Source organism: Peromyscus leucopus, chromosome 1 (assembly GCF_004664715.2).
Source record: "Peromyscus leucopus breed LL Stock chromosome 1, UCI_PerLeu_2.1, whole genome shotgun sequence".
Classification (NCBI taxonomy): domain Eukaryota; kingdom Metazoa; phylum Chordata; class Mammalia; order Rodentia; family Cricetidae; genus Peromyscus; species Peromyscus leucopus.
Window position 1 is genome coordinate 119,096,344 of NC_051063.1, and position 67,328 is coordinate 119,163,671.

General features: G+C 37.4%; 2 protein-coding genes across 2 annotated transcripts in view; both read left to right on the plus strand.

Moving 5' to 3' along the window:
- LOC114686830 (vomeronasal type-2 receptor 116-like) overlaps positions 1-1,276 on the plus strand; it is a 13,023-nt gene extending 11,747 nt beyond the window's left edge. Inside the window, exon 6 of the mRNA XM_028861507.1 lies at positions 360-1,276. Coding sequence (XP_028717340.1) covers positions 360-1,276 — 917 coding nt within the window. The remainder of the gene's footprint in view (positions 1-359) is intronic.
- A 28,436-nt stretch (positions 1,277-29,712) lies between these two features.
- Positions 29,713-47,230, plus strand: LOC114686828 (vomeronasal type-2 receptor 116-like). Its single transcript, XM_028861506.1, has 6 exons — positions 29,713-29,912; positions 39,976-40,255; positions 40,637-41,446; positions 42,198-42,425; positions 43,421-43,544; positions 46,311-47,230. The coding sequence occupies exons 1-6, from the start codon at positions 29,716-29,718 to the stop codon at positions 47,228-47,230; spliced, it is 2,559 nt and encodes an 852-aa protein (XP_028717339.1). The 5' UTR covers positions 29,713-29,715.
- Positions 47,231-67,328: the final 20,098 nt, after the last annotated feature.

Here is a 67,328-nt window from a genome sequence, read left to right on the forward strand (position 1 = left end):
CTCAGTTATTGTTTGGCATAGTTCTCAAAACTGTGAGGAACTACTGTGTTTCCATGAATTACCCAATCTAAGGTAGGTTTCTGTGGCTACCTGAACATCATATAAAAGTATATCACTGTTTTTGAAAAATACTAACAAGGTTTGGAGTAAGTAACATAAATATAAATAAAACTTTTTCATTATGATGAAAGGCAAAGGAAGTAAGAATTAAATCCTGTTCATCAAACATATTTAATTTCCATATATCACAAGAGGCAAATAAAATTTAGCTATGACTTCCTAAAACATTACTATACCTATCACATTGCAAGAATACTATGGAAAATTTAAATCTGAAAATGCTGCCCTTCCTATACTAGACATGGATCATTGTGTGAAGTGTCCAGATGACCAGTATGCCAACACAAAACGAACTCACTGCCTCAAAAAGGTTGTCACATTTCTGGCTTTTGAGGATCCCTTGGGAATATCTCTGGCTGGCTTGGCTCTGTGTTTCTCTTCCCTTACAGCTGTTGTACTCGCTATCTTTTTGAAGCATCAAGACACTCCCATAGTCAAGGCCAATAACCAAGTTCTCAGCTATATACTACTCATTTCCCTCATATTTTGTTTTCTCTGTCCCTTGTTCTATATTGGCCATCCCCATATGGCCACCTGTATCTTGCAGCAGACAACATTTGCAATTTTCTTCACCATGGCAACATCTTCTGTCTTGGCTAAGACAATTACTGTGGTACTAGCATTCAAGATCACTGTTCCAGATAGAAGAAAGAGATGGCTGCTGGCATCAGGTGCACCTAACATTGTCATTCCCATCTGTACTATGATCCAACTGATTCTCTGTGGAATCTGGCTGGCAACTTCTCCATTTGTTGATGCTGACCTACACACTGAACATGGCCATATTTTGATTGTCTGCAACAAAGGTTCAGTTATTGCCTTCTACTGTGTCCTGGGATATTTGGGCTCCCTTTCCCTGGCAAGCTTCACTGTAGCTTTCCTGGCCAGAAATCTGCCTGACACATTCAATGAAGCCAAGTTCCTGACATTCAGCATGCTGGTGGTCTGCAGTGTCTGGATCACCTTCCTTCCTGTCTACCAAAGCACCAAGGGCAAAGGTACAGTAACTGTGGAGATTTTCTGTATTTTGGCCTCAAGTGCAGGGCTGCTCTTTTGCATCTTTGCCCCAAAGTGCTACATTATTTTGTTCAAACCACAGATAAATTCTTTTCATAAGATCAGGAAAAGACATTCTAAAATTGAAAATATCCATTAAATATTACAAATTTATTTCCTACACCAGGCATGTGTATAATATCACAAGCATCTCTTCTACTAACCAAATATTATGTCAAAGTAAGAAGTTTAATCTTATGAAAAATGTACAAAATCAACTGCATAATAAAGTTTGAATACAAATTCTGGATTTCAATTCTCTTGGATGTAACATTATAATAAGCCATTTTTATTTATGTAATTCTGCTTTTTGTCATTGTTTATTTTTGAATTGTGTGTTATCTGGGAATGGCATGGAAAATATTACATTATTTCATTTGACTTCAGTTTTCCACTACAAATTATGTGTTATTGTTAAATTCCAAAAATATTGACATGTAGAGTATTTATGCAAAAATGATTTAATTATGAAATCCTTCATATTGATCTAGGACTGTAAAGAAAACTACAAAATATAATTAAATTATGTTCTATATAAGGGTATAGACCAAAACACAGGATAATACAAATAATGATGCTAGGAGGTATATGATTCTAAATGCTTTCTGACTTCTTTTGAAGCTTGAACAATAGGAAGATATTTCATGTCTTAACTTGTAAGGCTGTTGAATATCTTATAGCTTGGGATGGAAAAGTGCCCATATTATAACACTGTATTTGTAGTTTGCTAAGTGGTAACAGTATCAAATACCTTTTTAAATATTTATGTTAATATCTAGAGATATAGACTGCTCTCCACCTTGGTCATCAAAGCTTATTCATGTAATAGAAAGAAGTCAAGTCAAGGGAGAATTGCATAATAGTTTGAAGTCCTGAGAAGAACAGACTAAGTGCTCTGACCTAAATAGGACATCTAACCAAATTCTCTCATCATCATGGCTTAGGAAACATCTTGGTATAGGTGGTAGATGGATTTAAGAGCCAACAGGTAAGGAGTTCTGGGAATGCCATCTTTATATCAAGATGTTTCTATTGTATTTCTGGTTACTTGAGAAAATCTCCACAAGATCAAACTAGCGAAAATACTGGCCAAGTCTCAGTAGTTCTTCTTTAGGAACCCACCCCAACACACTGGTGAGCTATAGGCAGTTGACAGTGCATATGGGAGGAAATGTTTTGTTACGATTTTAATAAATGGTGCTAAAGTCATGCACATGTTACCATCACTAATTGAGCTTACTGTGTTATGAAAATCTATAGCCAAACTTCTGGGAGAAGGGTCTCTTTCTATGAGTGGAATGTTGTATGGAGAAGCAAGGAGCAGATATGGTTCTGTTACATTGATTAAAGACATATTCAAAAAGAAAAAAATTTAAAAATGTTCTTTGAAACTCTTCATTGTACATCTATGAAATTAAGCTAACTGTTCCCAGTAATAAACTTAAGGCTCCATAGGACTGAAATTAACCTGTGCCTTAAAATGTTCTTGGGCTTTATAGGAATTCCTAAGATCAGATATCTTAGGGCCTAGATGATCTAGTAAGTGAACTAAATAGAGAGTTTCTACTACCTGAATGTTAACAGACCCTGGAAATGGACACAGAGAAGAGGCAAAGGAATGCTAATTACAACTTGAAAATTGGTGGGTTTTTTTTTTTTGTCATCATTAAAAACCTGGAATTCTTAGATCTACAGTATTGACTGGGACCACATATCCTTTATAATGCTATAGCTCTGGATTGTTCTGTAAGATTTTGTGACATTTTCATGGACAAGAAATGGCTTGGTCATAAAGTGGTCCATGTGCATAGTGGCTAATAGCCAATAATTTAGAAACAGGTTGCTAATCTTTCCTTAATTCAGCATTTTAAGGTTATTGTCACTTTCAAGAAAGGCATTAGTTTCTTTAAATGACATTGTGGCAGCAATATATCCTAGGCAAATTCCAGTTCAGTGACAACCCTTTGAATATAACATTTTGAGGTAACATGTTGGACAATGTATGTCTATATTAGAAGTTGTAAGAAATACTGCTGTGTCTCTTCTGGGATCTACCCAAGTAGAACGTATAATGATAAGAATTTGAATGGTAATTGAAGTCTCAAAAACTTTTACATGGCCTGAGTTTTGTTCTGTGACATGGATCTGGCCTGGTCTGCAGCTTTGATCCTCTGAGAGACTTTTTTACAGCTTGGCTCAATTTTATCTGAGAAAGACTCTCATCTTTCATTGCTTACAGTATCAGGGAGGGATCCAGTGAACCTTGTAAGTATCAAGGATTCCCTGAAGCCATTTTGAGTTGTTTATCTCCCTTCTTAGGAGCTCCGGAGTATGTTGGAAGTTTTAATTGCAGACGAACCTGTTACACAGCACTCCACTCCCTGCTATGTCTCTTTCACTCTTTCTGTACTCTCTTCTGCCGTGATCCATGAGCTTTAGCATCAGTGACTACAGATGTCCACAAATAATTCATAGTCTACCATGTCCCAATAACAGGTGATTGTTCTCAGGAGAGTCCCCCGTAGGTATGAGTTTGGGCTGCCAATAACAGTGATCTATGGGTAAAAGCACAACTTTTCAGAAGGTAATTTGACAGGCCTATAATGTCTATCAAATACCACTATAAAAATTGTTTCTTTAACCACAGATTTTTGCTCTGACTTACATTACCAGGCTTGACCTCCCTCTTGTTTAGTAGGCATTAAATCTAATTGGAAAACTGTTGTTCTTACCCCCTGATAACTCAGCACCTATGCAGAAGAAATCATATTTTTCCTGGAATGTTGCTTTTGTAGTTTGCAGGGACCATAGCCAAACAAGAATGTTGGTGACAGTTCTCCACTGGCAGCTTCACATTGCCCCACTGACATCCCATAAGGCAGCTAACATGGTGATAGTTTCCATTCTAGCCCCAGCTTAATTCCTCTGTGTACTACAGTCAAAGTATGTATATTCAGTGTCTTTAGCCATAGATAATACCATCCAGTCCTGCCATAAAATCAAGAGCATAAACAATGGCTTCTATAACTTGTTGGCCTTAGGGTCTTTCCTAGACTAAAACACATAGGGACACACCCACTAGTAGCATTAAGTTTTCATTTAATAACTTTATGGCCTTTTGTGGTGTCCTTTTACAACCATGTAACATTTTTGACTTTTGTTTTGTTTTGTTTTTATTACCCCAGCCCTAGTAGGGTTGCAAAATAGTTCAAAGTATCATTGTAACAGGATATCGCACCAATGACTTTCCATATCTACAAAGCATTTATTGCTTAGAATTGATCACCTACATAGTAAATCATTTTCCAGAGGACATATAGTACAGAGAAATACTCCAAAACACAGTGTGTTTATAAAGACAACCTTGGTCAGGCACTCTGAAAGCCTGTTTTCATCAATTTAAGTAAGTGTCCGGTGATTCCAGATGTTCACAATTAAGAAGATACTAACAGTGAATGTAAGTATGGTCTAATACAGCATGAAAAGGTTTCATCAGATTGTGTAAGTTACTTCCTCAAAGATCAAAGGTTGTTACAAAGAATGGGTAGGAACTGCTAACATGATTGATTCTCTGTAATCTTCAGTGTTTCTCTTCAAGCCATTTTATTTACATATCCAGGAGCTCTTCCATAATCCCCATATATTTCTCTAACCAGGATGAACTCTGTGAGCCTCACTTAAGAAAATCCAAAATAAAACATTAAACACAGAAAGAAAATGTGGGAAAACAGATTCAACATAAGTATTTCAGATATATGAATAGTGAGTATAGGAAGAAAGGAGAATTAGTTCAAAGGCATAGAGAATGTTTTCAACAAAGATGTAAAAGAAATATTTTCTAATTTGAATAAAAACAAATATTAGAGTCATGTAGAACACCAAATATATAGGTCTTAAAAATAAGCATCCCATGCCATATAGTAGTCAAAACACTAAATGTACACAGCAAATAAAGGATGCTGAAAATAGAAGAAAGATTGATTTATAAACAATATCAGATACATATCAAATATACAATATTATTCAATGGAGACCACAAAAAGCAAAAATCATTGGATTGATGCTGCAAAAATTATTGAAAGGCAGCAAATCACAGCCCTGTGTTCTGCACCAAACAAAACTATTATTCATAGTGGAAGAAAAATGGATAATTTTCCCAAAAAAAAGCAAATTTCAGGTTATATGACAACTTAAGAAGATCTACAGAAAATAATGAAATGCAAATGTATATATGAATTGAAAAGTAAATATGTCCAAGAAGACACAGGGAACAAATGATCAATTATAGAACATTAATCAATAGATGTCTAATAGATAAAAACAACAGCAACAAAATGATATGAATTAAAAATTTTCAATTAGCTAAGAAATTGCTCAACGTCCCTAATCATCAGGGAAATGCAAATCAAAAAGACTCTGAGATACAACCTATCAGAATGGCTAAAATAAAAAACACTGAAGACAGCTTATGCTGGAGAGGATGTAGAGTAAGGGAAACTCTCTTCCACGGCCGGTGGGAATGCAAGCTTGTACAACCACTTTGAAAATCAATATGGCAATCATTTAACAGCTAGTGACATGTGTCATAACAGAGTAAAAGGAGGAAAAATATGTATTTCAGGAAAATGAAACCAAAAAATGAATGTAATTCACTTCATTCCAAGGCTAACCAGACAAATAAGTAGAGACTCTTAATACATGTTTAGGAAAAGACTAACAACAGGATACAAGGACCAAGTATAAAAGCATTCAATTTTATAAAAGAAACACTACAGGACTAATAACAACAAATTGACATCAATACAATAATAGTGGGTGGTTTCAAAATCTCATTATGAACAACAGACAGGTTATCTGATGATTAAAAAGTTGCCCATCATTGTAATTATATAGATTCCATACAATAGTGATAATACCACCACTTTTTGAACTATCAATGGACCCAATTCCCTAGGTTACCGTTAAATAATAATGTTGCCAGAAAGAAAAAAAGCATTTGTCTCTACCCTATAAGCATATTATTTAGGTGTGTGTGTTTTAGAGTATCAACACCAGTGAAAAAATTTTAATCTTAAAGTGTAGTGAAACATTATGTCTGTATATAATTTATTTTATTTACTATTGAGTACTTCTAATAAAGTTACATTTTAGGCCAGGATAGTGAAAATTGTAAACATTACATACTTTATATTTTCTGTCCTATTGTGTAGGAATAGTCTAACTTAAAATGACAAATGTGTTTTAGATGTTCCCTTTTCTGAAGAACATACAATTTGCCAATCTCACTGAAAATGAACCAGAAGGCAAAACATAATACAGAGTATGACATTTCTTTTGTGTGTGTGTGTGTGTGTATGTTGATGCAAAAATCAATTTTATATATTAAACATAAATCTAACTTCCCATATTTATCTATTGATTTGAGAATAAACAGAAGATTACATTGCATATGTCTGAGCTGTCATGTTCTGAAAACATTAAATTTTGAATGACTGTACAAAAAAGTATGCAGAGTTAATATTAACAGAAATACTTGTCAAAGTGTCAAGTATAATGTTATATGCTTGAAATACTTGTATTTGCAAGGATGGCTTAGGATTGTTGTAAGCCTGAGCCCAACCTGATCTATACAATGAGACTGTTTCAAAAATTAAAACAAACAAAATTTTCAAATGAAGTTCACAAAGTCCAGCTTGTTTGACATCTCTGAGTCACTTAAATTTAAAGCTATAAAATCTAATAGAGTAAAATCTCTGCTGTGGGATGTCTTTCTCTAAGCTATGAATGTGTTTCATTACCACTGGTCAATAAAGAAGCTGTTTTGGCCTATATCAAGGCAGGATATAGCTAGGCAGGAAATCCAAGCAGAGATACAGGGAGAGAAGGGCAGAGTCGGGAAGATGCCAGCAAGCTACATAAGAAGCAAGATGTAAAAGCACTGGTAAGCCACCGACCACATGGCGATATACAGATTAATAGAAATGGGTTAATTTAAGATGTAAGAACTAGCTAATAATAAGCTTGAGCCATAGTCCAGTTCGCAATTAATATTAAGTGTCTGAGTGTTTATTTCATAAGCTGCTGTGGCTCCAAGTGGGACAGAGAAAAGGCTTTGGCTACAAATACCTTTCTGAATAATCTTAATTTAAACCTTATACAAAAGTTATTGATTATATAATATATAAAATATGGTATGTGCAATAACTTAGGTAAATAAATAGAAAAGAAACTAATAATGCCTCAAATGATGAAGGGATGATATAATAAACAACAAGAAAGAAAAAAATCCTTAGAGTTGTATTAAAGATCATGAACTTCTAAAATCAATCAAGAAAAGATGCACATGGTTCAAACAAAAATTCAAAGTTTTCAATTCTATGCCTGTTGGGTAAACAAAGTTAAATCACAGTCTCTTTAAATTCCTTAGTAATGGCCAAGGGAGATGATGCACCATGTTCTACCATTCTCTGACTTTTTCTTTTTTTTTCCTTTTTTCTTTATTAAGTAATTTTCTACTCACTCTACATAACACCCACAGATCCTACCTACTCCCTCCTCCCATCTCCCAGCCCTCCCTCCCAAGCCACCCCACATGCCCCAAATCAAGGTCTCCCATGGGGAGTCAGCAGAGCCGGGCAGACTGAGCCTAGGCAGGTCTAAGCTGCTTCACACTGTACAAAGGCTGTGCAGGGTGCCACAGCACAGGCTCCGGGTTCCCAAAAGCCTGACCATGCACCAGTGATGGATCTCGATCCCCCTGCTTGGATGTTCCCCAAATAGTTCGAGCCAAACAACCGTCTTCCATATCCAGAGGGCCTAGTCCAGTCTCGTGGGGGCTTGACAGCCACTAGTCTACAGTTCATGGGTCTCCAATAGTGTGGCCAGTCATCTCTGCACTTTTTCCCATCATGGTTTTGATGTTCCCCGCCAGCAGATTCCCTCCTCTCTCTCATCAATTGGATGCCTGCAACTCAGCCTGGCACCTCCCTTGGATCTCTGCATCAGCCTCTATCAGTCACTGGACAAAGGATCTATGATGACAGTTAGGGTATTTGCTAGAGTAGACCAGTCCAGGAACCCTCTGGACCACTGCCAGCAGACCAAGGTGTGGTCATCCTTGTGGGTTCCTGAAAGCCTCCCCAACACCCTGCCTCTTTCTTTTCCCATGATGTCCTCATCTATCATGCTATCTCCCTCACTGCCCTCCCACTCTGTCCCTTTCCAGCTTGACCCAATTCCCTATGTTCTCATTTCCCACTCCTCGCCCTCTGATACCCCCCCCCCACACACACACACACATAGTCCAGTCATGTAGAGTTCATCTCCTTCTCCTTTGCTGGGTCATCCATGTGTCTCTCCTAGGATCTTTCCCTGTTAGCTAGCATTTCTGGAGCTGTGGGTTATAGTCTGGCCATCCCTTCTCTCACATCTGGTATCCACTTATGAATGAGTACATACTCTGATTGTCCTTCTGAGTCTGGGTTACCTCACTCGGGATATTTTCTAGTACCATTCATTTGACTGCAAAATTCTTGATATCATTGTTTTTTTACTGCTGAGTAGTAATTCATTGTGTATATGTGCCACATTTCCTTTATCCACTATTCAGTTGAGGGGTATCTAGGTTGTTTCCAAGTTCTTGATATTACAAATAGTGCTGACATGAATATAATTGAGCATGTGTCCTTTTTGTAAGTTTGAGCATTCCTTGGGTATATATCCAAGAGTGGTATAGCTGGGTCTTGAGGAAGATTGATTCCCAATTTTCTGAGAAACTGCCAAACTGATTTCCAGAGTTGCTGTACAAGTTTGCATTCCCACCAACAGTGGAGGAGTGTTTCCCTTGCTCCACATCCTCTCCAACGTAAGCTATCTTCAGTGTTTTTGATTTTAGTCATTCTGACAGGTGTAAGATGGTATCTCAGAATAGTTTTGATTTGCATTTACCTGATGGCTAAGGATGTTGAGAAATTCTTTAAATGTCTTTCAGCCATTTGATATTCTTCTGTTGAGAATTCTCTGTTTAGCTCTGTAGCCCATTTTTTAATTGGGTTGTTTGGTATTTTCATGTATAGTTTTTTTTTTAATATTTATATAATCTGGAGATCAGCCCTCTGTCAGATATCGGGTTGGTGAAGATCTTTTACCATTCTGTAGACTGCTGTTTGTCTTATTGACTGTCATTTGCTCTACAAAAGCTTCTCAGTTTCAGGAGATTTCATTTATTAATTGTTGCTATCAGTGTCTGTGGTACTGGTGTTATATTTAGGAAGTGGTCTCCTGTGCCGTTGTATTCAAGTCTACTTCCTACTTTCTCTTCTATCAAGTTCAGTGTAACTGGATTTATGTTGAGGTCTTTGATCCACTTGAACTTGAGCTTTGTGCATGGCAACAAATGCTCTACATGTTGACATCCATTTATGTCAGCACCATTTGTTGAAGATGCTTTCTTTTTTCTATTGTATAGTTTTGGCTTCTTTGTCAAAAATGAGGTGTTCATACGTGTGTGGATTAATGTCAAGATCTACAATTTGATTCCATTGGTCCATATGTGGCTTTTTAATGTGAGTACCAAGCTGTTTTTATTACTATATCTCTATAGTACAGTCTGAGGTCAGGGTCATGATGCCTCCAGAGGTTGCTTTACTATACAGGATTCTTTTAGCTTTCTTATGTTTTGTTTTGTTTTGTTTTTCATGTAAAATTAAGTATTGTTCTTCCCAAGTCTGTGAAGAATTGTGCTGGGATTTTGATGGGGACTGCATTGAATCTGTAGATTTCTTTTGGTAAGATTGCCATTTTTACTATGTTAATTCTACCTATCCATGAGCATGGGAGATCTTTCCATTTTCTGATATCTTCTTCAATTTCATTCTTCAAAGACTTAAAGTTTTTAACACACAGGTCTTCCATTTGCTTAGTTAGAATTACCCTAAGGTGTTTTATTTTATTTGTGATTGTTGTAAAGAGTGATGTTTCTCTGATTTCTTTCTCAGCCCAATTATCATTTGTATATAGGAGGGCTACTGATTTTTTTCTTTTTTGAGTTAATCTTGTATCCTGCCACCTTACTGAAGGAGTTTATCAGCTGTAGGAGTTCCCTGGTAGTTTTTGAGATCACTGCATCATCAGCAAATAGTGAAACTTTGACTTCTCACTTTCCAATTTGTATCCACTTGATCTCCTTTTGTAGTCATATTGCTCTAGCTAGAACTTCAAGTACTATGTTAAATAAGTATGGGGAGAGTGGACATCCTTATCTTGTTCCTGAGTTTCGTGGATTCACTTTGAGTTTCTCTCCATTTAACTTGATGTTGATTGTTGCCTTGCTGTAAATTTCCTTTATTATGTTTAGGAATGGTCCTTGTATTCCTGACCTTTCTAGAACCTTTATCATGAAGGGGTGTTGGATTTTGTCAAAGGCTTTTTCAGCATCCAATGAGATGATCATATGATTTTTTTCTTTCAATTTGTTTATATGGTGTATTACATTTACTGATATTTTTATATTGAACCATCCTTGCATCGCTGGGATGAAACCTACTCGGTCTTTTGGATAATTTTTTTTGATATGTTCCTGGATTCGGTTAGCCAGTATTTTACTGAGTATTTCTGCATCAATGTTCATGAGGGAGACTGGTCTATAATTCCCTTTCTTTGTTGCATCTTTGTGTGGTTAGGGCATCAGGGCGACTGTAGCCTCATAAAAAGAATTTGGTTAGGTTTCTTCTGTTTCTATTGTGTGGAACAATTTGAAGAGTATTGGTATTAGCTTTTCTTCAACAATCTGGGAGGATTCTGTGCTGAAACCACCTGGTCCTGGGCTTTTTTTGGTTGGGAGACTTTTAATGACCGTTTCTATTTCCTTAGGGGTTATTAGTCTAAATAAATTGTTTATCTGGTCTTGATTTAACTTTGGTGTGTGGTGCCTATCCAGAAAATCATCCATTTCTTTCAAATTTTCCAATTTTGTGGAGTACAGTTTCCTGAAGTATGATCTGATCATTCTCTGGATTTCTGTTGTTGTCTGTTGTTATATCTCCACCGTTAATTTCCGATTTTGTTAATTTGGATGCTCTCTCTCTCTGCCTTTTGGTTAGTTTGGATAAGTGCTTGACTATCTTGTTGATTTTCTCAAAGAACCAACTCTTTGTTTCATTGATTATTTGTATTGTTCTCTTTGTTTCTATTTTGTTGATTTCAGCCCTCGATTTGATTATTTTATGGCATCTATTTCTCCTGGGTTTGTTTCTTCTTGTTCTAGAACTTTCAGTTGTGCTGTTAAGTCACCAGTGTGAGATTTCTCCAACTTTTTTATGTGTGCATTTAGAGCTATCAGTTTTCCTCTTAACACTGCTTTCATAGTGTCCCATAAGTTTGGGTGTGTTGTAAATTCATTTTCATTGAATCCTAGGAAATCTTTAATTTCTTTCTTTATTTTTTCCTTGAACCTTTGGTGATTCAATTGGGCATTATTCAATTTCCATGAGACTGTAGGCTTAATGTAATTTTTGTTGTTGTTGAAATCTAATTTTAAGCCATGGTGGTCCACTAAGATACAGGAAGTAATTTCAACTTTTTTTGTATCTGTTGAGATTTTCTTTGTGAACAAGCATGTGTTTGATTTTGGAGAAGATTCTATGGGGTGCTGTAAAGAAGGTATATTCTTTTGTGTTATGGTGGAATATTCTGTAGATATCTATTAAGTCCATTTGAATCATAATGTCTGTTAGTTCCCTCATTTCTCTGTTAAGTTTCTATCTGGCAAACATGGCCATTGGTGAGAGTGGGGTGTTGAAGTATCCCACTACTCGTTTATAGGGATTGACGTGTGATTTAAGCTTGTACAGTAATGTTTCTTTTACAAATGTAGGTGCCCTTGTATTTGGGGCATAAATATTCAGAACTGACACTTCATCTTGTTGGATTTTTCCTGTGATAAATATTTGATGGCCTTCCCGATCTCTTTCAATTGATTTTAGTTTGAAGTCTATTTTATTAGATATTAGAATAGCTACATCAGCTTGCTTCTTAAACCCATTTGATTGGAAAGTCTTTTCCCAGCCTTTTATGCTGAAGCAGTGTCTGTCTCTGAAGTTGAGGTGTGTTTCTTGTATGCAACAGAAGGATGGATCTTGTTTTCATATCCATTCTGTTAGCCTGTGTCTTTTTATAAGTGAATTGAAACCATTGATATTAATGGATAAATGACCAGTTATTGTTAATACTTGTTAATTTTTGGTGGTAAGTTGTATGTTTCCCTTCTTTGGTATTTGTTGGTGTGGGACTATCTCTTGCCTGTGTTTTCATGGATGTATCTATCTTCCTTAGGTTGGATTTTTCCTCCAAGTGCTTTCAGTAGTGCTGGATTTGTGGAGAGATATTGTTTAAATCTGATATTATCATGGAATATTTTGTTTACTCCATCTATGTTGATTGAAAGTTTTGCTGGGTATATTATTCTGGGTTGGCATCCATTGTCTCTTATTGTCTGCATAACATCTGTCCAGGACTCTCTGGCTTTTAGAGTCTCCAAGTAGAAGTCAGGTGTTATTCTTATGGGTCTGCCTTTATATGTAACTTGGTCTTTTTCCTTTGTAGCTCTTAATATTTTTTCTTTATTCTGTATGTTTAGTGGTTTGATTATTACATGGAGAGAAGAGATTTTGTTTTGTTTTGTTTTGTTTTGTTTTGTTTTGTTTTGTATCCAGTTTATTTGGTGCTCTGTAACCTTCTTGTATCTTCATAGGCATTTCCTTCTTTAGGTTGGGAACGTTTTCTTCTATGATTTTGTTGAACATATTTTCTGTGCCTTTGAGTTGGTATTCTTCTATCCTTATTTTTCTTAGGTTTGGTCTTTTCATGGTGTCCCTGGACATCTTGGGCCATGACCTTGTTGGCTTTAGTGTTTACTTTGACCGATGAATCTATTTCCTCTACCATATCATCAACACCAGAGATCCACTCTTCCATCACTTGCATTGTGTTGGTTATGCTTGCATCTATGGTTCCTGTTCGTTTACTCAGATTTTTCACTTCCAGCATTACCTCAGTTTGTGTCTTCTTTATTGTTTCGATTTTGATTTAAGATTTCAAATATTGAGCTGTTTCCCTGCATTTGTTTAATTGCTTTTTATTGCTTTTCAAGTGTTTTATTAATTGCTTCCTAGTTTTTGTTTGACTTTTCCTTGAATTCTTTAAGGAATTTTTTTATTTCCTCTTTAAAGATCTCTATCATCTTCTTAAAGTCGTTTTTAAGGTTGATTTCTTCTGTTTCTTTTGTATTGGGATGTTCAGGTCTTGCTGATATAGGTTCTGATGATGGAGCCATGGTGGGTTCTTTTGTTGTTGACTGTATTTTTGCACTGACATCTACCCATCTCTTTCTCCACTTGGTGTAAGCAGGTGTCTGTGCCTGAGGGAGGACCTCTCAGTCTGATGGATACTCTTGGCCCAGTGGGAGCTCTTGATCTAGTTGGTGCTGATGGACTGTTTGTCTCAGGGAGAAGCTCTTAATCTAATTGGTCCTTGTGGGCTCTGTCTCAGGGAGTAGTTGTAATCTTGGCACATGGGTGGGTTGGGAGGGGTGGGGCTTGTGGGTTACAAGTTCTGGTGGGGGATGGTAGTAGTCTGACCTGTCTGCAGTAGGTCTGCCTGCCAACTGGCCTGAAACTGGGACTGCAATGGGTAGTGGCATAAGTGCAAAGGGTTGTGCCTCTGGGCCCAAAACCTAGGGGCTCGAGTGTTCAGGTTTGAGGATAAAGACTTACCTCTTAGTCCAATCAGCTGCTGGAAGTCTCTGTCTCAGGGAACAGTTGCATTCTCGGAGGGTGGGTAGGATTTGGGGAGGTGGGGCTTGGGTTACAGGGTCTGATGGGGGATGGTAGTAGTCTTTTCCAAATGATCAACAATTATACATGTCTGAAGAAATGTATAATTTCATTTTAGACAAGTAATTTGGTCTTAACTCAAATGATTTACATGTAGCACAAATACTTTAAAATAGCATGTATCATCATCAGGGTAAAACATTTTGACAATTACTCATTTATTGTCTTACTTCCACTCTTCTCTCTCTCTCCCTGCTTCTCTCTGTCCCTCACTCTCTCTTCCTTTTCCTCCCCTCTCTCTCTCTGCACTGTTGTATATGTTTCAATGTATATCACCATAAATTCATAATATTTATCTTAAAACCAATGAAATTTTTATTTATAGCATGCTACATGTGTTTAATGGGAGGATTTTCACTGGTCCTGTGTTATAAATCACTGCAGTTTTTGCAACTTGCATTAAACTCTTTGTGTCTAAAATGTATCTGAGTTTCCTCAGAGTCCATCCTCCATATGCAATAGACCATGCAAGCCTCAACACAGAAAATCCCCTCCAGAGGGAAAGACTGTCTGCTGTTTTGACTGTAATCTCTGTCCAGAAAATGAAATTTCCAACATGATGAGTAGGAATGTAATTCACAAAAATAATCAACAGATTGTTTATTTTCTCCCATATTTAAATAGTTCCCAATTAGTCCTTTGGGGAAATGAAAAGATGAATTTCATTATGAGTTTGAAACCATCAGTAACAGTAATATTTGAAATATGACATTCTCTGTCTTTTTAGTTATTTTTTATTAAGAAATTTTTTCATTCATTTTACACACCAAAGATCCCCTCTTCCCTCTTCCTGCCAACTCCCAGCCACTCCCTCCCAACCTCCACCCCACCCAACATAAAGACATACCTCCCATGGGGAGGCACATCCAGGTGTGGCAAGTCCAAGCCCTTCCCCCAGCCTCAAAGCTGCACGAACGTCCCATCTTAGGTAGTGTGCTCCAAACAGCCTGCTCATGAACCAAGGATGGATTCTGATTCTACTGCCAGGGGACCCAACAAGAATATCAAGCTTCACAGTTGTCTCAACATGGTTATGCAGGTTCAACAGCCATTGATCCAAATTTCATGAGTTCCCACTGGTTTGGTTTATTTGTCTTTGCAGGCTTCCCCATCATGATCCTGCTCATAGAATCTCTCTTCTCTCTCTTTGACTGGACTCCTGGATCTCAGCCTGGTGTTTGGCTGTGGATCTCTGCTTCTGCTTCCATGATTCACTGCAGAAAAGCTCTGTTATAATTATAGTTAGGATATTCGCCTGATGACTGGGGTAAGCCAGTTCAGTTCAGGCACTCTCTCCACTATTTCTAGTGGTCTAAGCTGGGGTCATCCTTGGGGATTCCTGGCAACTTCCATAGCACCAGGTTTCTCTCTATCCCCATGATATCTCCCTCTATCATTGTATCTCTTGCATTGCTTTGCTATGCCATTCCTGTCCCAGCTCGAACATCCCATTCCCTTATGTTTCATCCCCTATCACCTACCCTCCATTGCTCACCCCTCATCTTGTTTATTTATGGAGATCTCATCTATTTCCCCTTCCCAGGGCGATTCATGCATCCCTCTTTGGGTCTTCCTTCTAAGCTAGCTTATTTGGAGTTGTGGGTTGTTGTATGGTTATCCTTTGCTTTACATCTAGTATCCACTTATGAGTGGGTACATACCATATGTGTTCTTCTGAGTCTGGGTTACACACTCAGGATGATATTTTCTAGTTCCATCCATTTGCCTGCAAGTTTTATGATGTCTTTGTTTTTCTCTGCTGAGTAGTACTCCATTGTGTATATGTACCACAGCTACACCACTCTTGGGCTTATTCCCAAGAAATGCTCAATCATACCACAGGGACACATACTCAACTATGTTCATAGCAGTATTATTCATAACAGCCAGAATCTGGAAACAATCTAGATGCCCCTCAATGGAAGAATGGATTAAGAAAATGTGGTACACTCTCTGTCTTTTTAACTACATAATGTTGGAACAATCTAGACCCAAAAACATAACATTTTCTCCTGGATATTATAGGAGAGTACTAAACATTACTGCTGCAACTTATTTCATCATAACATTCAGCATTTTTCATAAGTTATATCTACTTTGCAGTTTACTTAAGGATTATATGCTATGAATCCTAATATTACGTGGACCACCCAATATCTCTAACAAAGGAAGAAATATTCAGTGATTTTCTACCATTTTTTAGAAATACTCATTTTTGTATTTTGTGCTATGTTAGATTAGTGCTGTCGTGGTAATTTATATTTCCAGTCATTACTCTATTTCATAGGTTAGTTTAGATGCCATCATATTGAACTCTGAATTAAAGATTTTTCTCATATTGATAAAAAGGAATTCACAGAGAGTTTTTTAATTAAGTAAGAGGTGGACTCAACATTGATATACAGAAACTTTGGAAACTATATTTTATATAATATATGGAGTCCTAGAGGATGGAATTAAATACTGTTGTAGTGAAGAGAAATAGCAAAATAATTAACTAGCAGTTTCATTTAGAAGCAGACCAGCATGTAAATATAATTCTATTTGATTTGTCCACTAGGAATGTGAAAAACTAGTACAGATATTTAAAAAGTTACACTAAAATTATAAACATATTTGGCTATAAAACCAGAAACTAATGAAAAAAATTACACACTTGAATAGACTAATGTATAAAAACTGTATTGATTCAATGATATAATCACATATATAACAAATCCAAAAGACAAATGTATTGGCTTTTGTGTTGGTTGAACACAAGGATACAACACTCAAGTTTACTTAATTCTCCTGTTCCTACTTAAAAAGCATGGGTGTAGCCCTGGAACTCCCATATGGACAAAAGGTGAGTGCCTGGGGTCATACTCAGAGAGCCCTGTGCCAAGGTCTCATCCCTGGGCACCAGCCATTCTGGGGAAGACCAACCCAACTTGGCCCCAGGTTCTGGCCATTAGGCCTGCCCTGCAAGAAGGTTCCCCATTTCCAAGTCCCCAGGCAGACATTGTAATCTCCATGCCCTGCCTCCACACCCATATGCCCAAGACCCCAGCCACTTCCTGAGACTCAGAGACTAGCCCCCAGCTCCCATCCAGCCTAGAACTCCTATCAGGACCAGAGAGCTGCCATCTGGACCAGAGAGAGGCTTCTTGAATCTATCAGTTCTGTCTGGACCAAGAGGACTGATAAGACAAAGAATGAATTCACAAGGAGATGGGCAGATGTCCAGGCAGAAGTACATACAACAAAATAAAGAGAAATACAGCATCAACAGAACCTAGCCCTCCTCCAACAGCTAGACCTGAATACCACAATATGGAAAAAGCAGAAGAAAGTCACCTTATGAATAACATCATGAAGATGCTAGAGGCTTATAAAGAAGAAATCAAAAAATGAAATGGAGGAACAGAGAAACAAAAAATGAAAGGAACACTATAAAAAACTAGAGGAAAGGACAAATAAAGTAGAAGAAAACAATACATCCCTGAAAGAAAATCATGAAAAAGCAATGAAACACATGAGGGAAACAGTCCAAGACCTGAAAAGGGAACTGGAAAAAATGAAGAAGACACAAACTGAGGGAATGCTGGAAATAGAAAATCTGAGTAAAAGATCGGGAAGTTCAGATGCAAGTATATGCAACAGTATACAAGAGATGGAAGAGAGGATCTCTGGTGTTGAGGATACGGTAGAAGAAATAGATACATCAGTCAAAGAAAACACCAAAGCCAAAAAAGTCATGACCCAAAATGTCCAAGAATTTAGAGACACTATGAAAAGACCAAACCTATGAATAATAGGGAAAGAGGAAGGAGAAGAATACCAACTCAAAGGCACAGAAAATATATTCAACAAGATCATAGAAGAAAACTTTCCCAACTGAAAGAAGGAAATTCCTATGAAGATACAAGAAGCATATAGAACATCAAACAGACTAGACCCCCCAAAAAAGTCCCCTCAACACATAATAATTAAACATCTAAATGTACAGAATAAAGAAAGAATATTAAGAGCAGCAAAGGAAAAAGGCCAAGTGACTTATAAAGGCAAACACTTCAGAATAACCCCCGAATTCTCAATGGAGACTTTGAAAGCCAGAAGGACCCAGACAGATGTAATGCAGACACTAAGAGACCAGGGATGCCAGCCTAGACTAACATACCCAGCAAAAATTTCAATCACTATAGATGTAGTGAACAAGACATTCCAAGACTAAGCCAGATTTAAACAATACTTATCCACAAACCCAGCCCTATAGAAAGCACTAGAAGAAAAATTCCAAATTAAGGAAGTGAGATACACCCTCAAAAACACAGGCAATAGATAACACCACAGCAGTAAACCCCAAAGAAAAGAAGTACACATGCACTACAACCAAAAAAATAACAGGAATGAACAATCACTGGTCATTAATATCCCTCAATATCATTGGACATAAATTCACTTATAAAAAGACACAGGCTTACAGAATGGATATAAAAGCAGGGCCCATCTTTCTGCTGCATACAAGAAACACATCTCAAATTCAAAGATAGACACTACCTAAGAATAAAAGGCTGGGAAAAGATTTTCCATTCAAATAATATAAGAAGCAAGCAGGTGTAGCCATCCTACTATCCAGCAAAATAGACTTCAAACTAAAATCAATCAAAAGAGATCAAGGCCATTACATACTTATCACAAAAAGATCCACCAAGATGAAGTTTCAATACTGAACATTTATGCCCCAAACACAAGGACACCCACATATGTAAACCAAATGTTACTAAGCTTAAATCATATATAAAACCCCACACATTAATAGTAGAAGACTTCAACATCCCAGGTTCACCATTGGACAGATCTCCCAAATCAAAACTTAACAGAGAAATAAAGGACTTAACTGATGTTATGACACAAATGGACTTAATCTATATCTACAGAGCATTCCATCCTAACAAAAAAGAATATACCTTCTACTTAGCACCCCATGGAAAATTATCTAAAATCGACCACATACTTGGCCACAAAGCCAATCTCAACAGATACAAAACAATTGGAATAACCTCCTGTGTTCTATCAGACCACCATGGTTTAAAGTTAGATTTCAACAAAACAAAAAGTACAGAAAACCTACAATCTCCTGGAAACTGAATAATGCTCACCTGAATCACCAATGGGTTAAGGAAGAAATAAAGAAAGAAATTAAAGACTTCCTAGAGATCAACAAAAAATGAAGACACCACATACCCAAACTTATGGGACACTATGAAAGCTAAGAGCAAAATTCATAGCACTAAATGCCCACATAAAGAAGTTGGAGAAATCTCACACTAGTGACTTAACAGCACACCTGAAAGCTCTAGAACAAGAAGAAGCAAAGTCTCCCAGGAAGAATAGATGCCAGGAAATTATCAAATTGAGAGGTGAAATCAATAAAATAGAAACAAAGAAAACAATACAAAAAATTAATGAAACAAAGAGTTGTTTTTTTGAGAAATTCAACAACATAGACATGCCCTTATCCAAACTAACCAAACACAGAGAGAGTATCCAAATTAACAAAATCAGAAATGAAAAGGGGGACATAACAACAGACAATGAGGAAATTCAGAGAATCATAAGGTCATACTTCAAACACCTCTACTCCACAAAACTGTAAAATCTTAAAGAAATGGATAATTTTCTGAGTAGGTACCACATATCTGAGTTAAATCAAGACCAGATAAACTATTTAGATATTCCAATAACTCCTAAGGAAATAGAATCAGTCATTAAAATTCTCCCAACCAAAAAAATAAAAAAAAACAAGCCCAGGACCAGATGGATTCAGTGCAGAATTCTATTAGATCTTCAAAGAAGAGTTAATACTCTTTAAATTGTTCCACACAATAGAAGCAGAATCAACATTACCAAACTCATTCTATGAGGCTACAATTACCCTGATTCCTAAACCAAACAAAGAACTCATCTTCGTATATGATATAATAAATACATTCTTGCTATTTTTCCAAAGTGAAAATAAAATGGAAAAACATGAGTGTTCATTACAGTTGTATTTATTAGTCTCTAATGAAAACAACAAAGATGGCTGTCCATAGATGGATGGAAGAACTGTTGTGACATAATAACCCAAGTTCCAGAAAACATCCTACTGTGGTATGTGATAGCAGATGGTTCTCAAGAACATTCCATGTTAAAAAAGAGTAAGCACTATGTGACTCATTTATAAGAAATTCCAGAATGCATAGTGTAGATGTAACCAACCATCTTATTAAATAAGAAACGCAGAACCAATGTAAAAGAGAAAGCCAAGAGATCAGAGCTCAGAGCTAAAATCTCACCCTTCCTCCTGTGGTGGTCTTAGCTTCCCGAAAGAGAGCTATTTCCCTGTGTGTAAGTTGTTTCATAGTCATTCTGCCTTCTCATTTGTTGTAAACCCAAACATGTGACTGCCTCGTCACTGTCTGTATGTACAGCCCCCAGGTCTTAAATGCATGTGTCTCCAATGCTGGCTATATCCCTGAATACACAGAGATCTATGGGGTTAAAGGTGTGCGCCACCACCGCCACACTCTGTCTATGGATCTAATAGCTCTGACCCCCGGGGCAACTTTATTTATTAACATACAATCAAAATCACATTTCAGTACAATTAGAATACCACCACATTTCCCCTTTTCTATTTTAATAAAAAGAAAAAAAAAGCAAAAGGTTATAACTAACAAAAGAAAAACTATATACAAAAGTACAATAACTATATACAATATATACAAGTAATAAATACCTAAACAGGTATTTAACAAATCAGAGAAAATAATTCCATTATCTATCCTATTTTGGTAAATCCAAGATGTATCTAATGCACTTTCTATCCTAATTAATTTTCAACTATAACTAACTAATCTTCAACCATAACTAACTAATCTTCAACTCCCTCAGAGACCCAAGAAGGGAATAATATTAGCTAACAAAAATAAAAACAGGAAGTGCATGCAAGCAACTTCCAAAAAAATTGTGAGTTGACTGAAACAGCTAGCTGCCTGGACAGTCACCTGAGGTTGCCACAGTGTTGGGGCATCATCTTCAGCCCCTAGGCTTAGCGTGTCTGACAGACTCATTTGTGAAGTAGGATGTACACAAGGTCAACAGTTCAACCTCACATTGGGTAATGTGGCGGTATTCTAATTGTACTGAAATGTGATTTTGATTGTATGTTAATAAATAAAGTTAAGACCTGGGGGGCTGTAAATACAGACAGTGACAAGGCAGTCACGTGTTTGGGTTTACAACCAATGAGAAGGCAGAATGACTATGAAACAACTTACACACAGGGAAATAGCTCTCTTTCGGGAAACTAAGACCACCACAGGAGGAAGGGTGAGATTTTAGCTCTGAGCTCTGATCTCTTGGCTTTCTCTTTTACATTCTGTGTTCTTATTTAATAAGACGGTTGGTTATATCTACAACATAGAACTTGCCCATGGCAGTAGAGTATCAGTGATTGCTTGGGGAGGAGAGTACTCAGCTCAAAATGTACTCATTTCAAAGGAGTACAGAATTCCAGGGTGCTGGAATATTCTATGTCTTAAAGAGAGTAGTTACTACATAGAGAATTCAATTGAAAAACTAAATGCCCCCCAACTCAGAGGAATAGAAAAGAAAAACAGTTGCATTGCTGAATAAGTATTGAGCCAGAGCAAGTAGAAAAAAAGATAGGGAGAAGTCCAGGTCTTGTAGAGAGCCCATCAGATGCTTCTCATTGTGTGTATTCTCAACATCAACAGTCCCCAGTAACTAAAGAGAAAAGTGCTGCATTTGTCTCACAGGGTTCATCTCAGGTTCCAGGTTTCATTGTTAATTGGCATGGCCATCTGCATTTGCTAATTGGTTCCATCAAAGGCAAAACAAACATCTCACATGACCATGACAGGATGCAGTTTTGTGACTTTGAGCTAGGTGATAGATGTGACTTGGATTTGGGTTCTTGCTCTCCTATAGGTAGTGGGGAGTAAGATTGCTGGCTTCCCCTTGTGACCATGTTTCAAAAAGAAGGCTCTCACATCTCAGGGGAAACATCACTGGGTCCTCACATGGCAAAGGAGTAATTAGGTTTTTTTTAAGATATACATATATTTCAAAGAGATAGAAAGGGCTGAAGATTAGTTGGTCCTCTGTGTCTGCATGTTTCATGTTTACAAATTTAACCAACCATATGGAAAATATTTGGAAAGAATGTACCTGAATATATACACTTTTTTTCTTGCTATAATTCTTTAAATAGTAATGTAGATAGCATTTAGAAAAATAGCAATAGCAAGTTTATCCTAGGGCCCATGGCCTCTCTAGCCAAGGCCTTTCACCAGAATTACAGTACCAGGAGTGATATTCCTTACTATGGGACACAGGTCAAATCCTATCAGATATCAGTTAGTTACCTATAACAGTCATGCTAGTATTGTACTAGTGGACCAGCTTGTCTGGAAAATTGCTATTGAAGCAATTGAGGGACTAGCGATGGATAAGACCATGGATGTTTTCATTCTCTCAGCAGTCCCTATTGCACTTCCTGGCACTACAAAAGTATGTAATTATGATGGGTAACCAAGGGCAACAGGGTAGATAATCTACATGCCCACTGCTCTCTGAGGATTGATTGGTAGTTGATAGTTTGTGGGAAAGGAAAATCATTCTTTTTTGGAGGATGTAGCCAATAATAGGACTCCCATGCTCCAGTGGATGGCTCTAACCCCTTGGACATATGGGTGGCAATACCTGGGCTTCAGCAGGGAGTGTGAAGCTTCTTATTTTTTGTTTGTGTTTGCCTTCATAGAAGTTCATATATGAAGTCCAAGTTTCTCTGTACCTCTTCATATATGGATATTATGCCTGAGAAACAGGAGAAGAATGCAAGCAACATTCAAGAGTCTTGGGAGAGTAGACAGAGAGAGCTGGCAGCCTGGACAGTCATCCAAATTTCCTCTGTAAAGTTGGGGCATCTGTCTTCAGCCCACAGGTTTAGAGTCTCTCAATCACTTCTCTCTGTGTCTTGTAGAATGTCTGGGATTTGTTCTTCAAAGCAGGAACCTGAAGGACCATTTGGCCAAGCAAAGTTCAGTGATCACCTCCCTATGTGTCCTGCATGTCTAGTCAATACATTTTCTCAAGAAGTCCAGGTGAGAACTATTTCTTGTCCAAATGTCTATTTTGCAAAGGAGAAGATAAACTCCATATGGAGTCTTCAGTGACCATCCTTCTCTCTGAAATAAATCAGTGCTGCCAGGAGCAGACATGTCTCACTGTCCAGAAAGTATCTTAGTCCAATTGGGTGCTAGTGGGTTCTGCTCAAGGAACAGTTGCAGTCTCCAACAATACTCTTTAAATTGTTCCATACAATAGAAACAGAAGGAACATTACCAAACTCATTTTATGAGGCTACAGTTACTCTGTTTCCCAACCCAAGCAAAGATGCAACAAAGAAAGAGAAATACAGACCAATCTCTCTCATGAATGTTCATACAAAAATACTCAATAAAATACTGGCAAACAGACTCCAAGAATACATCAAAAATATCCACCATGATCAAGTAGGCTTCATCTCAGAGATGCAAGGGTGTTTCAGCATATGAAAATCTGTCAATGTAATACACCATATAAAAAAACTGAAAGGAGAAAAACCACATGATCATCCCACTAGTTGCTGAAAATGCCTTTGACAAAATCCAGCACCTCTTCTTGATAAAAGTCTTGGAGACATCAGGAATACAGGGAACATACCTAAACATAATAAAGGCAATTTACAGCAAGCCAACAGCCATGATCAAATTAAATGCACAGAAACTCAAAGCAATCCCACTAAAATCAGGAAGAAGACAAGGCTGTCTGCTCTCCCCATATTTATTCAATATAGTACTTGAAATTCTAACTAGAGCAATAAGACAACAAAAGGAAATTAAGGGGATACAAATTGGAAAAGAAGAAATCAATCTTTCACTATTGGCAAGTGATATGATAGTACATATAAGTGACACCAAAAATTTGACCAAGGAACTCTTACAGCTGATAAACACCTTCAGTAATGTAGCATGATACAAGATTAACTCAAAAAAATCAGTAGCCCTCCTATATACAAGAAAGGCCAAGAAAGAAATAGGAGAAACATCACTCTTTACACTAGCCACAAATGATATAAAACACCGTGGAGTAACTCTAACTAAGCAAGTGAAGGACCTGTATAACAAGAGTTTAAGTCTCTGAAGAAGAAATTGAAGAAGATATCAGTAAATGAAAAGATCTCCCATGTTCATGAATAGGTAGGATTAACATAGTAAAAATGGCAATCTTACCAAAAGCAATCTACAGATTCAGTGCAATCCCCATGAAAATCCCAAAGCAATTTTTCACAGACCTGGAAAGAACAATACTCAACTTCATATGGACAAACAAAAAACCCAGGATAGCTAAATGAATCTTGTACAATAAAGCAACCTCTGAAGGCATCACGATCCCTGATTATAGAGCTACAGTAATAAAAAAAAATCTTGGTACTGGCATAAAAACTGACATGTGGACAAATGGAATCAAATTGAAGACCATGACATTAATCCACACACGTATAAAAACCTTATTTTTGACAAAGAAGCCAAAACTATACAATAGAAAAAATAAAGCATCTTCAACAAATGGTGCTGGCATAACTTGATGTCAATGTGTAGAAGATTGCAAATAGATCCATATCTGTCACTGTACACAAAACTAAAGTGCAAATGGATAAAAGACCTCAGCATAAACCTAGTTACTCTGAACTTGATAGAAGAAAAAGTAGGAAGTAGTCTTGAATGCATTGGCACCAGAGCTCACTTCCTAAATATAACACCAGTAGTACAGACACCAAAAGCAACAATTAATAAATGGGACCTCTTGAAACTGAGAAGCTTTGGTAGGGTAACAGACATGGTCAATAATACAAAATGACAGCCTACAGAATGCAAAAAGATCTTTACCAGCCTCATATCTGACAGAGGGCTTATATCCAGAATATATAACGAACTCAAGAAACTTGACAACAAAATACTTAACAGTCCAATTAAAAAATGGGATATAGAGCTAAACAGAGAATTTCCAACAGAAGAATCTCAAATGGCTGAAAGACATTTAAGGAATTGCTTAAAACTTTAGTCATCTGGGAAATGCAAATCTAAATGACTCTGAGATACCATCTTACAGTTGTCATAATGGCTAAGATCAAAAACACTGATGACAGCTTATGTTGAAGAGGATGTTGAGCAAAGGGAACATTCATACACTGTTGGTGGGAATGCAAACTTATACAGCCACTTTGGAAATCAGTATGGCAGTTTCTCAGAAATTTGTCAATCAGTCTTCTTCAAGACTACTCTTGGACATATACCCAAGGAATCTCAATTATACCACAAGGACACATGCTCTACTATGTTTATAGCAGCACTATTCATAATAGCCAGAACCTGGAACCAACCTAGATGCCATTCAACTGAAAAATGGATAAATAAAATGTGGTCCATATACACAATGGAGTACTTCTCAGCAGGAAAAAAAAAAAACAACAATGACATCATGAGGTTTGCAGGTAAATGGAGGGAACTAGAAAATATCATCCTGAGTGACATAACCCAAACTTAGAAAGACAAACATGATATGTACTCACACATAAGTAGATACTAGAAGTAAAGCAAAGGATAACCAGACTGCAACCTACACTTCCAGAGAGACTAGCTTGTAAGTAGGACCCTAAGATAGACACAGGGATCACCCAGGGATAGAGAAATGGATGAGATCTACATGAGAAAACTGGGGGCAAGGGAGTAATGAAGGGCAAGGTATGAGGGAATGAGAGCTTAGGGGAGTGGGATATTCGAACTGGATCAGGAACAGAGTAGGAGAACAAGCAAAGAGATACCATGATAAATGAAGGCACCATGGGACTAGGGAGAAGCAGAGTTCTAGGGAGGTCTCAGGAATCTACAAAGATGACTCCACCATAGACTACTGGCAATGGTTGAGAGGGTGCCTGAGTTGACCTACTCTGGTGATCAGATGGCTGAATACACTAACTGACATAGAACCATCATACAGTGACTGATGGAAGCAGATGCAAGATCCACAGCCATTCTCAGGCATAATTCTAGGAGTCCAATGGAGGAGAGAGAGGAGGGATGCTATGAGGAAGAGATACTGAGATCCCAATTGGAAAAAGTACAGAGACAACTAGCCAAACTGGTGGAAATGCATGAAGTGTGGACCAATAGCTATTGAGCCCCCATGGCACTGGACTAGGCCCTCTGGATAAGTGAGACAGTTGTTTAGCTTGAAATGTTTAGCAGCCCCCAGTTAGTGGGACTGGGACCTGTCTCTAGTGCCTGACCCAGGTTTTTGGAAACTAGTGCCTATGGTAAGACCCTGTGCAGCCTTGGTGCAGGGTGGAGGGGCTTGGACCTGCCTTAACTGAATGTACCAGGCCTGGTCACTCCCCATGTTAGAACTTCCCTTGGATGAGGTGGGTTGGTGGGGAAGACTCAAGGGTGGGAGGAGGAATGACAGGGGAATCTGTGGTTGATATGTAAAATGAATAGAAAATCTCTTAATAAAAATTTTTAAAATAAATATAAGGAAATTTAAAACAGATTTGTGTTATATTGGACAATACAAATCAAGGGAAGGAAAAAAAATCCAAGAAAAAGCACAAGAATCCAAGACCCATTCATTCACCCACTCAGAATTCACACAAAGACACTAAACTGGGAGCCATAATACAAATACAAAGGACCTGGTTCTGATCCATGCAGGTCTTGTGAATGTTATCTCAATTTCTGAGTTCAAATGATCATTGGACATGTTGATTTAGAGGGGCTTGTATTCTTGTCATACAATCAATCTGACTCTCACATTCTTTTTGCTTCCCCCTGTGAGGAGCCCTGAGCTCTGAATGGAGAGATTTACTTAGTGCTGGTTGTTTCAAGATCTCTCACCTTCTTTATAGTGTCTGGTGGTGGATCTCAATAGTTGTATCAATGTGCTGTAGGAGGAACCTTCTCTGATGACAAGGGAAGAGACAGTAATTTTTAAGTATAGCAGGAATTCATTAGGAATCATCTTACCACTACTTTTTTCTTTTCATGGATCGCTATTACTTAATTTCATCCTATGTCTCTGTGTTATCTAGACTCGGGGTCTTGAGCATGTAAGCAGTGCAGGGTAAGTTCTCTCTTGTGGGGTGTGCCTTAAGTCAAATCAGTTATCTGCTGTTACTAGCTTTTTGTCACCGTTCCCCCAGCTTATATTTCAGGAAGTACAGCATTGTGTGCATAAGGTTTGTACCTGGCCAATTGTCTACATTTTGCTTTTGGGAGCTTACAGATTAGTTCCTATAGCAAATACACTGGAATATGGGAGAACAGACATCATGTAGCAACTGGCTTGATGTCTCCATCTTCAATGAGTTCTGTAGGTGCCCTGTTCAGCAATGGAACCTTGCTGACAGTGTGTAGAGAGCAAAACTTTACTCTTAGTAACATCCTGGATTTTTTTTTCTGGATCCCTGTGGGTCACTTTTGGCCAAAAACTCAATTAGATGTAACCCAATCTGGGTACTAAAAAATTTCATTTGGTGAAAAAAGATGAGCAGCTAGGACACTGTATACCATAATATTGACAATTTCATTAAGATACCATTATGTAACAAGCCCAGGACCTGGTACCACTGCCTAGATGCCTCCCAAACAGATCAAGCCAATTGACTGACTCACCTATTCAGAGGGCCTGATGCAGTTGGGGGCCCCTCAGCCTTTGGTTCATAGTTCATGTGTTTCCATTCATTTGGTTATTTGTTCCTGTGCTTTATTCAACCTTGGTTTCAACAATTCTCGCTCATATAAACCCTCCTCTTTCTCACTAATTAGACTCCCAGCACTCCACCTGGGACTTATGCAGGGATGCTTGGCTCAATCTGAAAGGAAGGCACTGGACCTGCCTGGACTGAGTCTATCAGGTCGATCCCAGTCCTCGGGGGAGACCTTGATCTGGAGGAGGTGAGAGTGGGGGATGGGCTGGGGGGAAGGGGAGGGGGGCAGGAAGGGAGAGAACAAGGTAATCTGTGGCTATTATGTAGAACTGAATAGTATTGTAAAATAAAAAACTAAATAAAATAAAGATACCATTATGTACATATATATTTAAGGAAGTTTCAACTGTAATAAGATTCTATACTACTCTTCAAATAGCCCTTGATTTTAGATATTTCTGTCCATATTCTCTTGCATAACTTCTTCTTCCCTTCCTTTCATCAGGTGATCATCCCATTCTAGCCCTTCACTCTTAGCCATCAACAATTGTCCATTCAATATCACTTTCCTAATGAGATCTAACTATTTCCTCCAGTCCTTCATCCTATACATACTCTCTGTGGTTCCATCAATTGTAGTTTTGTTATCAATGACTTCACAGCTAATATCCACATATAAGCAAATATATGCAATATTTATCTCTCTGATTCTAGAGTGCCGCACCTGGTATGATTTTTTCTCATTCCATCCATTTTCCTGCAAATTTCATGGTATCATTATTTTATCAGCTGAATAATATTCCATTATAGAAATGTTCCACATTTTCTTTATGTATTCTTCTGTTTAGGAGAATGTATGTTGGTTTTTAAATTCTGACTATTATTAATGGAGTAACAAGAAACATAAATGAGCAAAGGTCTTAGTGGTAGGATGACATAGCCTTTGAATATATGCCCAAACATGATTTAGCTAGAACTTGAGGTAGATTGATTGTCATCTTCTAGACAAACTGCCACACTGATTTTCATAGTGACTCTGTGGTTTTGCACTCCTATCTGCAATGTACGAGTGTTCTTACTGCACATTCCTGCCAGCTCTACTTCCCCTTGTGTTGTGGATCTTTGCCATTTTGACAGGTGTAAGATGAAATCTCAGTGTAGACTGGATTTGTAATGATATGACTGCTAATGATGGGGAACTTTTCTTTGTTTCTCAGCCATTTGAGTATCTTCTTTCTTATTCTGAAGGCTACTGCATTGTCTGATTGATATTGTCCTTTGCCACCCAGAAGATTCTCAGACAGACAAAACAGCATTCAAGTAGGAAAAGAATATCCTCATGCAACAGACAGTAAAGATACTATTTCCTATCATAAACATCACAGCTCATATTTCCTGTATGTTTCTAATAAGCTCTGTCTACGTAGAATTATTTTTGACACAAAACTCGTTTTAGATGTCTGAGGTGATCCAGGTCAACCACTACAAATGGTAACCAGAGCTTGTTAGGAAATTTGTCTAAGAGGAATTTTGTCTGCACCTTCATGACCAATGACATGTATGTAATCATAAGGGATATTGAGGGGAATAAAATTAGTATCCCCTAATTATCACCTGGACTTAGAAACTCAGATGCAGAGCCCCAGGTCAGTAAATAATTATGAAATCTCCAGAGGCAAACAGCACATTGAAAACAAAGTACTGAGATTCCTAAAATGTATTGCATTCCTTAGCAATGACTTTAATAATAAAAAGAGACACATGGATGGGTTCATGCATAATTGATACATGACTTTCTCCCCGACACTTCATGCTGCACTTTGCTCAGGCTCTCTTCTCAGCTACATTACAAAGATGCTGTCTTTGATCTTTGTCTTCCTGGTCCTGAAGCCTCCCTTACTTCTCTGCAGTTTGACTGACCCTGTGTGCTTTTTCAGAGTGAAAGACAAGGAAAACCCAGAAGGAGATAAAGAAAAAGACTGTTTCTTTTCCATTTATACAGAGCATAGAAAGATGAAAAATGAATATTTCAATGGAAATCTAGATAAGCAGTAAGTACCTCTTTAATTTTAAAACCTTGTTTATCATGGTATATGATGCATTCTAGCACTGCTGAGAGGTAGAACATAATTCTGTGTGTCTTCTTTCTGTGTTTTCCTCCTACCTCTAGGACATTACCCAAATATATTTCATGTTTATTTTCTTATTTCTGATGGTTAGGGGTTAGCTTGTTTGTATTTTTCAAGTCACAGATTCCAGTCTGGAAGCTGAATGAATGATCCATGATATCAACTTTGTTTCTAAACACCATCCTTAAATATGACAATTCCCAACTGCTGTCATGTGATGTCCCTAACAAACAGTACTAAGCACTGCTTTTAATTTATTTCATAGAGACTACAATAAAGTAGTCTTTCTTTTCTCTGCTAATGATTTTTTGCTCATCAGCATAGAATGCCCAATTCCCACATAGAGGGCCTTGGTATATCTGCCCAGACTTTTAGTTAGACATATTAGAAAGGTACTGAGATTTTTGTTCAAATAATCTATCTGTCATAATTTCACAACTGTTGTGTTCTTTGATTCCACAGCTGAAGTCAGGTAAGGAAAACAACAGTGTAAAATTGAACAGTGTCTGTTCACTATGAGAATTTTATACCATTCTTATCTTTACATTCAGTTTCATGTGCACAGCTACATTTTCTGCGGAATAAACAATTTTAGAACTTTTTTTAAAGTTCTAGATTAGAAACACATGAAGTATCCAATTAGAATATCTCAGTAGACAGTTTATCCATTTGTTAGAACAGAGGTTGCTCCTGCAAGCAATGACCTCCTGTTTCCCTTTTAATGTGTTAGAATAAAGGTGTTGCCTGTGGTACCTGCTAACAGTCGAGAGAGGTGTACTAAGGTTTCAAATTCAACCAAATTGCCCCGGGCTGAAGGCCATTGTCATGTCTCATTTTTACTGTATATACTTTCATTTATTACATTTATTACACTTTTAAATCCCTTTCTCTTCTTTCCCTAATTATATAAACTAAATTTGTTTATTGTAAGGATGAATGCTGTACAGAATCTTTGATTTATATGTTTGACCACAATTTTCCTATATCATTGAGGTTACTGGTTGAGATTTCAGCTGAGGCAATTGTTACAATGTCTCTTAGAATTTGATAGGGAATTGTCAAAAATAATATTCTAAATTTGGGTAAGAACACATAGAATCATCACAGTGAAGTTTTCAGTTTTAGACAAAGGTTATATTCAGTTTTAAATACCATATCTCAATGGGACATTCAAAACAGAGGTGAAAGTTTATGACTCTTATATAAGAGAAATCTCAGAAGAATTGAAATACTGCAGTAGAAGTGAAACAATATCCTACGTTTTGAATACGCATCTGTTTATCAAAAATATTCGTAGGTTTGAAGGAGAGTGTGGAACAAAGCACAAGTGATCATATAATAGCTATAAAATTAATATTCATGGTAATAAGGAATATGGAGGTGACACAGACATCCAAACGATCAGATAAATGAGAAAGAATGAAGAGGTATTTGAGTAGAATTTGAACAAAAAACTTTCACCAATACATATGTCATGTCTCCCCTAAGTCTATGATTAGCTACAAACTGCAGGCAAGCTGTGCCCTGAAATTTAAGGAAAGGACATTTTTAATTCATTTCATTCACTTTCAAATTTCATCAGCTAATCAATCAATATGCCTCACTGATGTGATCTCCTATTTTAAGATTATGAGGAATTTTATGTCTAAAAGTCTGGCACTTGTAATCACAGGATCTTTTTATATCTATACTTACATATTTACATGATACAAGATGAGAGAAGTCCAGAGAAATGCTTTTATTTCTCATAATTTATGAGTAATAAAGAAAATGGCAAGGCAAATGTTTACTACCTAGACCCCTTCCTTTGCATTTTTCCAATACAAATAATCAATTAGTATAGAACTGTCTCATGGAGGCATAAATACCTCATTTGATAAAACACAGTCCTGATCATTTCCTAAATTTTCTTCATATACATGTATGTTAGTTCATTACAGACTGGGATTGTATCTAAATTCCTACTAAGGCTTTTTTATTACATAGCAAACATGTTTCCAAATTAGTATATGTTTCTCTTCCTGTATTGTGACTAAACAGCAGTTTTTGTTTCATGGGTGTTCGGTATTATTTTCTAAGCAATATTTGGATGATTCTAGCATTATTAAATCATGATTTGACAATTGATAAAGCAAATGAACTTATAGAGAAATAAACTGGATTATTAATGCAACCAAAATAGTGTTTTATCTAATTAAATAAAGAAATAATATCAGATCATTGTGAATAAATTATGACATCCTGAATCATGGCCATGATGAATGAGATTCAACAAAACTAAACACATATTCATTATGTTAAATGAGACTCTTGTGTAAAAATAAGTATGGGCATTATGAAAAGACATTCTGCCTATGTAACTACTAGTAAATTCTTTAAGGTTATTGTTTAGTTATTTTTGTACAGCATGGCTAAAGCAACTGAAACATGAATGTTAAGGGAAACACAATATAATTTAATATAAACTTATTGTATATGTATTCATTTTAACTTAAAAACAAATAGTATGTTCTTTTATTCTGCAAATGCTCTGAATCTTCCTATATATCATTAGATGGAATTTGTCAGAAGGACTGTTTATTTATGCAGTTCCTGCTCATTTTACATTCTGAGTTGAATGAGTACTTAGGTTTGTCATTTCACAAACAAAATTTCAGTTATTCCAACTCCCCTCTTGACATACATAATCAGAATTTCTCTGTGGCTGAGAAAAGGAATCTTCTTGTGGCATTCATTATTCTCCATAAGTTGAAATTTAATTGATAGATGAAAAAAAGTAAGCTTTATATATGTAATTACTCTCTACATTTCCAACATGTTGTAGATTACATGTAAGGGATACTCAAATGCTTGTACTATATATTGTTGATCTTCATGTTGGCATTGTTGATATATAGTACAATAAACTGGAAATAAAGTTATTGATATGTTTGCCCTCCATTGGAATTGGGTTCCCAATTTTGTCTATAATTTTCTACTATTTGTCCAAACCATGTTGAAAATATTCTAGTCATGCATGTTTTCCATATGGATGTACAGTGATGAGAGTGAACCAAAGTAATCATTCAATCTCTATTTGGATCGAGTCTCATCTCCATACTGTGAGCCTACCTGAACAATGCAGAAAGGATTCACTTATTTTCTCACATAACTACACCAACATGTATTGTCTATTTAAAATTTTATTACTCATTTGCTCATTTGAAGATTTCATGGAATGCATTATAATATTCACATACTACCAACAACTTCCCCAGATTCATGGCCCTCTCCCAGTCACGCTTCTTTGTTTCATCTTTTTTTTTTTAATGCTTCAAGGCCAATTTGTACCATCCATATGCTCCTGAATATATTCCCTTCCACTGGACAATGGTTAAATCAACAAAGTGCTAAGTTAAAAATAAGTAAAAATTGGCTCTCCATCTTTCAGTATCTATCAATTGCCAATATTAGTTTAGTTTCTAGTCATCTTCTTTGTTGAGAAAACTTTGGAGTAAGTTTCTTTCTCCTTTCTAAATAGAGTGATTTTACATAGAATGATAAGAGGCTTGTGACTAAATAGAGCCTTCTAATTTGAAAGTTCACAATGCTACCTCACTTTCAAAGATGGAAGCAGAAGATAATGTGCTGCATCCCAGAGATTAACCTCATCTGATAAATTCTAGATTTTCACAGATTAAAAACAATAACCATGACTGATGAGTAGAAGCTTCCCAAGGACATGAGAAAATGTGGCATCATTGATGATGGCATAAAGTAATAATGGGTACTTTTTGAAATGTAAAGCAGTAAACCATTGAAGATTTTATGTAGAAAACTTTCAACATCTCCAAGGGGAAAAAAAAACCTAAAACAGCTAATTTGTTGTGGTTTCTGTTAAGTTATATTTTATGGTCCACTTGTTTAAAACAATGAATATTAACATTGACAACTGTGTGCATCCATCACAAAGGTTAAGTTCAAAATATTTAGAACATTTCACTAGAAATCATGATAATGTATCTTCCAGCTCTCATCTTTTATCCCCTCATTCCTGTCTATTCTTAAATCTATGTTCTATCCCATATAGCTCCATTTGGACTTTTCATATTAATGAGATAATCTGATTTTCACTCTTTTATGCTTTTAATATCAAATATAATATTTTCCCAGGGCCATCTACATTATCACACATAAAACATATTTCTTGCATTTTTATTGAAAATTTATTTTCCACACATTATATTTGATTACATTTTTCACTCCCCCGTTTCTCTGAGAATCCCTGCACCTCCCTTTCCATCTATACTCAGATAGGAAAACAAAGACTCTTCTAATTAATAGTTAGAAAACATGATAAAACAAAAACAAACAAATCAGAATAGGACAACATAAACAAACAGAAGAAATAAAAAGAATGAGATACACATATAGATAATGAGACACACATTCTTATGTACAGGAATACCACAAAAACACAAATGTGGGCTTAAAATAACTTTTAAAGCCCTGAAAAATATTATGATATAATGAACCTTCAAATACCACTGAGTATATATTGGTTTGGCCACCTACTGCTGAGCACCAGGCTTGCCCTAAATGGTGGTACTTGTCTATAGTGAAGCTCTGTTGGAGGAAACTAAATTTTGTTTGCAGTAGATATTGATAGTTGATATCTCCTGAGTTTAGAATAGGAGCTTTTGTCCACTTCTCCACTGAGCAAACAGACTCCCTCTGGCACAGATGTGTGCAGTCCTGTGTATACTGCCTCAGCCTCTGTGAGTTCCTATGTGCACCAGTCCTGTGCATAGACGTCCTTATTTCTTTTGTTCCCTCTATTCACTCTCGATCTTACAAATCTTTCCACCTCTACTGCCATGGAGTTCCTTTGAACCCTGTGTGGAATGGTGGTGCATTTGATGGAGACACCACATTTAAAAATGGTGCAAGGTCTCTCACTGTCTGCACATTGACCAGCTGTAGTCTCAATATTTGTCTACATATACTGGAGAAAGAAAATTTTCTGATGATATCTAAGCAAGGAACAGAATTATGAATATAGAGAATGGTTTTAGGAGTAATTTTATGACTTTGTTCCTTTATCAGAGCAGTAGTCTTTGGTATTCCCCTAGGTCCCGGGCCTATTTATTGTCATGTTCTTTGCCGGCAGTGTGGAGTCAAACATGTATTCGATCTCTTGGAATGGACCTAAACCAAATCATTTATTATTTGGTTACTCCTACCAGTTTCATGCCACTGTTTCACTAGCACATCTTGCAGGCAGTCACCATTGTATATGTTTAGGTTTGTGCTTACCTTGCTTGTTTTTTCAGAGAACTTTGAGTACTCTGAGCAGTAGTTAGCAGGCATAAATGCTCTATGTAGGTACCAGCTTGATTTCTTCATCATCGCTCAGCTATGTAGGTGTCATCTTCAGACATAGGGCCTTATCCTCACTTTATAGAGAGGATTGTACCTGAAGTACCAACCTCACAGATCCCACAACCACGCACAAAATAATCACTCAGAAGTTTATATTAATTAAAACTGCTCAGCTATTAGCTCAGGCCTACCACTGACTAGCTTTTACAATTATACTTAGCCCATTTCTGTTAATCTATATGTTGCCATGTTTTCTGTGGCTTTACTTGTGTGCCATTACATGTTGCTGCATGGATGGTGGCCTTTGGTCTCCTGACACAGCCTTCCCACAATTCTCTTTGTTTGCTTATCCTGCCTATACTTTCTGTGTGGCTCTTGGCCAAACTACATTTTATTTATCAACCAATCTGAGCAACACATTCACAGCATACAGAGCAATATCCACAGCAGAGGAGCCTGTGCTTTTGGGGGCATCCCTGTGGTGCCTCTTTCACTAGCTATTGAAAAACATAATCTATTCATTGTGCTGGAAGCTTCCTTTGGTGACAAGAACTATCTGTATAGTTGGGTTTGGTCTTGATAGTTATTTCTCAATTCCATTTAGATTGCCTTCATAAATTCACATGTTTAGGAAGCTTTTATAATTTTTGATTGGAATCTAATGAACTTGAGCAAGGAAATGTCTCTATAGTAGGATGTAGAGTCCTTTGGGTATATGACCCAGAGTGTTATGCTGAAGATTTATGTCAATTAGACACAAGCTAACATCATCCGAGAAGAGGCACACTTAGTTAAGTTAGCATCTCCATGATATTGGCTGTGGGCAGGTCTGTGGGACATTTTCTTAATTAGTGATTGATAGGGAAAGGCTCAGCCCATTATAGGTTGTGCCATCCCTAGACTTGTGGTCCTGGGATCTATAAGAAAGCAGGCTAAACACACCATGGAAAGAAATCCAGTAAGCACCACTCTTCCATGGCCTCTTCAACACCTCCTTTCCTCAGGTTCTTGCTCTGTTTGAGTTCCTGCCCTGACTTACTTTTATCACAAACAGAGATATATAAGTGTGTGGCAAATATATTCTTTCCCCCTTAACTTGCTTTTGGGTTGTGAGGTTTCATTGCAGCATTAGAAGCCCAAACTAAGACAGGTCAGATATCTGGATATTGAAGTAGATCTATACCAAGCTTCCAAACGAACCACTGCACTGATCCTCATAGTGCAAGTTTACAATCCTATAAGCAATGGATGAGTCTTCCCATTAGAGTGCATTCTTGTACCATAAGCTATCTTTTTTTTATTGATGTTGTTCATGCTGAATATAATTGGATAAAATTTCAAAGTACATTTGATTTACAGTACCCTGATGAATAAGGATCTTTTCCCATTTTCCAGCCTGCCACTATGTCCCAATGATGGTGTTCTTTACCATACAAAAGCTTTTTGGTTTCATGAGGTCTCATTTACTTATTGTTATTTTAGTACATTTCCTATCAGTGTTCTGTTCATAAAAAAAAACTTTACTGAAACCATGAGTCCAAGACTGTTTCCAAATTTTTTCTTTGAAAAGATCCACCATATCTGGTCTTACAAGGAGGTCTTTGATCCACCCAGAGTTGAGTTTTTTGCTGAGTGATAGATATGGATAAATATGTGTTCTTCTCCATGTAACTATTCAGTTTAGACAGCACCAATTGTTAAAGGTGCTTAACATTTCCACTATAAATTTCTGGCTTCATTCTCATAAAGTAGATGTCCGTAGGTATGTGGACTTAGTCTGAAGCTCCAATTCTTTCTATTTATCAACATATCTGCTTTTGTGACAAGTTAATTCTGTTTTTATTACTACAGCTATGTAGTACATTGTGAGGCCATAGTGACATTAACAGTAATTAGTTCATTATTTAGTATTCTTTTAGCTATCCTGGGTATTTCTGTATTCCATATCAAGATTAAAGTCTCCTTTCAAGTTCAAAAATATCTAAATTGCATATTATGGTCTAGTCTATATCATATGACATACTAACATTTCACAGAAGAGTAATTACATTGAATGAATGGAAGAATTCAATTTAAACAATGCATATCCATCTCCAGTATAGAATGGCAAGGGCCTAAACAATGTGGCATAACTTCAGGTCTTTCAGGGAAAGAGATAATTGTAAGAAATAGAAGAATAAGACCCTGCCAAAAAAAACCTGATTCAAATATGACAATTAAAAAATTATGAGATATGTAAATGTTTCAATCAATTCCATAGCAGCTTCACAACCACAAGTTATGTCTAGTGATATAAATATGTGTTTAGTCAGAAAGAAATACGGAAAATATGGATGAGGCTAATACTGCATGGGAGGTGAACTCCTAGCATTGCTCTAGGATTGTAAATAGAATGCCTTCAGAATAGTGGGATTTTAGGAATCTTTCTTATTTAAGGGTCTTTAGGAATAAGTTTCTATCTAAGGGAATCACACTCACATACAGGTTGTGAAGGTCATGCTCTTTATTTCTCTGTAGCTTCAGTTTTCTCTCAAGTTCCAATTTTCTTGCTTCCATTGTCCTACACAGCTACATACACATTTAACAGGAGGGTTTTTGTAATCAAAAGAAAAGTTACAAAAGCTGCACCTAAAGGTCATAGCACATTCCTTGAGAAAATGATAAGGAGCAGAGCCATTTACCATGGCAATGCATAGGTGGGGCATGGTGGCATTGAAAGTTTCCTAAACCTAGAAATATATTTTTTATCCTGTTTGTAGGCTCAGATCATAAAGAAGGGAACTTGTACCCCTTTATTCAAGGTTGTGAGGCCAGACCATCTTCTGTAGCCTTGGCTAATTGTAAAAATTTTCCCACATAAATCTGTTTCTCACTGGACTTTGTTATTTGATTAATTGTTATTTGGGACCTAAATAATAAACAATTAGTTAACTGATCCTTGAGTTTTATATCCTAAATTGAGGTTAGAACTTTGTACAAAGTGTTAATTGCAAAAGAATTTAGCAGGGAGTGGCCACTGGTCTCTGTTACCAGCCAGGACTTGCTAGAGAAACCGGCATAGTATATTGGGTTGCTTTGCAATTAATAACCTTAGGTAGACATGTCCAACTCTGTCCTTGTGCATATCTGTAAAGTTTTGACTTATTATATGGTTACAGAGACATTCAGCCTAGTTTGAATTTGTTCTGAGTCCCCAAATCAGACAATAGTGTACAGCTTGTCTTAGAACTGAGAAGTTGCTGTTTTCTTTATGCCAGTCTGAACTAGTGATTAAAAAACAGGCCCTAGTGCCTTAGAGTCCTCGTTGAATAATGGATGTAGTTATTAAGCATATCCTAGTATATCTTCCATATACTAATATTATAGAGCTTAATGAGGAGTCCTCTTCCTGATCATTCTCAGATATATGTGCCCATGAGCTTGAGATGTAATTATGAGATTACATGTACACATCAGATGAAATTACACATTACAGTTCAGGTATTAGGGAGACACCATAGCTGTTTATACACATGTGAAATTTCAAATGGAAGCAACCATGTCCAGAGTCTGTGGCCCCATAAGTCTTACCTGTAAGAGTTCCTCCATCAGAGAATTATTTATCTGGGGGGTTGACACCTCACCTATCCATTGCCATCTGCTCTATATTCTTGGGCCCCAAGTAAAGTCATTGCTACCAGCAGCTCTCAGCATGAGGCAGTAACTAAAACACTCATAAACAACACACTGAAATAAGAAGTTATTATTAAATAAGATCAAACTCTATAAAACTATATTAAAACAGATACAGCCAATCAAATCATCTTAAATGAAAGAGATGTTGATGTAAATCTATTACACAGGACATATCAGGACAAATCTCAACCACACCAACTTGAACCCAGATTTAGTTCTATATTACAAAGCTAAGCATATAAGTTGAAAGGCATCAGTACAGCATAAGTGTCCATATGAAGAAAAGGGAGCTCATTCCTCACTGGAAGCAGGTATAATAATAGCCAACTTTATATCACTAAACATTGAACATCATCAAATACAATATGAAAGCAAGAAAGTATGTGAAAGGAAAGAGGGAGGATAAGAAGTATTATGCTATTTTAATTACCTATGAATCCTCAGGCTTTTCAAAGCTCTTGACACAGGCAGGTTTAGCTACCTAGTCTTCATAACTTAAGCAACATCATAACATTGTCCAGATCTGCTTCTGTATAAAAGTATAGCACTCTAGGTAGCAGATAATACAAATTTATTTTTGACATATGTTAAATATTAGAAGTATACAATGAAGGCATGAGTAGATTCAACATTAGCCAGTACGATCTTTTCTTGTGTCTGAGGGGCATGCATACATTTTACAAAGTTTGCAGTTAATAGGATAGAATTGTAGGAAACTGCAAAGTGAAAAAGGCAATCTCATTGGTATGAAATTCACTCTCCACAAAGAAAAACCTTTATGAATCGTTATATTCTCCCACAGGTCTCACATCTCAAACATTAAATAAAGTGGACTTGTGTCACCATAACAGTGGGTCAAAATAATTCAGTGCTATTCTCCCATTGAGTGTAATATAAAATTGCCATGTTTGGAACCTAACCTCTCATGAATAGTGTGCTCTGTTTTCAGGTTGACACCTAAGAACATCCACCTGATTTTCTCTCTTTATTTTGCCATGGAAGAAATCAATAAGAACCCTCATATTTTACCAAATATTTCTCTGCTAGTTGACATCAAATGTAATCTGGTGGTTGACAGGAGGAAATCTGGTTCTACTGCAAAAAGAAGTGAAAATTTTCCTAACTACTACTGTAAAAATCAGAGAAAATATTTAATCGTATTTACAGGACCCATGTGGGAAGTTCCTGCAACACTTGGACCATTCCTGTACATGTCCAGAACTCCAGAGGTAAGTCAGAGTGGGATAATTTAATGAAATACTGTCTCCTTAAAGTTGATTTTCTGAGAATCATAAAGATTAAGAGGTAGAGACTTGGTTTTTCTCTATTCTGTTCCATCAAGGATCAGTGTTCAGGTATTTTTGAAGGAAACATAACAACTTTATTCAAAAATAGGCATGAAGGGCAGCAAAAGGTGAAACATTTTACCAGAAAAGATAGTTTGCTTGTAGTTTTGGAACAACCACAAGAAATTGGATATAATTTTAATAATGAGGTGAAGAATTCACACTTTCTAACACCCCCAGTATTTGTTTAGTACACTTAGGTCTTAGACCAATCATTAGTCCTTCTTTGTTACTCATACTTTGCTTATGTTCTATGTCCTTCAGCTGTACTATGGTGATTTTCAACCTCTCCTGAATGCCCATGAACAATTTCCTCATCTCTACCAGATGTCTCCCAAGGACACATCTCTGCCACTAGCCATGGTGTCCCTACTGGTTCACTTCAGATGGAACTGGGTAGGAGTGATCATTTCAAATGAAGATCGTGGAATTCAATTTCTTTCTGAATTGAGAGAGGAGACGCAAAGGAACATTGTCTGTTTAGCATTTGTGAGTTTTATCACAAATGACAACATTTCATACTTTAAAAAAGCTAAGCAGTATAATAGGCAAATTATGATGTCATCAGCAAAAGTTGTGATAGTTTATGGAGACAAAGACTCTGCTCTACAAATACACTTTATAGTATTATGGAAATTTTTAAAAATTAATAGAATCTGGGTCAGTATATCACAATTTGACAAGATCACTGCTATAGGAGATTTCTTGCTTGACTCCCTCCATGGTACACTCATTTTTTCAAATCAGAATTCTGAGATGTCTGATTTTAAACAATTTATGCAGACAGTGCACCCTTCAAATTACAGTAATGAAATTTCATTTGCTAAACTATGGTGGATTTATTTTAAGTGTTCTTTGTCATCATCTAATTGTAAGAAACTGAAGGATTGTTCTGCCACAACTTTATTGAAGTGGTTATTTAGACATCAGTTTGGAATGTCCATGAGTGATTCAAGTTATAATTTATACAATGCTGTGTATGCTGTGGCCCAGTCACTCCATGAGATGCTTCTGGGACAACTAGACACATGGTCAGAGAATCATGGGAAAGTGCTGGAAATTGACGCCTGGCAGGTAATTAGTCAATCTTTGAATGGCCTGTATGTCATAGAGACGACATTCTTAAGGGGAAAAGGCCTGTATGTCATAGAGATGACATTCTTAAGGGGAACCGTAGTTTTCTAAATCCATGCAAATTACAAACCTTTCTCTCAGGTGCATATATTTCTGGACTCTTTCACTGCATGTGATGAAGATCATGTTAGTGTCATAAATTATGACAGTGCTGATACTGGCACACAAGTCAGCATTTTAAAATCTAAATGAAGAAATTTTTCAGAATATTGCAAACACACACATTAATCTTATTTTTTTAACATTTGGAAGAACAACATTTTTCATGGAATTTTTAAATAACAACAAGAAAATGATTTTTTTTTATGTGATCAAAAAGTTGCTTATCATTTTAAAACAAAGATTCCAGATGATAATAGTAGTGCTGCCACTTTTAGATCTATTAAGGAAAGCAATTAACAGGGTCATAATCAAATAACAATGTTGCCAGGAAGAAATATAGAATGTGTCTCTAATCTATAAGCATATAATTTAGGTGGGGTGTTTTAGAGTATCAATTCCAGTCATAAAATTTTAACTTTAAAATGTAGCAAAAGTTTATTTCTACATATAATTTCTTTTATTTACTAATGAGTACTTTATACAGTTATTTTTTTAGAGGAGGCTAATGAAAATTACTGGCATTATATACTTATATTTTCTGTCCTACTGTGTAGGCATAGTTGAAACTAAAATGACAAATATGTTTTAGATGTTCTCTTTACTGAAGAATATACAATTTGTAAATCCTGCTGGAGACCTAGTTACAATGAACCAGGAGGCAAAACAGGCTACAGAATATGACATTTTCTATATCACAGATTTTCATCAATCCTGTGGATTTAAAGTGAAAATAGGAAAGTTTTCTGGATATTCTCCAAATGATCCACAATTGTACATATCTGATGAAATGACAGAGTGGGCCACCAATTTTAGACAGGTAATTTGGTCTTAACTCAAATGATTTACATGTAGCACAAATACTCTAAAATAGCATGTTTCATCATTGAAGTAACACATTTTAACAATTACTCATTTAGTGATTCACATACACTCTTCTATATTTCTCTCTCTCTCTCTCTCTCTCTCTCTCTCTCTCTCTCTCTCTCTCTCTCTCTCCTTTGTTCTCCTCTTCTTTCCTCTTATGTTGTGTGCCACAATTTATAGATCACCATAAATGTATAATATTAATATTAAAGACAATGACATTTTACTTTATGACTCATGAGGTTTTTTATAATGAAATTTTTGTTATTATTAATAGCTTCCTGTGGATTGGAAATCCTTCCCAAATTTCATGTGCTGCAGACCTATAGTGATGGCATAGGAGAGATGGGAAATTAGGAAGGCAATTGGGACAAAAGAACTCTGTCCTTATAAATGGACAAATACACATGTGTTAATGAGGTATCTAAGGAGTAGTAGTTTTTTATTTTTATTTATTTATTTATTTATTTATTTACTTATTTATTTATTAAGAAATTTTCTACTCACTCTACACCAACACATCCCACGTCCTCCCTGCTCCTACCGCCCAGCCTTCCCTGCCAAGCCACCCCCTTCCCTACATCCTCCAAATCAACATCTCCCATGGCGAGTCAGCAGAGCCCAGCACAAGCCAAGGCAGGTTCAAGCCTCTCCCTGGTGCACCAGGGATGCCCAAGGTGCCACACCGCAGGCACCAGGCTACCAAAAGCCTACCCATGCACCAGGGATGGATCCCGATCCCCCGGCCTGGGTGTCCCACAAACAGTTCAAGCTAAACAACCGTCTCCCGTATCCAGAGGGCCTAGTTCAGTCCACTGGAGCCTCCACAGCCACTGGTCCACAGTGATATATGAGTTAATAGAATTTTCGGTGGCTCCTTTGAATCACTGTAGCTTTTGTAACTTTTATTAAACCCTTTGTGTCTAAAATGTATCTGGTTTTCCTCAGACTCCACCCTCCATATGCAGTAGGCCCTGCAGTCCTGGACACAGAAAATCCCCTCAGGAGGGAAAAACTGTCTGCTGTTTTGATTGTAACCCCTGCCCAGAAAATGAAATTTCCAACATGACAAGTAAGGATATGATTTACCAAAATAATCAACAGGTTGTTTATATTCTCTCATATTTATATAGTTCAGAAAGAGTCTTTTGAGGAAAAGGAAAAGATAAATTTTTTATGAAGTTGAAACCATAAATAATATTGCTATTTGAAATACTACACTCTGTGTCTTTTTAACTACATTTTATCTGATCACTCTTGACCCCATGAACATATTTTTTCCTGGATATGACTTTAGAGTAATAAAGATTACTACTCCAACTTATCATCACCCTAATATTCAGAATTCTTAATAGTTATATCTTTTTTTCAGTTTATTTAAACCTTATGTGCTATACATCCTTTTATTCCCAGTAACCTCAAGTTTCTAACAAGGAGTGAATGTTCAGGGTTGTTGTAGAAATGTTCATTTTTGTACTGTGTGCTATAGTAGATCAATTCTATCATTGGTAGTTTGTATATCAAGGCCTACTCTATTTTACAGCTTAGTTTATATTCAATCATATTGAACTCTGTATTAAATATTTTATTATAATGTTCACAACAAATAATTCACAGAGAGTTTTTTTAAATAAGTAAGTAGTGGGATCTACATTGACGTACAGAAACTTTGAAAACTATATTTTCATAGTATATCAGGTAATGAAAAATAGAATTAATTACTGTTGTAGTGAGAAGAAATAGCTAAAAAATTAACTAGCATTTTCATTTAGATCATGACAAACAGGTAAACATAATTGTACATGATTTGAACATTAGATTGTGAATAAAAACTACAGATTTTTTAAAAATTATACTAAAGCTATAAGTGTATTTGATTATGAAATACAGTGACTAATGTGAGAAAATAAACCACTTTAATAGGATAATGCACAAAAATTATATTGATTCAAATGGTACCATCACATATATATATTAAATCAAAAGACAAATTTATTAACTTTTGTGCCAGTTAAACACAAAGATACTACACTCAATTTTATTAAACTTCCCTTGCTCCTACTTAAAAAAGCATGGGAGAATTGGAGGAAAGAGAAGCTGTGGTCAGGGTATATTGTATCAGAAAAGAATATATTTTTGATAAAAATAAAAAATACAATGTTTATACCTAATGTTAAATAAATATTAAAAATTGAAGCATTTGAATACTTCTACTCACCAGTTTAGATGATTTTGCTTAGCAAAATCAGAGAGGACTGAACAACTAAAATGGAATGTAAACTTTCTGATGGATAGAATCAATCCTGGAAAGGCATCATCATCATCACTTTTCAGTTTGGTGTGTTGGGTCAATTCAATTGAAAGAAAAGTGAATACACTGGGGTATAAATTACAAAGATACAAATGGAAGGAAGTTCTCAGATTCATCCTTACTATCTTTTGTAATTATACCCTTGAGGTATGGGATTGATTTCTGATGTTTTAACAGTAAATATTGCAATCTTGGGTGCATTGAACAATCAAATCTTATAGAAATTAGTAAAATTTGAAGATAATATGCCAAAACAAAGATCAAACAGTGAAACATAAAAATAGACGTGATGTTTTTACATGTAGAGAATTTGGATGATAATTTGTTCATGTTGTCTCTGCTTTCCTAGGCATTATCAGTGCTGGCTGTTAATTTTGCTTCCTTTCTTCTTTCTTATTTTTAGATTATAATACCATTACATCATTCGTCCTTTTGAAACCATTCCTCCAAATCTTCCCACATATCCCTTCTTGCTCTCTTTCAAATACATGGCCACATTTTTTCATTAACTGTTGGCATGTGCATATATTTTATGTATATACACATATACTTCTACATACAAACTCTTCAGTCTTCACACTATTACTTTTATATTTTAAGATGGGCCATTTTGTTATTCAAAGATAATCAGTTGGTGTGCCATACTCTGGGAAAACAATTTCTCCCAACATCAATATTCCTTAGGTGTCTGCAGTTTTCCATGTAGGGTTGAGTTCTGATAGCTGGTGAGACTTTATGGCTGTAGCTTATGACATTTCTCTGAGACATCTACTCACATCATCTGCCTGATCCCTTAGCTCTTACAATATTTTCATTCCTCTTTTCTGCAACTTCTCCCAATATACAGTTGAGGGAGTATTGTTATAAATGTATCCATTAGACTGAGCTCCACAACTCTAAATTTTCACTGGTTGTAATTTTTTTCTAGTGGTCTCTCTCTCAAAGACAAGTTTCCTTGAAGAAGAGAGACTCCTTTACTAATATGCATTAGCAAATATTTTGAACATTGTTAGGAATTGTACTGGTTTAATAATGTGGCAGAACAGGTTCCTTCCATGATATGGATTGAGTAAGGTTTCTATGACAAAGGAGATACATGAGGACATTTTTATGTGTGACCTATTTGCTGCTGATAGACAGATCATAATATGCAATGAAATAGTTCATTCGCAGTAACTGTTTGGCATTCTGTGCAAAACTATGATTAACTACTCTGTTTCCATGAATTAACCAATCCAAGGTAGGTTTTTGTGGCTACCTGAACATCGTGTGGAAGTACATAATTGTTTTTGAAAAATACTAACAAGTTTTGGGGTAAGTAAGATAAATATAATTGAAATCTTCTCATTATGATGAAAGGCAAAGGAAGTAAGAATTAAATCCTGTTCATCAAACATAATTAATTTTAATATACCACAAAAGGTAAATAAAATTTAGCTATGACTTCCTAAAACATTACTGTAGCTCTCATGTATCATAAATACTAGGGAAAAATTAATTCTGGAAATGCTGCCCTTCCTATACTAGACATGAATCATTGTGTGAAGTGTCCAGATGACCAGTATGCCAACACAAAACGAACTCACTGCCTCAAAAAGGTTGTCACATTTCTGGCTTTTGAGGATCCCCTGGGAATGTCTCTGGCTGGCTTGGCTCTGTGTTTCTCTTCTCTTACAGCTGTTGTTCTCACTATCTTTTTGAAGCATCAAGATACTCCCATAGTCAAGGCCAATAACCAAGTTCTCAGCTATGTCCTACTCATTTCCCTCATATTTTGTTTTCTCTGTCCCTTGCTCTATATTGGCCATCCCCATATGGCCACCTGTATCTTGCAGCAGACAACATTTGCAATTTTCTTCACCATGGCAACATCTTCTGTCTTGGCTAAGACAATTACTGTGGTACTAGCATTCAAGATCACTGTTCCAGATAGAAGAAAGAGATGGCTGCTGGCATCAGGTGCACCTAACATTGTCATTCCCATCTGTACTATGATCCAACTGATTCTCTGTGGAATCTGGCTGGCAACTTCTCCTCCATTTGTTGATGCTGACCTACACACTGAACATGGCCATATTTTGATTGTCTGCAACAAAGGCTCAGTTATTGCCTTCCACTGTGTCCTGGGATATTTGGGCTCCCTTTCCGTGGCAAGCTTCACTGTAGCTTTCCTGGCCAGAAATCTGCCTGACACATTCAATGAAGCCAAGTTCCTGACATTTAGCATGCTGGTGGTCTGCAGTGTCTGGATCACCTTCCTTCCTGTCTACCACAGCACCAAGGGCAAGGCTACAGTGGCTGTGGAGATTTTCTGTATCTTGGTCTCAAGTGCAGGGCTACTATTTTGCATCTTTGCTCCAAAGTGTTACATTATTTTGTTTAAACCACAGATAAATTCTTTTCATAAGATTAAGAAAAGACATTCTAAAACTGAATATATCCATTAAATATAACAAACTTATTTCCTATACCAGACATGCCTAAAATATCATAAGCATCCTTTCTGCTAAACAAATATTATGTCAAAGTAAGAAGTTTGATCTTATGGGAAAATGTACAAAATAAACTGCATAATATAGTTTGAACACAAAATCTGCATTTCAGTTCTCTTGGATAAAACATTATAATAAGCAGTTTCTACAAATGTGATTCTTCTTTTTGTTATTGTTTATGATTGAATTGTGAGGTATCTGGCTATTGGCATGGAAAATTTTACCTTATTTCATTTGACTGCAATTTTCCACTAAAAATGATGTGTTATTTTTACATTCCAAAAAATATGGGCAAGTAGAGTGTATATACAAACAGGATTTAATTATGAAACCCTTCATTTTGATCTAGGATTGTAAAGAAACTATAAAAAAATTAAATTATGTTCTATGTAAGGGTATAGACCAAACCATGTGATAATACAAATAACGATGCCAGGATTTATATGAGGCTAAGTGTTTTCTGATTTAATTTGAAGCTTAAACAATAGGAAGATATTTCATGTCTTAACTTCTAAGGCTGTTGAATATCTCATAGCTGGGAATGGAAAAGGACCCATAGTTTAACACTCTATTTTTAGTTTGCTAAATTGTCACAGTATCAAATGCCTTTTCAAATATTGATATTTATATTAGAGATATAATCTGCTCTTACGCTTACCGATAAAAGCTTATTTATGTAATAGAAAGAAGTAAAGGAAGAAATGCTTAATAGTTTGAAGTCCTGAGAAATACAGACTAAGTGCTCTGACCTAAATAGGACATCTAACTAATGTTATCATCATCATGGCTTAGGGACCATCTTGGAATAGGTGGCAGAATGATTAAAGTGCCAACAGGTAAGGAGTTCTGGAAATGTCATCTTTATAGCAAGATGTTTCTATTGTACTTCTGGTTACCTGACAAAATATCCACAAGAACAAACAAGTAAAAATACTGGCAAAGAAACAGATCTTCTTTAGTAACCCACCACTACATGTTGATGAGCTATAGGCAGTTGATAGTGCATATGGGAGAAAATGTTCTTTTGAGGCTGTATTTTCTGTTACAATTCTAATAAATGGCCATAAAGTCATGCACATGTTACCATCACTAATTGAGCTTACTGTGTTATGAAAATCAACAGCCAAAAATATGGGAAAAGGGGATCTTTCAATGAGTGGAATGTTGTATGGAGAACCAAGGAGTACATATGATTCTGTTTCATTGATTAATGACAATATCAAAAAGAAATAAATTTAAAAATTTTCTCTATGAGACTCTTCATTGTACATCTATTAACTGAAGCTGACTGTTCCCAGTAATAAACTTAAGGCTCCATGGGACTGAAATTAACCTGTGCCCTAAAATATTCTTGGGCTTTATAGGAATTCCTAACCTCAGATGTCCTAGGGCCTACATGATCTAGTAAGTGGACTAAATAGTTTCTACTACTTGAATGTTTACAGAACCTGGAAATAGACATAGAGAAAAGCAAAGGAATGCTGATTACAACTGGAAAATTGGTGGTGTTTTTGTCATCTTTAAAAACCTGGAGTTCTTTTTTTTCCTTTTATTTTATTTTACTATACCATTAAGATCTACATATCAGCCATGGATTCCCTTGTTCTCCCCACTCCTGTCCCCTCCCCTTCCCCCCAGCCCACCCTCCATTCCCACCTCCTCCAGGGCAAAGCCTCCCAAGAGGACTGAGATCGATCTGATAGACTCAGTCCAGGCAGGTCCAGTCCCCTCCTCCCAGACTGAGCCCAGCATCCCTGCATAAGCCCCAGGAAAAACCTGGAGTTCTTAGAACTACAGAATAGACTGGGACCACATATCCTTTATAACCCTATAGCTCTGGATTGTTCTGTAAGATTTTGTGACATTTTCTTGGACAAGAAATGGCTTGGTCATAAAGTGGTCCATGTGCATAGTGGCTAATAGCCAATAATTTAGAAACTGGTTACTAATCATTCCTTAATTCATTATTTTAAGGTTATTGGCACTTTAAAGAAAGTCATTGATATCTTTAAAGGACATTGTGACAGGATTATATCCTAGGAAAATTCCAGATCTGGTGACATCCTCTTGAAAATAACACTTTGAGGTAACATGTTGGACATTGTATGTCTATATTAGAAGTTATAAGAAATACTGATGTGTCTCTCTGAGATCACTCCATATAGAATGTATAATGATAAGACTTTAAGTGGGGGTTGAAATCTCAAAAACTTTTACATGGCCTGAGTTTTGTTCTGTGACATGGATCTGGTCTGTTCTCAGAGTCTTCCTTGTGGCTTTGATCCTCTAAGAGACTTCTTTATAACTTGGCTTAATTTTATCTGCGAAAGACTCTCATCTTTCATTGCTCACAGTGACAGGGAGGGATCCAGTAAATCTTGTAAGTATCAAGGATTGCCTGAAGCCATTTTGAGTTGTTTATCTTCCTTGTTAGGAGCTCCAAGTGTGTTGGAAATTTTAATTGCAGATGAACCTGTTACACAGCACTCCACTCCCTGCTATGACTCTTATACTCATTCTGTACTCTCTTCTGCTGTGATCCATGAGCTTTAGCATCAGTGACTACAGATGTCCACAAATAATTCATAGCCTACCATGTCCCAATAACAGGCGATTGTTCTCAGGAGATTCCCCTGTAGTTATGAGTTGAGGCTGACAATAACAGTCATTTATGGGAAAAGCACACCTGTTCAGAAGGTAATTTGACAGGCCCATAATGTCTATCAAATACAACTATAAAAATTGTTTCTTCAACCACAGATTTTGTTCTGACATACATTACCAGGCTTGACCTCTCTCTTGTCTAATTGGCATTAAATCTAATTGGAAGACTGTTATTCTTACCCCCTGATAATTGAGCAACTGCGCCCATGAAATCATATTTTTCCCGGAATGTTGTTGGTGTAGCTTGCAGGGTCCATAGACAAACAGGAATGTTTTTGACAATCCTCTGCTTCACATTGCCCCGCTGACATCCCATAAGGCTGCTAACATGGTGACAGTTTCCATTTTAGCCCCAGCTTAATTCCTCAGTGTCCTACAGTCAAAGTATGTATATTCAGTGTCTTTAGCCATAGATAATACCATCCAGTCCTGGCATAAACTCAAGAACATAAACAATGACTTTTATAATTTGTGGGCCTCAGGATCTTTGCTAGACTAAAACACATAGGGACACACCCATTACTAGCGTTCAGTTTCCATTTAATAACATTATGACCTCTTGTGGTGTCCTTTTACAACCATGTGGCATATCTTTGGCATTTGTTTTGTTTTATTTTATTTTTATTACCCCAACCCAGGTAAGGTTGCAAAATAGTTCAAAGCATCATTGTAATAGGATGTTTCACCAACAGTTTCCAGTTTCCATATCTACAAAGCACTTATTGCTTAGAGTTTATCACCTAAATAATAAATCACTATCCAGAGGATATATAGTACAGAGAAATATTCCGAAACACAGAGTGTGTTTATAAAGACAACCTTGGTGAGGTACTCTGAAAGCCTGTTGTTATCCATTTAAGTGTCAGGTTATTCCAGATGTTCACAATTAAGAAGATACTAACAGTGAACTTAAGTATGGTCTAATACAGCATGGAAAGGTTTCATCAATTTGTGTCAGTTACTTCCTCAAAGATCAAAGATCATTAGAAAGCTTGGGTAGGATATGCTAACATGATTGATTCTCTTTAATACTCATGTTTCTCTTCAAGCCATTTTATTTACATATCCAAGAGCCCTTCCATAGTCCCCACACATTTCTCTAACCAGGATGAACTATTTGAGCCTTAATTAATCAAATTCAAAATAAAGCATTAAACAAAGAAAAAATGCTAGAACACAGATTCAACATAAATATTTCAGATATATGAATAATGAGTATAGAAAGAAAGGAGACCTAGTTCAAAGGCATAGAGAATATTTTCAACAATGTTGTAAAAGAAATATTTCCTAATTTAAATAAAAAAACGTGTCCATCAAATCCTAGAGGCATGAAGAACACCATATAAATAGGTCTTAAAAATAAACTTCCCATGTCATATAGTAGTCAAAACAGTAAACATACACAGCAAACAAAGGATATTGAAAATAGAAGAAAGATTGATTTATAAACAAAATCAGAATCATATCAAATATATCATTCAATGAAGACCACAAAAAGCAAAAGTCATTGAATTGATGTAAAAATTATTGAAAGGCAGCAAATCCCAGCCCTGTGCTCTACAGCAAACAAAACTATTAGTCATAGTGGAAGAAAAATGGATAATTTTACCAAACAAAAGCAAATTTAAGGTTATATGACAACTTAAGAAGATCTACAGAAAATAATGAAATGCAAATGTAGATATAAATTAAAAGGTAAATATGCCCAATAAGTCATAGGAAACAAATGATCAATTATAGAACATTAATCAATAGATGTCTAATAGATAAAAACAACAACAAAATGACAAGAATTAAAAAATGTTTTCAATTAGCTTTATAAAAAAAGATGTCAAAACAGCAATAATGACAGAGAGATTAACAGACTAGATTAGATAAGAGAATGCATCTTTTCACAGGCTACAAGACAATCACCTAACAACCAGTGACATGTATCACCACAGGGTAAAAGGAGGAAAAAGGTGTATTTCAGGAAAATGAAACCAAAAAAACAAATATAATTCACTTCAATTCAAGGCTAATCAGACAAATAAGTTGAGACTCTTAATACATGTATAGGAAAAGACTAACAACAGGATAATACCACAGTAAACATACAAGGACCAAATATAAGAGCATTCAATTTTATAAAAGAAACACTATGGAACTAATAATGACTAATTGACACCAATACAATAATAGTGGGTGATATCAATGTCCCATTATCAACAACAGACAGGTTAATTGATGATCAAAAAGTTGCTCATCATTGTAATAAATAGATTCCATATAATACTAGTAATACTGCCACTTTTTGAACTATTAATGAATCCAATTCCCTAGGTAACAATTAAATAATAATGTTTTCAGGAAGAAATACAGCATGTGTTTCTACTCTATAGGCATATAATTCAGGTGTGTGTGTGTTTAGAGTATCAACTCCAGTGATAAAATTTTAAAGTGTACTGAAACATTATGTCTGTATATAATTTCTTTTATTTACTATTGACTGAGTCTAATAAAGTTACTTTTTAGGCCAGGCTAATTAAAATTATAGGCATTATATACTTTATATTTTTCTGTCCTATTATGTAGGAATAGTCAACCTTAAAATGACAAATGTGTTTTAGATGTTACCTTTTCTGAAGAACATACAATTTGCCAATCCTGCTGAAAATGAACCAGAAGGCAAATCATGTAACAGAGTATAACATTTTCTATGTCACAGATTTTAAACACTTTCAACTCAAAGTGATAATAGGAAAGTTTCCTGGACATTTTCCAAATGATCAACAATTGTATATATCTGATGAAATGATAGAGTGGGCCACCGATTTTAGTCAGGTTATTTGGTCTTAACTCAAATGATTTACATGTAGCACAAATACTGTAAAATAGCATGCTTCATCATTGGGATAAAAGGTTTTGACATTTTGACAATCACTCATTTCTTGACTCACTTACACTCTTCTATATTTCTCTCTCTCTCTGTCTCCCGATTTCCCTTGCTCTCTCACTACACCTCCTCTCTCTCTCTCCATGGGGTGGAACATCCAGTAGAGGCAAGTCCAAGCCCTTCCCCCAGTCTCAAAGCTGCATGAGGTGTCCCATCATAGGTAGTGTGCTCCAAAAGGCCTGCTAATGAACCAAGGATGGATTCTGATCCTACTGCCAGGGGACCCTACAAGAAGATCAAGCTACACACTTGTCACAACATGCAGAGGGCCTAGTCCAGTCTCATGCAGGCTGCACTGCAATTGATCCAAATTCCATGAGTTCCCACTGGTTTGGTTTGTTTGTCTTTGCAGGTTTCCCCATCATGACCTTGATGTATTGCTCATAGAATCTCTCTTCTCTCTCTTTGCCTGGACTCCTGGAGCTCAGCCTGGTGTTTGGCTGTGGATCTCTGCTTCTGCTTCCCATGAGTCACTGGAGAAAATTTCTGCAATGACATTAGGGTATTCACCAATCTGATGACTGGGGGGAGCCAGTTCAGTTCTATTGGTGAAATTATTAAGGTCACTCCACATAGTTAAAAGGAAGAATTATTTAGTGGGTAACTTGCAAAAAAGGGAAAGGTAGGTTGTGGGGCCTGGGGAAGGTGTATCAAAGTCCAGCGGTGTCCTCTGGAGCTCTGCTCAATCAACCTCCACCGTCTAGGGTCCCGGAACAGAGAGATTGCTTGCCCATCCAGATCTTGGATCTCCATGTGCCTCCCCTGGCCCTGCCACGTAGGCGTGACAGTTGCCAGAGTCTCAATGGGGGTTGGAACTTCCAGGTCCAAGCTGGAATGGCTACCCATTGCAAGTTTAAGCACCCCTCCACTATTTCTACTAGTCTAAGCTAGGGTCATCCTTGGAGATTTCTAGCAATTCTCTAGCACCAAGTTTCTTTCTATCCCCTTGAAATCTCCCTCTATCATTGTATCTCTTTCATTTCTTCCCTATTCCATCACTGTCCCAGCTCGACCATCCCATTCCCTCATGTTCTCATCCTCTATCACCTACTCTCCATTACCCACCTCTTATCTTGGTTATTTATGAAGATCTCATGTATTTCCCCACCACAGGGCAATTCATGCATCCCTCTTTGGGTCTTCCTTGTTATCTAGCTTTTCTGGGGTTGTGGGTTGTTGTATGGGTATCCTTTACTTTACATCTAGTATCCACTTATGAGTGGGTACATACCATATGTGTTCTTCTGAGTCTAGGTTACCTCACTCAGGACGATATTTTCTAGTTCCATCAATTTGCCTGAAAGTTTTATGATGTCTTTCTTTTCCTCTGCTGAGTAGTACTCCATAGTGTATATGTACCACAGCTACACCACTCTTTGGCATATACCCAAGAAATCCTCAATCATACCTTATTTACTTAGGAACACATGCTCAACTATGTTCATAGCAGCATTATTCATAATAGACAGAACCTGGAAACAACATAGATACCCCTCAACTGAAAAATGGATTAAGAAAATATGGTACACTCTCTTTCTTTTTAACTACATAATGTTGGAACAGTCTAGAGCCAAGAACATAACATTTTCTCCTGGATATTTTATGAGAGTACTAAACATTACTACTGCAATTCATTTCATCATAACATTCAGCATTTTTAATAAGTTGTATCTACTTTGCAGTTTATTTAAGGCTTATATGCAATGCATCCTAATATTCCCTGTACCACCCAATGTCTCTAAAAAAGGAGAAAATATTCAGTGATGTTCTACCATTTTTTAGAAATGCTTATTTTTGTACTGTGTGCTATGTTAGATTAATGTTATCATTGGTAATTTATATTTGCAGTCATACTCTATTTCACAGGTCAGGTTAGATGCCATCATATTGAACTCTGAATTAAAGATTTTCTTTTTTTTTAAATCTCTATTTTTTTATTTATTTTACAACACCATTCAGTTGAACATAATAGCCACAGATTCCCCTGTTCTCCCCCTCTCGCCCCTGAAAGACTCTAGCCCTTCAGGCTTACACCCTCAAGCCTCAGGAAAAGAGAAAACTTCAAGCACCAGGAAATGAGAAACTAAAAATCTAGTTCCAAGAGCAACCTGACTTAGCCATTGTTCAATCTCCCCTGCAACCATATAAAAATGTAAAGAGATTTCTGTTAAGAGATGTGCTCAACTGTGACTGGGATAGTTGCAGGTGTTCCAGAAAGGACCACTGTGACCTTTGTGTAAACTTCACTCCTGCCTTGATACCCCCCTTGAGCTTTCAGGAAAAATGTACCTGTTGATGCAAATTACCCATCTGTGATCACTCTGTACCCAGACCATGATCTTGTGAAACGAAATTGTATGGGAATTGTAATCTTATGTTTTTTTTTTCTTTTTTTTTTCTTTTCTTTTCTTTCTTTTTGACTCTTATTCCCCTCTCCCTGAAATCTTCATTTCCTTAATGAAGACAGCCTCTTTAGAGAGTACTTTTCCCATTGATTAGTGAACGGCACTTACCTCAAGGTTGCCCACGGCGCACGAGTAATGCTGTTGGGGCACCTCTACCCTAGTGAGTCTGGACAGACCCCGTTTTCTCTTTGCCGACCAGTAGTGACCCACCGTGCCTCGAGCCCCACGTTGGGTGCCACTTGACCCGTCCAGCAGGCCAGGTTATTCGAGGGTCTCAAGGATGGACCACCTAGGAATCAATGGGGGGAGAGAGGGAAAGAAGACCAAGCGCGTGAAGAAAGACAGAGTCAGTCTGAGTTGCGTCAAGGTTTCGTTTATTGACTGGGTGTTAGAGCTTATAAACAGGGCTTCAGGTAGGGAGGGGGAGCAGGATGAGTGAGGAGACGACAAAGAAAATTCCTAAGGGAGGGTCAGCAGGAGGTCGCTTTGGTCCCAGGCCCCTGCAGCTAGCTGATTTAGAACAGGCTCCAAGAAGTTTATTAATCCTACATTCCTAGTTTAGACTAAAAGCCTCCTATTTACACGAGGCTTGATAGATCATGGAAGGTTACACAGGTTCAAGACACAGCTGTCCGGAGTCGGTCCCCAACACACACCCCTCCCCCTCCTCCCAGCCCACCCCCCATTCCCACCTCCTCCAGGTCAAGGTCTCCCCCTAGGACCTGGATTGACCTGGTAGACTCGGTCCAGGCAGGTCCAGTCCCCCTCTCCCAGACCGAGCCAAGCGTCCCTGCATAAGTCCCAGGATTCAAACACCAACTCATGCAACGAGCCCAGGACCCGGCACCAACGCACAGCTGCCTCCCAAACAGATCAAGCCAAATGACTGTCTCATCCATTCAGGGGCCTGATCCAGTTGGGGGTCCCTCAGCCTTTGGTTCATAGATCCTGTGCTTCCATTCATTTGGTTATTTGTCCCTGTGCTTTATCCAAACTTGGCTTCAACAATTCTCGCTCATAGAAACCCTCTTCTTTCTCACTAATTAGACTCCCAGTGCTCCACCAGGGGCCCAGCCATGGATGTCTGCATCCAGATTCCTCAGTCCTTGGATGGGGTGTATGGCACAACTATCAGGGTGTCTGGCCATCCCATCACCAGAGTAGGTCAGTTCCTGCCGTCTCTCGACCATTGCCAGCAGTCTTTTGCGGGGGTATCTTTGTGGATCTCCGTGGGCCTCCCTAGCTCTCTGCTTCCTCCACTTCTTATGTGGTCTTCATTTACCATGGTCTCCTATTCCTTGTTCTCCCTCTCTTTTCTTGAACCAGCTAGGATCTCCCACTTTCTTTCCCTCTACACTTGCCCTTCATTGATCCCACGCATGACCAGGCTGTTCATGTAGATCTCATCCATTTCTCCGTGTCTTTTTTGGGGTCCCGTTTTCCAGGTAGCCTCACTGGTGATGTGAGTAGCAGTCCAGTCATCCTTGTTCCACATCTAGCATCTTCCTATGAGTGAGTACATACCATATTTGTCTTTCTGAGTCTGGGTTACCTCACTCAGGATCATTTTTTCTAGATCCATCCATTTGCCTGCAAACTGTATGATGTCATTGTTTTTCTCTGCTGAGTAGTATTCCATTGTGCATATGTGCCACAATTTATTTATCCATTCTTCAGTTGAAGGGCATCTAGGTTGTTTCCAGGTTTTGGCTATTAAAAACAATGCTGATATGAACATAGCTGAGCAAGTGCTCTTGTGGTATGATTGAGCATTTCTTGGGTATATGCCCAGGAGTGGTATAGCTGGATCTTGGGGGAGATTGATTCCCAATTTTCTGAGAAAGTGCCATATTGATTTCCAAAGTGGTTGTACAACCTTGCATTCCCACCAGCAGTGGAGGAGAGTTCCCCTAGTTCCACATCCTCTCCAGCATAAAGTGTCTTCAATGTTTTTGACCTTAGCCACTCTGACAGGTGTAAGGTGGTATCTCATAGTTGTTTTGATTTGCATTTCTCTGGTGATTAGGGATGTTGAGCAATTCCTTAAATGTCTTTCAGCCATTTGGGTTTCCTCTGTTGAGAATTCTCTGTTTAGTTCTAAAGCCCATTTCTCAACTGGACTGTTGGTCATTTTGATGTCTAATTTCTTGAGTTCCTTATATATTCTGGATATCAGTCCTCTGTCACATGTGGGGTTGGTGAAGATCTTCTCCCATTCTGTAGGCTGTCGCTTTGCCTTGTTGACCATATCCTTTGCTCTACAAAAGCTTCTCAGTTTCAAGAGGTCCCATTGATTGATTGTTTGTCTCAGTGTTTGCAATACTAGTGTTATATTTAGGAAGTGATCTCCTATGCCAATGCGTTCAAGACTACTTCCTACTTTCTCTTCTAGCAGGATCAGAGTAGCTGGATTTATGTTGAGGTCTTAAGTTTTGTGCACGGTGACAGACATGGATCTATTTGCAGCCTTCTACACGTTGATATCCAGTTATGCCAGCACCATTTGTTGAGGATGCTTTCTTTTTTCCATTGTACACTTTTGGGTTCTTTGTCAAAAATTATATGTCCATAGGTGTGTGGGTTAATATCAGGGTCTTCAATTCAATTCCATTGGTCCACATGTCAGTTTTTATGCCAATACCAAGCTGTTTTTATTACTGTAGCTCTATAGAAGAGCTTGAAGTCAGGGATTGTGATGCCTCCAGAAGTTGTTTTATTGTACAGGATTCTTTTGGCTATCCTGGGTTTTTTGTTTTTCCATATGAAGTTGAGTATTATTCTTTCCAGGTCTGTGAAGAATTGTGTTGGTATTTTGATGGGGATTGCATTGAATCTGTAAATTGCTTTTGGTAAGATTGCCATTTTTACTATGTTAACTCTGCCTATCCATGAGCATGGGAGATCTTTCCATTTTCTGACATCTTCTTCAATTTCTTTTTTCAGGGACTTAAAGTTCTTGTCATATAGGTCCTTCACTTGCTTGGTTAGTGTTACCCCAAGGTATTTTATGTCATTTGTGGCTATGGTAAAGGGTGATGTATCTCTAAATGCCTTCTCAGCTTCTTTGTCCATTGTATATAGGAGGGCTACTGATTTTTTTTGAGTTGATCTTGTATCCTGCTATGTTGCTGAAGGTGTTTATAAGCTTTATCAATTCCTGTGTGGAATCTTTGGGGTCACTCAAGTATACTATCATGTCATCTGCAAATAGGGAAAGCTTGACTTCTTCCTTTCCAATTTGTATCCCCTTAATCTCCTTATGTTGTCTTATTGCTCTGGCTAGAACTTCAAGTACTATATTGAATAAGTATGGGGAGAGTGGACAGCCTTGCCTTGTTCCTGATTTTAGTGGAATTGCTTTGAGTTTCTCTCCATTTAATTTGATGTTGGCTGTTGGCTTGCTGTAAATTGCCTTTTTTATGTTTAGGTATGTTCCCTATATTCCTGATCGCTCCAAAACTTTTATCATGACGGGGTGTTGGATTTTGTCAAATGCCTTTTCTGCATCTAGTGAGATGATCATGTGGTTTTTTTTCTTTGAGTTTGTTTATATGGTGTATTACATTGATGGACTTTCATATGTTGAACCACCCTTGCATCCCTGGGATGAAGCCTACTTGTTCATGGTGGATAATTGTTCTGATGTGTTCTTGGAGTCTGTTTGCCAGTATTTCTGTTGAATAAAATAAGTCCTCATAGTTCAGCTTTTGTTCCACAATTCAGTGAGAAACTTAGAAGCCTGTTCTCTATCATTAGGTCACTGATAGGAAAAATTAGTCAAATGAAGTGTCTCTGCAGAGAGATTGCAAGTTGGACTTCCACAGATTATACTCAAGGATGGATTTACAGAATGTTTGATTTTGCTGAATCAAAGTCTTTTGGGGGCACATAAGTGACCTAAATTGCCCTGGGCTTCCCCTGCTTGGACCAGTTGATAATGCACAGACTGACATGTGGCTATATTTCCTGAGCAATTAACATTTTAAATATGCTTTTTACCTCAGTTTATAGTACAAGATTTTAGTCTCAGTTTACAAATTGTTTATGTTTAAGTCCTGGACTTTATGTACATAGCAGACAATTAATGAGTTAATTTAAACTAGTCTAAAGGGAATCAGCTTAAGTCTAGTTACTGTGGGAGAAGTTTCACAGACTGCCAGAGTTTCAGGGAGATGGCCTGGCCTCTAAGCCTTGAACATAAAGCTACAAGGTTCCCTTCTTGTGTTCTGAGGCTACATATAGGACAGAAAATGTGTTTTTGGATATGAGATGGTTTTCTATGCCAGCCAGCCTTTGGGGTAAGTGCTGATGTGAATCAGTACAGTTGGCTTCCCCCTTTCTTTACACAGGATTCCATGGTTACTAAGAGAAAGTTTGCCCTTGCATATTGGCTAATTAGAAACTGCTTCCAATGTTGGCTGTGCCCTGGGCCAGGAGAAATTGGCACTTTTTGCATTTTTCTGATCATAAAATGTTATCCTATAGTATTAGTTACACTTAAGAAATGTAGAAGAGACCGGCCCCCAGCTCCCATCCTGCCCCTGACTTCCCTTCTGGACTAGAGGTGAATATCTGGGCCCAACCTGGACCCCATCCCTGGGCACCAGCCACTCCAGGAAGACCTGCCCAACTTGGCCCCAGGTTCTGGCCACCGGGCAGTTCCCCTTCTAGCCCCACTGGAAGGGATCCCCTTATCCAAGCCCCCCCGGCAGCCCCTGCAATCTCCGCGCCCTGCCCCATGCCCATCTGCCTGAGACCCCAGCCACTTCCTGAGACTTAGACACCGGCCCTCAGCTCCCATCCTGCCCCCGACTTCCCTTCTGGACCAAAGGTGAGTATCTGGGCCCAACCCGGACCCCATCCCTGGGCACCAGCCATTCCGGGAAGACCTGCTCAACTTGGCCCCAGGTTCTGGCCACCGGGCAGGTCCCCTTCTAGCCCCACCAGGAGGGATCCCCTTTTCCAACCCCCAGCAGCCCCTGCAATCTCTGCACCCTGCCCCATGCCCAACTGCCTGAGACCCCAGTCACTTCCTGAGACTTAGAGACCAGCCTCCAGCTCCCATCCTGCCCCCGACTTCCCTCCTGGACCAGAAGTGAGTATCCGGGCCCAACCTGGACCCCATCCCTGGGCACCAGCCACTCTGGGAAGACCTGGCCAACGTGGACCCAAGTCCTGGCCACCGGGCAGGTCCGCTTCTAGCCCCACCGCCAGGGATCCCCTTTTCCAAGCCCCCCAGCAGCCCCTACAATCTCTGCACCCTGCCCCACGCCCATCTGCCCGAGACCCCAGCCACTTCCTGAGACTTAGAGACTGGCCCCCAGCTCAAATCCTGCTCCCAACTTCCCTTTTGGACCAGAGACTTCTGGTCCAGATAGGAGCTTCCATCCTGCCCGGGAGTTCCCATTTGGACAAGAGAACTCCCTTTTGGACAAGGGAGAGACTTCCTGAATCTGTCAGCTCTTTCTGAAACAAGTACACTGATAAGACCAAGATGGAACCACAAGGAGATGGGCAGACGTCAAGGCAGAAGTACATACAACAAAATGAAGAGCAATACAGCATCACCAGAACCTAGCCTGCCTCCAACATCTAGACCTGAATAACAAAAATTGGAAGAAACAGAAGAAAGTCACCTTATGAGTAACATCATGAAGAAGGTAGAGGCTTGTGTAGAGGAAAAGACAAGAAAATTGGAAGAACGCTGTAAACAACTAGAGGAAAGGGCAAGCAAATTAGAAGAAAACAATAAAGCCCTGAAAGAAAACAATAAAGTCCTGGAAGAAAACAATAAAGCCATGCAAGAAAACAATAAAGTACTGGAAGAAAACAATAAAGTACTGACAGAAAATCATGAAAAAGCAATGAAACAAACAAAGGAAACAGTCCAAGACCTGAAAAGGGAAATTGAAAAAATAAAGAAGACAGAAACAGAGGGAATGCTGGAAATAGAAAACCTGAGTAAAAGATCGGGAACTTCATATGCAAGTATAACCAACAGAATGCAAGAGATGGAAGAGAGGATCTCTGGCATTGAAGATACAGTAGAAGAAATAGTTTCATCAGTCGAAGGAAACACTAAAGCCAACAAAGTCATGAACCAAAATGTCCAAGAAATTTGGGACACCATGAAAAGACCAAACCTACAAATTATAGGGATAGAAGAAGGTGAAGAATACCAACTCAAAGGCACAGAAAATATATTCAACAAAATTATAGAAGAAAACTTTCCCAACTTAAAGAAGGAAATGCCTGTGAAGATACAAGAAGCCTATAGAACACCAAACAGACTAGACCCCCCAAAAAAGTCCCCTCGACACATAATAATTAAACAACTAAATGTACAGAATAAAGAAAGAATATTAAGAGCAGCCAAGGAAAAAGGCCAAGTGACCTATAAAGGTAAACCCATCAGAATGAGACCCGAATTCTCAATGGAGACTTTGAAAGCCAGAAGGACCTGGACAGATGTAATGCAGACACTAAGAGACCATGGATGTCAGCCCAGACTAATATACCCAGAAAAACTTTCAATCATCATAGATGGAAGGAACAAGACATTCGAAGACAAAGCCAGATTTAAACAATACCTATCCACAAACCCAGCCCTACAGAAAGCACTAGAAGGAAAATTCCAACTGAAGGAAGTCGGATACACACTCGAAAACACAGACAATAGATAAAGCCACAACTGTAAACCCCAAAGAAGGGAAGTACACACACAGTACCACCAAAAATAACAGGGATGAAGAATCACTGGTCATTAATATCCCTTAATATCAACAGACTTAATTCACCTATAAAAAGACATAGGCTTACAAAATGGATACGAAAGCAGGACCCATCTTTCTGCTGCATACAAGAAACACATCTCAAATTCAAAGACAGACACTACCTAAGAATAAAAGGCTGGGAAAAGACTTTCCATTCAAACGGTCTTAAGAAACAAGCAGGGGTAGCCATCCTGATATCCAACAAAGTAGACTTCAAACTAAAATCAATCAAAAGAGATCAAGAAGGACATTACATACTCATCACAGGAAAGATCCACCAAGATGAAGTTTCAATTCTGAACATTTATGCCCCAAGCACAAGGGCACCCACATATGTAAAAGAAACATTACTAAAGCTTAAACCACATATAAAACCCCACACATTAATAGTGGGAGATCTCAACACCCCACTTTCACCACTGGACAGATCTCCCAAATCGAAACTTAATAGAGAAATAAAGGACTTAACTGATATCATAACCCAATTGGACCTAATAGATATCTACAAAACATTCCATCCTAACAAGAAAGAATATACCTTCTTCTCAGCACCCCATGGAGCTTTCTCTAAAATTGACCACATACTTGGCCACAAAGCCAATCTCAACAGATACAAAACAATTAGAATAATCTCCTGAGTTCCATCAGACCACCATGGTTTAAAGTTAGATTTCAACAACAACAAAAACTACAGAAAACCTAAAATCTCATGGAAACTGAATAATGCTCAACTGAATCACCAATGGGTTAAGGAAGAAATAAAGAAAGAAATTAAAGACTTCCTAGAGGTCAATGAAAATGAAGACACCACATACACAAACTTACGGGACACTATGAAAGCAGTGCTAAGATGGAAATTCATAGCACTAAATGCCCACATAAAGAAGTTGGAGAAATCCCACACTAGTGACTTAACAGCACACCTGAAAGCTCTAGAACAAGAAGAAGCAAAGTCTCCCAGGAAGAATAGATGCCAGGAAATTATCAAAGTGAGAGGTGAAATTAATAAATTAGAAACTAAGAGAATAATACAAAAAAATAATGAAAAAAAGAGTTGGTTCTTTGAGAAAATCAACAAGATAGACAAGCCCTTATCCAAACTAACCAAAAGACACACAGAGAGAATCCAAATCAACAAAATCAGAAATGAAAAGGGGGACATAACAACAGACATTGAGGAAATCCAGAGAATTATCAGGTCATATTTCAAAAACCTCTACTCCACAAAACTGGAAAACCTAAAAGAAATGGACAATTTTCTGGATAGGTACCACATACCTAAGTTAAATCAAGACCAGATAAACTATTTAAATAGTTCAATAACCCCTAAGGAAATAGAAACAGTCATTAAAAGTCTCCCAACCAAAAAAAGCCCAGGACCAGATGGTTTCAGCGCAGAATTCTACCAGATCTTCAAAGAAGAGTTAATACCAATACTCTCTAAATTGTTCCACATAATAGAAACAGAAGGAACATTACCAAACTCCTTTTATGAGGCTATAATTACCCTGATTCCTAAACCAAACAAGGATGCAACAAAGAAAGAGAACTACAGACCGATCTCCCTCATGAACATTGATGTAAAAATACTCAATAAAGATTTTCTTATATTCATAAAAAGTAATTCACAGAGAGTTTTTTAATTAAGTAGGTGGTGGAATTAACATTGATGTACAGAAATTTTGGAAATTATATTTTATATAATATACCTGGTTCTGAAGGATGGAATTAATTACTGTTGTAGTGAAGATAAATAGCTAAATAATTAACAGGAACTTTCATTTACAGCCAGACCAGCATTTAAATATAATTCTATTTGATTTGTCCATTAGGAATGTGAAGAACTAGTACAGATATATAAAAAGTTACACTAAAATTATAAACATATTTGACTATAAAACCAGAAACTAATGCAAGAAAATTAAACACTTGAATAGACTAATGTATAAAAATTGTATTGATTCAATGATACAATCACATATATAACAAATCCAAAAGACAAATATATTGACTTTTCTGTTGGTTGAACACAAGGTTACAACACTCAAGTTTACTTAATTCCCCTGTTCCTACTTAAAAAGCATGTGTGCAGTGGAGGGAATGGGAAACTGTAGTCAGAGTATGTTGTTATCAGATAAGAATATATATTCAGTGAGTGTCCAGGCTCAGCCTAGACCCCATCCCTGGGCACCAGCAACTCCAGGGAAGACCTGTCCAACTTGGCCACAGGTTCTGGCCACCAGGCAGGTTCCCTTCTAGCCCTACTGGAAAGGCTCCCCTTCTCTAAGACTCCCAGCAGACCCTGCAATCTCCACGCCCTGCCCACATACCCATGTGCCTAAGACACCAGCCAATTCCTGAGACTTAGAGACCAGCCCCCAGCTCCCATCCTGCCCCCAACTTTGCTCCTGGACAAGAGCTCCCATCCTGCCCCAGACTTCCCTCCTGGAAAAGAGTTCCCATCCTGCCCCAGAGTTCCCTTTGGACAAGAGAGCTCCCATCTGGACAAGAAAGAGAGAGACTTCCTGAATCTGTCAGCTCTGTCTGAACCAAGTGCGCTGATAAGACCAAGAACTAACCACAAGGAGATGGGCAGACATCAAGGCAGAAATACATACAACAAAATGAAGAGCAATACAGAATCACAAGAATCTAACCCTCCTCCAACATCTAGACCTGAACATCAAAAATTGGAAGAAGTAAAAGAAAACAGCTTTATGAATAACATCATGAAGAAGGTAGAGGCTTATATAGAGGAAAAGACAAAAAAAATGGGAAGAATGCTATTAAAAAAAACTAGAAGAAAGGACAAATAAAGTAAAAGAAAACAATGAAGTCCTAGAAGAAAACAATAACACACTGAAAGAAAATCATGAAAAAGCAATGAAGCAAACAAAGGAAACAGTCCAAGACTGGAAATGGAAAATAGAAAAAATGAAGAAGACACAATCTGAGAGAAAGCTGGAAATAGAAAATCTGAGTAAATGATTGGGAATTTCAGATGCAAGTATAACCAACAGAATGCAAGAGATGGCAGAGAGGATCTCTGGCATTGATGATACAGTAAAAGAAATATATTCTTCATTCAAAGAAAACACTAAAGACAACAAAGTCATGAACCAAAATGTCCAAGAAATTTGGGACACCATGAAAAGAATGAAAAGACCAAACCTACAAAAAATAGGGATAGAAGAAGGAGAAGAATACCAACTCAAAGGCACAGAAAATATATTCAACAAGACCATAGATGAAAACTTTTCCAACTTAAAGAAGAAAATGCCTATGAAGATACAAGAAGCCTATAGAACACCAAACAGACTATACCCCCAAAAACATCACCTTGCCACATAATAATTAAACAACTAAACGTACAGAATAAAGAAAGAATATTAAGAGCAGCAAAGGAAAAAGGCCAAGTGACTTATAAAGGCAGACCCATCAGAATAACACCCGAATTCTCAATGGAGACTTTGAAAGCCAGAAGGACCTGGACAGATGTAATGCAGACACTAAGAGACCATGGATGCCAGCCTAGACTAATATACCCAGTAAAACTTTCAATCATCATAGATGGAGTGAACAAGGCATTCCAAGACAAAGCCAGATTTAAACAATTCTTATCCACAAACCCAGCCCTACAAAAAGAACCAGAAGTCAGATGCACCCTTGAAAACACAGGCAATAGAAAAACCACAGCATTAACCCCCAAAAATAGAAGGACACAAACATTACCACCAAAAAATAACAGGAATGAACAATCACTGATCATTAATATCCCTTAATATCAATGGACTTAATTCACCTATAAAAAGACATAGGCTTACGGATTGGATACGAAAGCAGGACCCATCTTTCTGCTGTATACAAAAAACACATCTCAAATTCAAAGATAGATACTACCTAAGAATAAAAGCCTGGGAAAGACTTTCCAATTAAACGGTCTTAAGAAACAAGTGGGTGGCTGCACCCGACTTCCCTTCTGGACCAGAAGTCAGATACACACTCAAAAACACAGGCAATAGATAAAGCCACAGCAGTAAACCCCAAAGAACAGAAGTGCACACACTCTACCACCAAAAAATAACAGGGATGAAAAATTACTGGTCATTAATATCCTTTAATATCAACGGACTTATTTCACCTATAAAAAGACATAGGCTTACAGAATGGATACGAAAGCAGGACCCATCTTTCTGCTGCATACAAGAAACACATCTCAAATTCAAAGACAGACACTGCCTAAAAATAAAAGACTGGGAAAAGACTTCCAAATCAAATGGTCTTAAGAAACAAGGGGGTATAGCCATCCTGATATCCAACAAAATAGACTTCAAACTAAAATCAATCAAAAGAGACCAAGAAGGGCATTAAATACTCATCACAGGAAAGATCCACCAAGATGAAGTTTCAATTCTGAACATTTATGCCCCAAACACAAGGGAACCCACATATGTAAAAGAAACACTACTAAAGTTTAAACCACATATAAACCCCAGACATTAATAGTGGAAGATCTCAACACCCCACTTTCACCACTGGACAATTCTCCCAAATCAAAACTTAACAGAGAAATAAAGGACTTAACTGATGTCATGACCCAAATGGACCTAATAGATATCTACAGAACATTCCATCCTAACAAAAAAGAATATACCTTCTTCTCAGAAACACATTGAACTTTCTCTAAAATTGACCACATACTTGGCCACAAAGCCAATCTCAACAGATACAAAACAATTGGAATAACCTCCTGTGATCTATCAGACCAACATGGTTTAAAGTTAGATTTCAACAACAACAAAAACTACAGAAAAACTAAAATCTCATGGAAACTGAATAATGCTCAACTGAATCACCAATGGGTTAAGGAAGAAATAAAAAAGAAATTAAAGACTTCCTAGAGATCAATGAAAATGAAGACACCACATACCCAAATTTATGGGACACTTTGAAAGCAGTGATAAGAGGGAAATTAATAGCACTAAATGCACACATAAAAATTGGAGAAATCTTACATTAGTGACTTAACAGCACACCTGAAAGCTCTAGAACAAGAAGAAGCAAAGTCTCCCAGAAAGAATAGATGCCAGGAAATTATCAAAGTAAGAGGTGAAATTAATAAAATAGAAACTAAGAGAATAATACAAAAAATTAATGAAACAAAGAGTTGGTTCTTTGAGAAAATCAACAAGATAGACAAGCCCTTATCCAAACTAACAAAAAAGACACAGAGAGAGAATCGAAAAAAACAAAATCAGAAAAGAAAAGGGGGACAT

Bases quoted from the DNA above. Each gene is read 5' to 3' on its own strand.
- LOC114686828 (XM_028861506.1), top strand. From the start codon at position 29,716: ATGCTGTCTTTGATCTTTGTCTTCCTGGTCCTGAAGCCTCCCTTACTT. The intron at 40,256-40,636 runs GTAAGTCAGAGT...TATGTCCTTCAG, and splicing joins ACATGTCCAGAACTCCAGAG to CTGTACTATGGTGATTTTCA. The intron at 41,447-42,197 runs GTAATTAGTCAA...AATATGTTTTAG, and splicing joins TGGAAATTGACGCCTGGCAG to ATGTTCTCTTTACTGAAGAA.